At 38.1% G+C, this 72,089-nt stretch overlaps 2 protein-coding genes across 2 annotated transcripts; both read left to right on the plus strand.

Moving 5' to 3' along the window:
• The first annotated feature begins 3,131 nt into the window (after nucleotides 1-3,131).
• On the plus strand, nucleotides 3,132-36,199 carry LOC121303812 (serine/threonine-protein kinase D2-like). The gene is made up of 18 exons (XM_041234611.1): nucleotides 3,132-3,815; nucleotides 18,628-18,766; nucleotides 21,475-21,606; nucleotides 21,947-22,110; nucleotides 23,865-24,060; nucleotides 24,928-25,005; nucleotides 25,512-25,686; nucleotides 26,534-26,651; nucleotides 27,437-27,514; nucleotides 27,919-28,195; nucleotides 28,728-28,780; nucleotides 29,763-29,835; nucleotides 30,244-30,350; nucleotides 30,872-31,033; nucleotides 31,590-31,688; nucleotides 32,092-32,359; nucleotides 32,690-32,775; nucleotides 34,612-36,199. Exons 1-18 carry the CDS (start codon nucleotides 3,513-3,515, stop codon nucleotides 34,822-34,824), a joined length of 2,721 nt encoding a protein of 906 aa, XP_041090545.1. The 5' UTR covers nucleotides 3,132-3,512; the 3' UTR covers nucleotides 34,825-36,199.
• Nucleotides 36,200-45,115: 8,916 nt separating this feature from the next.
• On the plus strand, nucleotides 45,116-50,971 carry LOC121303913 (G-protein coupled receptor 4-like). Its single transcript, XM_041234777.1, has 2 exons — nucleotides 45,116-45,299; nucleotides 47,454-50,971. Exon 2 carries the CDS (start codon nucleotides 47,515-47,517, stop codon nucleotides 48,490-48,492), a length of 978 nt encoding a protein of 325 aa, XP_041090711.1. The 5' UTR covers nucleotides 45,116-45,299; nucleotides 47,454-47,514; the 3' UTR covers nucleotides 48,493-50,971.
• Nucleotides 50,972-72,089: the final 21,118 nt, after the last annotated feature.

Consider the following 72,089-nt stretch of genomic DNA (forward strand, 5'->3'; position numbering starts at 1 on the left):
GTTATTTTCTTTGCCAGTAGGTTTAGTGGAAGTATTACCCTTACTTTTCCTTTAGGTAAATCCATGTTATAATAATAATCTTTATAGAGCACCTTTCATAGTGGACCACCATCACAAAGTGCTTTGCAAGATTAGATGTAAATCCCAATCTTAATTTTCTGGAATTGTGTGGCAGATAAGATATATAAATAATCCATTAACTGCTTAATCCTTTACAAGTTTGTGGTGAGCCGGAGCCTAACCAGGCAAACAAAGGATGCAAGGTGCGACTACACCCTGGATGGGATGCCAGTCCATCGCAGGACACCACACACAATTTAGAGTGACCAATCAACCTGAACACCATGTCTTTGGACTGTGGGAGGAAGCTGGAGTACCCAGAGAAAACCCACACAGACACGGGGAGAACATGCAAACTCCACACAGACAGACCCCTAGGCTGGAATAAAAACAAGGACCCTGGTGCTGTGAGGCAGCAGCGCTAACCACACCACCACCGTGGTGCCCCCTATAAATAATCCTTTATTTTTAACAAAGTAAAGGTGTTGCTTATTGTAAAATAAAACGTTGTAGCCAACAAATACTGGCCCAAGGAATTAAGCACGATGACACATTTCACAATTAACACAGTTATTTTTTTAGGTCTCTTTCTGTCGTCGTGGTGATCATCATGCAAACTGATTTACGTTCTTGAGCAATGTAATCTTGTTAGCCAATTAGGCCCGTGTTGCCATAACAACGACTCAAAATGTTTTCCCTTATAAATATTAAAAGAAATTCAACCTGGTTTGGAATAAAAACATTTCTGGCACAAGAGTTTGAGCTGTGACCTGACCGATATGTGCGAGACCTTTACTTAGGTGGGATTTTAAAGTTTATCCTGCAGTAAATCACCTCTTTGATATAGCCAACACAATAATGGAGCCCTCAACCCCCCCCCGCAAATGTGTACCCCTGTATACCTCGCTGTGTTCAGAGCCCCAACGCTGTACCCCTCTGTACTTTAATAGCAAACAGACTGGCACTGATCCATTTTCATTAAAGAAAGGCACAATAGGACGAGGCTGCCGGTGAGAGTACAGTGGCAATTATATTTTACCAACTTCAGGACAATACGAATCAACACACACTGGCAATCCACAGCAGTACCACTCTACAATGTTTGTTCCAAATTAGGGTTACCAGACGTCATGGGAAAACTTGAGCAGTCTCTGTTTTCAGCCTTCATTTTTTTTTTTTTTTTATCCCAGTCGGAAACAGTAAAATCGTCCCAGTTTAACAACTGCATTATATGTGTTTAATTATCAATGAATAGGATATGGTCTGACACCATGGTATATTTGAACGTGTTAAGTGCTTGATTGTAAGGTGCAGTTGCACCTGAAGTTAGTCGCTAATTTAAGGCAGGAAAAACATGTGTTTGAGTAACAGCAGCTGCATGGTAATCACAAAGCAAGTGCTCTCTCTCTCTCTCTCTCTCTCTCTCTCTCTCTCTCTCTCTCTCTCTCTCTCTCTCTGCTTAACCAGTCTCACCTGCGCTCATTTAATCTGTTTGATTTTCATTTAGCATAGTTGAACAGAATCCAGCCTATCATTTAAAACAATAGCACACCACGCACAAGGCTAGCAAAATGCACGTGCATAATACAATAATCAGGTTCAATTTGACAGGGCCACCAGTTTGTTTACCTGTTCTAGCTTTTCACTCTTTCACTAATATAACTAATGTAAATCACATACTGTATGAGAAGGACCTGGTATGGAACAATTCTAGGTAATGTTCTTCTGTTTAATCCTGTAGTTCCTCAGTACAGTTTTTTTTTGTGGTTTATAATAAGTTAATAAGTCCTGTGTAGGGTGTATTTTGTTAAAAGAACATACGTGTTTGCTTTAACAGTTCTTTCAAAACCTCACATACAAGACCCTGATACAGCAAACGGAAATACTCGCCAGGGAAGGTATATAAAGTTAAATAATTAGCTACAATCTTGGTATTGTGAGCCTACAGCAGGCTATACGCTTTATTGCATTTGATAAGTGCAAGCCTTGCGTTATGTTAAAGGAACAACTTCTACACACGCACGCTGCTTTGTCAGACCTTGTTGACAACCCAGTTAGTTTACGTTGTCCAGGTCTTAACCACAAAAGTTTTCTCTCCCCCTCGGGCGCTGCTTGATATTACATGTTGCACGTCTACCTTGCAGGACACTGACAGCATTTTTTTGTTGAGCAATGTGTACTCTTGTTTGCATTATTGTTGTTTACATGAGCTGATGTTTCTGAAATGAATATATAGGTACCAAGCGTCTAATTAAACAATTGAAAACTCAAGGTATAGGAAGTAGAACACAGTGTTCCTTGTATTTGCTTAGTGAGTGGTTTTGTGTGCCCGTTGAGTTAACACATTGTAAACCTCCTTTATTTAAGGACAGAGATGTGGTATGCAAGGTTTTTATTGTTTACACTGCAAGCCTGTTGAAAAGAAATAACTTTAGCCTCCAGGCTGAGATAGACGTAGTCTAAAAACAGATTGAAGTATGGCTTGTGATCTTCCATAAGATCTCTGACTTTAGGACACTGGAGGAGGATAAGATGGTAATTATTCTGGGTGAGAACAACGACACGGCACTCGCAGCTGCTGAATATATCAGACAGTGTCCTGAGCTGAGACAAGACCAGTAAAACTTCAACGTTTAAACAGACTCCAATAGGGTCCCATTATACTTCACTTACAGAAACTACCTTCCATCACACATGTGTGTACAAATAAGTATCTTTATAGGTGCTTCTTTGATTTAAATATGCTTGTATCATTTTATATATTTATTTTCTGTAATCCTTTGGTATGATGTTTTTATTTTTTATTTTTTTATTATTTTGCAATTGCTTTGGAAATATTTCTGCTGTAGTCATGCCAATGAAGTATCTTTGAATTGAGAGAGGAAAGATAAGGAAGGGAAGTGGAGGGGAGGGGGTCTGTTTTCACCAGGAGAGGAAAGAAAAGAGACCTAAAAGGGGCCGGCTCATGACAAAACCACTGCCATTATCTGATTGGCTCAGGCTTACCAATTGGAACATTTCCTTCTTATAACCAAAGTTCAGAAAGTAGAGAAGACTGAAAGTGAGTGAGAGAGAAAAAAAAAAGAAAGAGAGGAGGGAGGTTCTTGGTTGTCTGTCAGACACACACCCTCACATAGTAACAGAAGGCTGCCTGCAAAGCAAGCTAAACCAGGCTCACTCTTCAATTTCCTGCCTAACAACCAGGAGGCCATTTTGTTACTTTAATATTTTGTTTTTCTTCTGAAGCAGTACTACAACACAGCTAACTTTGGTTTCTGGACTTCTGTAAGACTAGGACTGGTGTTTTTTGTGTTTGTTGTTTTCAAAAGGAACAAACTAAGGACTTTGTTTCTTTTTGTAAAAGCTGCTCTTGCTACTTTGTCTCAAGCCCAGGTTGGTCCCTGGCTCTCCCACACCCCCTGGGCTCCTGACCGGCTGCTTAGGGTTTAGGGATGAACGTGTCAGCCAGCCTCAGCCTTTCAACAGCCTCTTCCCTGCCCAGCCCTACCTTCTTCTCGGCTGGACCCCCCTTGGCAGGCTCTGTGATGGGACCACATGGGGGGAGCGTTGGTCCTGGGTGTTTAGCTGCTGATTTTGGGCCAGGGCCAGGCGGGCTCATGTCCCCCTCTATTCCCACACCTGCTGGGGTGTCTTTCATCATTCAAATTGGACTCACCAGGGAATCGGTACTGCTGCCCTTATCAGCGGACCTGGCTCATGTCAAACAACTGGCCTGTTCCATTGTAGACCAGAAGGTAAGAGAGAATTATTATTATTGTTATTATTATTATGTTTTTTTTTTTTTTTGGTTGTCAAGTTTTGAGCTGTGTTTACGAATTGTTTTAATTTATTTATTTTTTAACCAGGTTTGATAACAGGAACCTATTTAAAATGTGTGTTTCTGTTATCCCCTTTGGTTACTGCATGTGTAGTTGTGCCATGTGTCCTATCTATATAGGTTTTTTCCACAGTTTCAGCAGGGTAAATCCTATAGAGTTCACGCAAACTAAATAAAGCAATATATATATATTCTTATATATATATATTTTTTTTTTTATTTAACTTTTTAAATTAAGAGAAGATTAATTATGGTCTCAATTGTGTACTACCACGCCCCAACAGCAACGAACGAATGAATGAATTAGGTACTATATTTTATATTTGACCTCTTGTGGTGTCATGACCACATTGGTGGGAGATGCTGTATTTTGTTGTGACATATACACGAAAGTTAATTGGTGTCACCCCTTTTAAGGCGATACATTTTATGAATTTCATTTTTATGTAATAGAACTAGTCTTTTATTTGATTACAACATGGAAGGCATTAGTGGTAATGTTTGTTAACTTGACTTGTTTTTTGTTGATATGTAAAATTTGAATAACCTATTCAGAGCTAAATGAAAAGTGAGTCCAGAGTACATCTCCTTCATTTCTCTGTGACTGGCTCATTTTCTTATTTAAATCTGTCCTGAAGTGTCTCTACTAAAACCACAATTTCACAAATAAGGCAGATTTCAGAAGCTGTAAAAGAGAAATACATTTGAGCTGCATGTGGTGAGAAATACTCAAAATACATACCGTACCATAAGAGTTTCTTCACAACTGCGTAATATTAAAATGTGTCCCACGGCATTTTATCTTTTAAGGGCTTGGTCTCAATATAACAAATGGTTTAAAGTTACACTTTATGATGTGAATATCAATCCCTTCAGATAAATCTTTATATTCTGTTCTGTAAACATTCCATTCAGCTGTTAGCATTTTATGCATTTGGGAGAAGCTCGAATATCTTTCCCCGTTACTGCATTCCAAAATATGTCATTTGTTTCTCCAAAAGTGGTTGCACTCTATGAGAAACATTTGAGACCCCTACTGTATTAGATTGAAATAAGAAAACTAAAACATTTCTCAGAAAAGTGAAATAGATGGAGATTAGCAGTGCTTTTTAATAAAATAGCAGACAGCAGTGCAATTAAACCCTGCTGCTTCATAATTGTTTTCACTTTGCTCCATACAACACAGTGTGAACGGGTCCATATTTCTACAATTTAGCCGATGGAAGAGTTGTTTTTTTTTCCATCCGCCAGTAAGTGCCATGCCATAGCTTGATATCAGTCTTTCAATACTGCAGTTTTGTAAAAAGGGCTAAGGGAAATAACTCCAGTCCACACAACAGTGTTATCATTGCAGTCTCTGAAACACTGAACCTACTGAATATAACACCTGCAGAATTATCTAGTGCTGAAGTTGTTATAAAGCAACAAACTGTAACCCCTATTTTTACTAGTAATTAGACACATTAAATTGTTTTGAGTTTTGAACATGGTAATTAGGCTTGGCGTTCTATGCCAAGGATAAGATGTACTGGACCTTTGGCAAACACTGTGGTTGGTTGATTTCTGGTGTGTGATTTTTATTTTTTTTTATAAATCAAGAAAGTCAACATTTTCCAACATGTTCTAGCAAGTAGATATTCCTTCCACATTATGTCACAAAAGCGAAAAATAAACATCAGGGGAACTCATTCAAGGTGCCACTGTCTTTTAGCCGTACAGAGAAAAATAAATGGTGTTCTGACATTGGCAATCGGAAATTGTAGTTGTTGTTGTAATTGTATTGTGATAGTGGTACAGGTTAACTGCACCAGCTTTACACTGTGGCTCAGACTGGTGGGTGCTGGTCTGAGCTGATGGTTTGCTGGTTTGTACTGGTTCAGGAGACTGGTCTAGTTGACTGTAATGTTCTACAGTCAACTATGTGTACTCTGCACTTCTAAATTAATCTTTCAGCTGTAAATCTTGCCTGGTATTTTATATGCATCTTAAATCTCTTCTGTTCTTCATTCATTTCAAGACTCAATAAAAATACCAGGTAGATTAACGTTCATAAGAAACAGAGTCAAGCCAACTCAGCTTGTTGTCTTCATTGGTGAGCTAAAATTCTGAGTACGCTGAAGGCACTAGCCAAACCGTTCGTCCGCGTGACTTGGTGGAGATGTCCCTGCGATGCATGCTATGTTGTGTTTTTTTTTTTTTTTTTTTTTTTGTACAAGTTACTAGCTAGTGGATCTGTAGCAGGTAACTGTACGTGTGCGTTTGCATGCCGCGCAGCGGTTTTCACTGCTTTTCATTTTTCCACAAACAAATCAATGTGCATTGATTTGTTTATGGTTTCAACTAACAGTAACTTTGTGTTCAGTGACTTATTCAAATCCATTGCACTCTACTATATATATATAGTGCATTGCAAGAGATAAGATCATATTATATATATATATATAATATGAAAACTTCTGAGTGTGAGAATTAAAAAAATTGGACAGTAATCTTTGATACAGAAATAATAGGCAGTTGTGTAAAAATGTTAGACCACTTTGTGCTTTAAACAACTTGTAAAAAATCTCAGGCATTTTACCATTTCTGGCTATGTGTTCCTTTTCTGTTACCATGTTAAATGAATTGCATGTGTGGCCTATTAAAGTCATTAATTCAATTAGACAATCATTTGCCAATTTTGCAAGGGGCTTGTTACCATGAGGTTCCCAGATCAATCCCACCTCTGCCACTGACTGATTCTCTGTATGTGACCCTGAGCAAGTCACTTAACCTCCTTGTGCTCCGTCCTTCGGGTGAGGTGTAAGATCGAGGTCCTATTGTGAGTGACTCTGCCGCAGCAGTTGTGATGCATAGTTCACTCCCCTAGTCTCTAAGTCGCTTTGGATACATTTGTTGTTAACCTTGGCTGCAGATTGCTAACGTGTTATAAATGATGTACCAATAGGGATTTTCAAATCGTACTAACTACATTGAGTTTGAGAGTGAGCACTGTGCTCTGATGAAAGTTTTTTTTTTTTTTTGCTGGGGACCATGCTCTGCAAAAACAAATGAATGACCTCATCTTGGGTGGATGCTGCTCTGAATGGAGGTCTGTGTTGGCCTGGAGCAGTGCTGGAGCCAGGACCTGCAGTCTGGATTCCAGCCTCTCACGAAAGGGAATGTGGTGGGCGTGGGTGTGGGGATTCTTCTGCACACTAAGCCAGTCACTATGTTAGGGAGGCATCACAATGCGTCTGTTCATGCTGGGGTTCCAGGACCTACAACGAGACTACCTCCAGACACAAACCGGACCTCGTCACGACCCGTTCCTTGACGTCAACCTAAGGTAGGGAGTGCATACACATGGGGTCTATAAGACGTGTGATTGCTGGTTGATGTTTCCAGTACAGGCGGGGAGGGGGGGGAGGGGGGGGGGGGGGGGGGGGGGGGGGGGGGGGGGGGGGGGGGGGGGGGGGGGTACTTTGGGTAATGAATTCATGATCTTAAAACCCCATTAAAGTACTAGAAATTCTGGAAACATTTCTTTTTTTTAAAGTCTGAATGTAAAGGCCTTGAAACTACCTTAGAGCATTGATCCCTTTTTTTTAAAGGTGACTGATGAATAAAACCAATTACTTAGGTGAATCTTTGGCTTTGTTAATCTTCAGTGCAAATCCTTACAATTTTGATGTGTGTCACTGCTGTTGGACGATTACTATTAACCAATTCCATGAAAAACTGAAATTAAATTCAAGTTACGGAAAAACATAAGTATCCTTTTGAAAATATATCTTTAAAGTGGAACTGTGGATCCTACTTTTTATTTGGGGGCAAGAAGAGGAAGAGGGGTGGGGTGTACATTGCACGAGACTCATTTTTTTTCTCCCTATTTCAACAAATTCTTTGAACAAGATAATATGTAAAAAATAAATATATTTTTTAATCTTATAAACAAAGTTTTCTGCACTCTGAATTGTGCTACCATACTTTGTCAGAACCTTTCAATACTTATAAACTCTTACTATATGGCGCACTCAGTATCCCATGTAAGGTTTAGTGGGTTTGAAAAGACCCTCCTTGGGTATAAGCAAGTACAATAGAACCTCAGAGTTAAAAACACCTTGGGAATGGGGAACGTAACATATTAGTTACTTATCATAATTGCAGTAATCTTGCCCCAACACCCCACTCGCACACACGCTTTGAAACCAAAGTTATGTCACTGTCGAGACAAGTAAATATTTGCTGCACTTCAGGTGTGTTTAGAGTCTGTTTTAATGTCATAAACGTTTGAACTTTAAGATTAAACTTGTTTACACTTACATACAGGAAATTGGATTCCACTCAGGTAACCCATGTAGTTTCAATAAATAATACATGTGTATAAGACTGCCCCTCTAATGTGTATAAGGAATATAAAACAAACAAATAACCTTACACTAACAACATCAGGAATTCTGTTGTGGTTGCGGTTCAAACGGGGCTGTTATAAACTGGACAGCTAACAAGGCCTGCTTTCTTGATGAAGTCCGTGGCACAGCACAGCAATTGAAGGGTATGGTAAATAATAGGACTCTTTTATTTAGCGCCTTTCATAGTGGACCACCATCACAAACCGCTTTACAAGATGCGAGACTAGGGTGTGTGAACTATGCATCAGCTGCAGAGTCACTTACAACAACGTCTCACCTGAAAGATGGAGCGCAAGGAGCTTAAGTGACTTGCTCAGGGTCACACAGTGAGTCCATAGCCAAGCTGGGATTTGAACTGGGGACCGCTTGGTTACAAGCCCGTTTCTTTAAACGCTGGACCACACAGCCTCCTAGGGATCCTAGGAATTCCAGTGTTTGAAGCATTTCAGACAGTCGCGCCTGTTGCAAGGTAGTCATCACTGAGGGCTGGAATCCTGACAGGCGAGCGTGTTTATTAAACCTAGCCCCCAGGTGTGGAAGCATTCCGCTGGTGAGGTCACGGATTACCAGAGTCTTATCAACATCACCTGCTGCAATGGAATCCTGGCATTGCTGGCCATCCTGTGACATCAGTGGGTGTGTGGGATGGAAATAACTCCTTGGTGACGTTTCTTCACCGTGGAGTTTTTTTTAAATTTTTTAGAAAAGGTAAATCGTGATGCAATTATTTCGTATTATTTATCATTCTTCCAGCATTAACCCCCTGCTAATATCGCAGAAACCCTTTTCTCAGTGCTAAAGGTCAGCTTTTCTGGGTTATACTTGTCTAGTGCAGTTTAACCATTTCACTGCCACATAGCCGGCTGTATCAATGGTGCGGACCGCGTCTTTTGAGATCCTGGCTTTACAGTTCACACACAAGGCGTTCTATGATTCTTTCAGTTATGAACCAGAATTGCCCAGTGAACTTTGACTGATTCACTGGCACATTTCATATGGATATTTAACACATCCATTTTATTTAATATTTCATTCGAGATTGCCACTGGGGTTAACTGTGATGTTTTGTACCAAAGCTTTATAAAAAAAAATGTCTGTACCTTTTTAGATTGTCAGTCAGCTAGTCTTTTGGGTTTATTTTCACCTTGGCAAAACTCTTTAAGTTTTGATTTGAAACAAATAACAAACCACTTTGAAGATTATTTTAAAAGATTTTAAGGTTTCTGGCAATATTACCAGTTTTATTTCTTTCAGAAAACGGTGCCAATTGCATTTTGGCAGAGATGCTGATAAATGCAAAGGAAGAAACTTTTTTAAAATTTTAAATGAGTAAATTCTACGAATTCAATGCTGCTGATTGCTATCAAGTGGTGGCAAACATGTAGTGCATTGCAAGAGATAAGATCTTTGGGCAAATCGCAATTAAATACTCCAAGCTCTCATTTTATAAATTACTTCAAGAACAACAAACGTTTCAGCCACAAGTCTTTTTTTTTTATTTCCTCAAGAATCCTTTATTGTATTTGTTACGTTTCTTTCAGTGTCTGTAGATTTCTTAACCAGAAATTGTTGGTTTTTTAATGCCAAAAATAATGTCCATTGATCCAATATACTATTTTTTTTTTTCTTTTTGTTTACAGACCTAAATTGTAAAATGTTCTCATAAATATGACACTTTTTTCCCCCACCCCTTGCCTGCTTGACCTGCTGTCGCTAGGGCAATTCACAAATTCGAGGACTAAAGCTGAGGGAACACAAAGCCTCTTTGTGGCTCGGAACTTGGTTTCAGGAGACTAGGTTTCATGCCACTGCACGGCACACCAGGGGAGACTTGAGGGTTAAGCGTTCCTCCATGTATCATTAAGAGATCCTAATGTATTGTACTTTTTTTTTCCCACTTACAGGCAGTAGTAGCGTGGTGGCCAGTGGCTTTTTAATAACGAATGATATTGAAAACTAGACTGTTCCAGCCGACTACGACCTGATTTTAATTCCAGGGGAGTGTTTTTCTTGACTTGCCTGATGACAAAACCACTCGAGTCTAAACAAGAAAATGATACTTTGAATTCAAGCTGACTCATCATTCAACAGTTTAAATGGTTTGCCGTTTCACAAAACCATTACGTGCAAAGAGGACTATAGGAACATAATTTTAATTTTTTATTTGACATCATGTACTCGGACTACAAAGTGGCATGTATTTTTAATATGTTAACAAAACATTATTCAGGAGGTTTCATTTGACATTATGAAGCAAAAATAAAGTCCGTCCTTTTATAGGATGATGCAAAACCTTTGGTCATAGCTCTACATCATAAAACTATTCCAAATCCTAATTTATACATAAAGCATTTTATCCCAGTGCAAAGTTGGCAAAAAAACAAACAAACATGCTCATTTAAAAAAAAAAATCAAATCCCAGGGACAAGCAAGTCCCTCTGTGAAAGTTATTCATACATGTTCATTAAAATGAATAATATCTTATCCTCTGTTTTTTTTTTTATCTGCTTATACAGTATGATGTACAGGGTACAGTTTTGGATAACTTCCTCTGGATATGACACCTTTAGAGTCCAGAGAGGCTGATCTCAAACACTGTGGTAGTATGATATTTATCAATGTGTGAGCGTACATTTCCATGCTAGCTCTAGAGAGGTGACAGAATTACTAACAGCTACAGATAAATTGGCTAGCCTAATAAGCATCAGAAGCAGCTGTTTTTATAATTAAACTGTAAATGTAGAGGAGACAGCTCATTTATTCCGTAATATAAGATTTCGTTTTTTTTTTATTTATTTTTTTAGAAAGCTGTTTCTTTCCCAAAGATAAACCAGAATGGCATTTATACATTTTGCTATTGCCTCTTCAGTTAACAGATGGACCAAAAAGCTTAAAGAAGGTGAACACACTAGCCCTGCACTCAGTCCTCTTTTCCACAACTTCTCCTTTTTAGGTGTATTGTTGTAATGATCAGGTGACAGGAGTTTAAACAGCCAGACCACTGCTAATCTGCTCTGAACTGATTGCTACAGCATAAATAAGTCTCACTTTATGTTTTGAAGTTGTGGCTATAAGGGAGTAACTGCTTATTTAACATCTAACTACTGGCTTATTTTAAATAATATTCTTAATTGACGTTCTGAAGCCCAGGACTGGGTGCAGGGCTAGTGGAGGTGTGCGAGTTGCAAGCCATGGTCTGTAAGGACTGGCGGGCAGGTGTCGATATCTGTATTCAAGCATCAGCGCTCCCCTCAGTCCTGACCTGACCCCCATTCAGCCCCGAACAGAGCAGAGACTGCCACTAGCGCTGAAACATTACCACTAAACTCACCCTTCAAACCTCATTGCAGGTCCAGGGAAAGTCTAATGAATTAGCAAGTCTAGCTCCGCTTACGGTTGCCCCCTGGATCATCCCAGTTTTGACAAGGTGTCACGGGATTAATATCCCGTTTTTAATATTGTGGTTCCACAGCCATGCAGATTATACAGTAATGCCAGTACCATAAATTGAGCATAAGTTAAAGTCAAGATAATATTATTTGGTTGATGGTATCATAGTAGTAATATTAGCAATGCTGCCTGTAGGATTTCTAGAGTTTCACCTTTTAACAGCTGCATCTTTATTCCAATGTATTTATTTATTTATTAAAACCCTTGCCCCCCTTCATTGTGAGGGACTAGCTAACATGTTATTACACTGGCTGTATCTGGAAACCACAAGAACAGCAACAAATATTGTACTTCCACATGTCCGGAGCGCAGGTTTACTGTGTTTTATTGTCTCAGATTACTGACTCTCCCCGTCCTTTTAAAGTAACAGCCTGCAAAAAGAAACGTAACAAAGTAAAGCCTCCTTTTTTTTAACTTTCTTTTAAATATATAAGTATTGTGCTACTAAATCCTTTGGAATATCCCTTCAAAGACACTGAGGAAAAAAAATAAATGAAAACAATAAACGGTGAGTAAGGAAAACAAGCTTTGATAAACCCAACCTCTCCTGCTGTGTTTATTACAATACTCTTTATATAACACAATCCGCATTTTATAGATCAAAATGTGGTAAACAAACACATGCTCTTTTGATATATTGTGCTGCTTTAAACATCTGAACATTTAAATACTTGACGACTTTTTTTTTTTTTTTTTTTGCAGTGATGGGGTGGAAATTAATTGTATGACCAGCATGTTAACTGTGTATGATAATGACCAAAGTGATACAATCTTCAGCTTGTCCCCGTTTTAATTAAACTAGGCAGCCTGTCTTCAATATTGATTCAGTGGGTCTTGTTTGAGCTTTGCGTTGTCCTCTGAATAACACAGATTTTGGCGTTTTGTGTGGCAGTGTCTTCGAACAGGACAAACTAATAAATATAGTCTGTTATCCATTGAGGGAGTCTTCAAATCTCTGCTCAAAAGTATTTTGGTTTTGCAGTAGAACCGAATCAAATAATTATCAAATCAAATAATTATTTTCATGACGGTGTTCTCCAAAATATTTATTTTTAAAGCCAAAAGTCTTTCTTTACACTTTCAAAATAAATCTTTTACTAACACCATTTCAGAGTTTAAACAACCCAAGTGAACAAACACTGGCTAATACAGTGGCTGGATTATTATTTTATTTCTATTTTTTAAAATTGTTTTGTAGTTTTATTTTCATGTAGTGAAACTCTCCATAAGGACAGTCAAGGGACTAACCAAATCTTTGCTTGAAAATACCTAGCTTAAATAAAAAAAAGTTATTAAAGAATTTTACTGAGGCGTTTGATTTACTGAAGACTGTTCGTCGGTCTTATTCGAGAGGTAATTTAACAGTGATGTGTTTGGGACTGGTGATTTGGTGGCCTTAATAAGTTTCACCCCTCGGAATGGTCTGAAATGATTACATCTTCCTTTTAAAAACAGGCAAATTAACCAGTTTTGTCAAAGCAGTACTTTTAAGTGCACAGCAAAGAACAGTTCTCTTCAGGCTGTGGGTGAATATGTGTTCAACGCTGGTTTGTTTTAAGCGACACTGCTCCTTTAAAAGGCACACCTGACTTGTGGTGATGTAATATCGGGCAACAGTGAGGCCAGCTCTCTTTACCACGGTAACAAGTACAGGGAGCTTTCTAGAAACATTCCTGTTTCCTATTACACTGTCAAGGGGGAATTCTGTGTCTATGAAAGGCTTGCATTGCTGGAGACCTGAGGTCTATCTCGAGCATAATGATGCCTTTATCGTCACTTTAAACAGAGTGAAGGAGAATTAGAAATTGGACACTAACCAAATAATTAAAAAAATTATGGATTTTTTTTAATAGGAATGCTTTTTACCACCACTATTTCCCTAACACGTACCTGTTTAATATTTTATTATGTGTCTTGTATAAAATTATGTATTGTTTTGTCCTTGTTCTTTGCCATGCTTGCGAATTCTTCCAGCAAAGCTGACCGGTGGGGAAGCATATTATGTTATGGGCTTCAGTGCTCAGTGCAATGCTATTGTGCTCATGAGCTTTTACCATTTCTCATCACAAAAAAAATAATGCAAGAAAAACATGTTACTGGGTAGCTAGCTTTGTGAGGTTCCAAACAGGGCACCAGGGCAAGTAATCGCTCAATTAATGTTTAATTGCAAAATAAAAGCCATTGGGATCAATAATCGATCATTGGAAAATGGATCAGAGACCTCCTTTAACCTGATTGGTCAATATGAGGGCCTTAATTTTTGGTAAAGGACTTCAAATGTTCTTGTTTAATCCCTGTTCACAATCAGTCTGCCGGAAAATACATAAATACAGTATTAATTTTGTAATTTAGCTTTTTTTCTGTCTGATGAAAGATAATCTTTGTTCTAGTACACCCATTCTGAATGTTAGTCTGTGGATGCAGACCAAATGCTTCCTTGCTGTCCTGTTTGTTCAACTTTTCTATTTAAATATGGTATAGCAAATAAAGTTGTCAAGAAAATGGAGAATCGTATTTTGATGTCTATGGCAATACAGTCATCACAACAGCCTTTGGCATGGGCATTTAAGTGCAGGAGACATGGCCTCTCCAGACGGTAAAGCCACGATCAGTTTCTATTGTTTAAAATGGTTGCATCTCCTGATTTTGTTTAGTACGGATTGTTTTAGTGTTTAGTATCTGTGTTTGTCTGCCTATCCACACAGTCCAGCCTTGCGGTCCCAGCTCCTTGCTTGCCGGGTGGGTGGGTGGGTATGTTTTGGTGGGGAAGAAAAATGGGCACCCCTCCCAAGTTTAATATCCTGGTTGCATGGGAGAGAAAGTTGTAGTTTTTGTTTTCCACACTTCGGCGAGGGCAGGCTTCAGCCGGTCTAATTTTAGCCTGGGTTCCTCGCATTGTTTGAAAGTAGAGGCCTGCTTATTTTGACAGTATCTGGCTTGTAAACTGGGAAAGCCCCACCTGACTCTGTGTTACCTTGTTGTTTTGCGTATTTCATTTCCTGTTTTGACAACTTCCTTTCAACTGTCTGACCATTTTTTTTTTTTTTTTTTTTTTTTTTTTTTTAAATTAAACTAGGTGTTTTGTTTTGATCTGAAACTATACTTCTGTTAGTTGTATACTTTCAACAGGGCTTTTTTTTCCCCACTCATTTTACGGTCTAAAAATAGGGGGATAAGAACGTTGCGATAGGTTGATTTCTGCAAATAAATACCATATGGTTGTTCAGTCCAAGGTAAAACAACAGCATAGTAAATATTTACAGTTACGACTTAGCGGCTGAATTGTTCAACCTGTACACATACATGGAGTACTTCCAATTCCCCTTCCCATTTTTAATTCTATCATTGATCAAAATTGCAATTAAGCAGTATTCTGTTAAAAGGATCTTCTCACAGTTGCAACACATTACTTCAATTGAAGTCACTGACAGGTCAATTAATTTGGCTTCAAATGAAAGCAGTTGAACAGTCGAAACAACTGTTAATGTTTCTGAAATATGAATTCCAATTCCTGATTTTAAACCGATTTTAAAACAGGAATTGGAAATGAAGTTGGGATTGCAAAAAATGAGAATTGACTCTGTTCTCTAGAATTGCAGAAAGTAAATCAAATCTAAATGTTTCTTATCCATGGAGGTTAGAGGCTGACCAAATCAACCGTTAAGTACAAAAAGGCAAGTATAATAATCACAGAAATCGTTTAGAGTGCCCATCAGATGGTCATATATGGCCCTTTTGGCTCTTTTTGATTGAGACACGAAGGCTGGACAGTCTGTGTTTTTTGGTAAAAGCAACGACATTGCGGTCTTCAAGAACTGGTGTGCGTGTACATCAGCGTAGGTCTTTTAGCCAAAACGATGGCTAGCTCTAGTGTGCTGGTGTTTTGTCTTGCAGTTTATTTAAACATGTATGTGCTTTATTTTGTAGATGGCTCCATTTTTCTGCCCTACCCATTGTAGTAGAAACAAACAAAAAAAAACTTCAGTTTAATGTGTTAGGCTTCTGTGTTTTATAAATCATGCTCTGACATTGTTGCTATAGTGATTTTACTGAGAGGACGGCTGGTGATTTATTGGTTCAGTAAAACGGAGACGAACTGGCGCTACATCCCAAAAGTCAACCGTGGTGCGTAGAATTAAAAACAGTATCTAAAGGAAGCAAAGGAAACCCTGCAACTCGCACTTGAGAAAGTGCTTTATTGGTTTAAAAAAACAAAAAAGCAATTGGTTTAGCATTGCCTTCATTAGGGTACAAAGCAGATAAAAGTATTCATTCCCATAACAAGCAAATCAGCAATCAATTAGCTGTTTAAGACAAATCCTTAATTGTAGATTAAATCTTTTTTTCGTTTTGTTTTTTGTTTAAATTGTGACATGGTTTACGCAATAATTCTTTGAGTATGTGAACTGTGGACAAAAAATGAGAGAACACACCAACGCCTATTAATCATAGTCCTAGGATAGACTCTTGATAACTTGGAGAAATATGCAGGACTTTGCTGTGGCAGCAGTATATTATGTCATTTGTTTAATAACCTGTAACACTTGTGTACTTAACGTTTGCAATGTGTTTTGGCATTGCATGCATATCTAACTGCTGAGGGGGGCTGTTTCTTCAGCAAGAATTTGTGAATGAGTTACTTTTAAAGTTTCGTCGTGTAAGCTATGATCTCGAATAACTGTTGGGGTCTCGCTTGAAAAGTGCTGTCAGCAGTCAGAACAAGCAGGATCAGGCCAGGTCAGTGCCTGGTTAGCATTGCTTTAAAAGGAGGGGACAGAAATATTGTTTGCATCAGCAACATTGGTTTTAATGTCCCAGTGGTTGGTTCCAGGAGCTCCGAATTGTGACAAATGGCACTCAGGTTAAGAGTTAATGTTACACTAATGTATGCTGGCCAGGTTACCTGTTTTTTGCTGAGAGATGAGTAGGCGATCTGGAGGTGTTTGAATTGTCTCGGGGTGTCTCATAACTACACTTGCATTTATACTGCAAAAATATCATTTAAAATAAGATGGGGCCCATTTACTGTTTCATTTTGTTCTTATGAAATTGGCCATAAACCAATTTCTGTAAAACAGGTCACTGTGCTTATCTCCTAGGTGTCACCTTATGATATATACCACTGAGTTAAATGTAGGTCTCTCTCTCTCTCTCTCTCTCTCTCTCTCTCTCTCTCTCTCTCTCACTCATTCATATATATATCTATCTATCTACATATATACTCTTGCCAAAGGTTGATTTTTAATACATCTTTTGAACTTCTCAGTAAACTATTTTCTGAGGCTGGCCTCAGTCACTCCCTTTGTGGTAAAACGAAAAAAAAAACACTAGGGGCGGTATTTGACAATACACTGTTCACAGTGCGGACTTCACTTTAGAGTCACCTCCATCTTCAATTGCGACACCCGAAACTTCAAATTTATTTATTTAATTATTATTTATTTTACCCTTGTCTCTGGTCACTTCTTTTTTTTGAAGAAACAACACAATATAAAAAAAAAAAAAAAAAAAAATCTCTCCATTACTAACTCATACGAAAAAAAAAAACTGCCTTAATAAAGAAAATTTATTTATATATATATATATATATATATATATATATATATATTATATATCTATATATATATAGTATATATATAAATATATATATATATAGGAATTTAGTACATATAGCTATTTTGAAGGATAGGACACACTTATTTTGTCCTTCTTTAAGAGTGCAGAGGTAGAAAACACACGTTTGTGTCTATTCAGCTTATGCTTTCTCTGCATAATAAACCACTTGACCGAGTCTGAACTGATTTCCTTTAGTTGTTGAATGGAACCATTTGTGTTTTTTTTGTTCCGAAACTTCAAAGGGAATGAGCAGTAATTATTGAACATGTAGCAAACTGGAAATGACAAGTCTGACTAATGAAAACGCCAGTGCGCAGAAACTGCTGACTGCAAGAATCGGGGTGCAAAACAAGAGACATCTCAGAAAACACACAAAGGGTCAGGTTAAAGAACAGCTTGGTACAGGTTTAAAATAGTTAACTCATTTATTCATCGCTAATGTTTTAGTCATCATATCCTGGTGTGCGCTTTTAAATTTCTTAGTTAAAAAAAAAAAGCACACCTGTGACCTCCATGTGGCTCTCAAACATATCATCTCTCTATGTACATCTAGTACACCAGGGTGTAACCATTTATCTGTCCCCCCCTGCAACGACTCAATAGGAAATACCACAAACTTCTTATCTACTAGGGGCAGGGTTTGGTGTCCATTCCTGTTTTTCCAGTTCCATGTTGATTTCCTTTTTAAAATCTAATGAAATCATTTGAACAAGCCCAAGTATTCTGTCTTTTAAAATACTAATTGGAGTTGATATTTTAGAGACATAATAGGTGTTGTATTGTTCAGCTGATTTCATTTTAATGCTAATTGACTGAACAGTGGCTTCATTTTAACAAAATACTGTTAATTGCAATTTTGATCAATGAATTGTTGGAATTGATTTAAAAGGGAATTGGAATTGATTTTAAAAAGGGATTGATCCTGACCCTGACTCTAGGCAGTGTTGTTGGGGGGGGGCAGGTTGATGGTTGCACTTCGAGGTAGCAGACACACTTAGAGGGTAGATATGATTCAAAAAGCTCATCAGACCACATGTATGCTTCTAAGTCACCAGGAGGTGATGACAGAAACAAAACCGTGAATTTAAAAGCAACTCAAAAACATTAGCTAAGATAACTAACATTTTGTACCAAGGTTTTAAATAGATTACTGGAAGTTGCATTAAAGGTGAAATGAACTATCTTCAGTGTGGTCACTGCTGACAGTTTGACTAAAACAGGAAACGGATGATCTCAAATCATGGAGTATAATATGTGTTTTCTTTTCTGTAGTTTCCTGAATGTGGCTTCTATGGGATTTACGATAAGATCCTGCTGTTCAAACATGACCCCGGAACCAATAACATTCTCCAGCTGGTCAAAACTGTGTCGGACATCCACGAAGGAGACCTCGTTGAAGTGGTGCTGTCCGGTACGTCTCTCTCCCATTTATTCCTTTACTCTTGCACCAAATCCCACCCTGAATGAACTTCACTGGTAATGCAGCAGTGACTCTACAATGGCAATGGTTTTATATTGTATCCGACTGTAAGATAGCCATTGGTCGATACCATAGTTGGAACAATTCCATATATTCATTGTTAGACACACTGAACCACTGGTAGGTGCAATCATCAGTCAAATGCCTAATCCAATATCAGACCAATGAATAATCGACAATGCATTTGAACACTATTAATGAAACCAAGCAATGCAACCAAAAACAAGCATGTGTGTATTATAGAGCTTTAGTCTAAAACTGTGTAAGAAAAGCGAACGTTTCAGAACAGTCAGATAAGTGAGGCTCCAACTACTGCAAGACACCAGGCTGATTAATCAGCGAATTAATATTTGATTGAGGCTCGGACAGTAACAGTCATGCAGATCAATAATCGATTAATTTATGTATTTCCATGTCAGTATAATGCCAGCATAACCACCTTGCAATATTCCGGATCAATTTAGTGCAATTGCTGTGATTGCTAATGGTTCTGTTAGCTAGGGTTTCAATGCGCAGTAAAATAAAAGTATGACAAGGGCCTTCTGTGATGTATTGAAATTCAACTTAACATTTTGGACGTACAGCTCTGGCCAAAAGTGTTGCAACGCCCTGTAGAGTTAACACGTTTTGCTTCACAAACTCGAATGAAACCTGCTGAAATAATGTTACGTTAACATATTGAATTACATACATCTTTGTAGACAAAAATTAAAAAATGAGACAAATCTAACATGCAATGCTATGCTACTATTATGGCTTCCGGTAGACTTTTTCTTCCAATTCTTTTTAAAGGAATTGATTTTAAAAAATTGGAATTGAAAAAAAAACAGGAATGGCCCGCAACCATGGTACCTTCCTTCTAGACAGGGGATATACAGTAGAATGATAACATTCAAAGCCAATTTAATTGACGAACAGTGACTTCAAATGAAGCAATTCGTTGCCACTGTGAGACGCTCGTTTTAACCCCAATGCTGCTAATTGCAGCTGTGATCAGTGATGTGTTGGGATCAATTTTAAAAGGGAATTGATTTTAAAAGAGAGTTGGAAGTGCAAGTTACATTGAATTATAAACAGGTTTTAAACTGTAAAGGTGCCGGGTGTAGACAGTTGAGTGCAGAGGCAGAAAGAGGAAGTCCCCACTTCTCTTGTTGGTTTGAGGTTGCTGTGCTGCCGCTGGTGTGGCGCATTTGCATTCGGATTTACTGTGTTGCTCTGACAGCTTGCAGCACTGCCACCCAGCACCATGCCACCCAACCACACTGCAAAGCAATACAACTCTCCATTGCAGAACCATAGTTGCAAAAAGCATTCATTTTAACCCTGTAATGATATTGCAAAAAGTCTACTGGAAGCCATAATAGTAGTACAGCCTTTCGTGTTAGATGTTGTGTCAACATATACTGGCAAGCACACTTTTTTTTTAAAAAGGTCAAAAAGTTTTCAGTTTCCATGCCTCACTCACAGAAAATCTGGTCATGTCAGTAGATCATGTCAGTAGGCTGAAAAGCAGTTGCCAGGGAAAGCATTTGGTTGGTTAATGACTGGAAAGAAGCAGTTGAATGGGTGGGGCCAATAACTTCCTTTTCATTCAGTGTGAAAGGTGAACAACTGCCACTGTAAATGCCGTGCGTGTTTCACCCGTAGGAAAAATGCTGGAGAAACATCCGTGCTTTCACGAGCGCCTGTATCCCAGCTGCTTCCTCTAACGACTGACATGTTCTGCAGCCAGTAAGATGCTTTGACCTTGTAGACACTGCTGTGGTGAAGTAACCAATTAAGTAAAGTAGCACCAGACTTCCTGGAAGACAAGGCAAGCAAACCGGGAACGTTAAAATAGAGGTTTGCAGAGTCTTTCTTTCAAAAGCGCACAACGGGCAAGATTTATGAAATAACTTCACCATTTACTTTAAATCATTCTCACCTCAAACCTTTAAATTTAACCATAAACATTATAATCTGATTACAAAATTGTTATTTTGTTCCCTTTTACCTCTGCAACAGATGCCGGTGCAGAACTATGATGTTACTAAGTTATGGTAGCCATTGTTATCTACATTAAAAGAGGAGGGGGTTATATTGTTTTGTTGTTTATAAAATCCAGGGGGGGGGGGGGGGAAGCCCCCTTCTATATTGGACTGTGAGAGAACCCTGGGGACTCTGATAAAGACCCCCTCCCCCCACTCTCACGACTGTCACCACCCATCCGTGCAAGGGGGTTTGCAAAAAAAGATTTTGTTTTTGTCAATTTCCGTGAGAAGGGTGTGCTTGTAATTTAAAAGACTCCCTTAAGACTTTTTTTTTTCCTAAATAAAAAATATATCACTTTGTTTTTGTAATGTCTTTTGTTTTACACATATTTTACCTGATTGACTTTTTTTTTGGCAGATTTATGTAAGATTTACACATGAAGTACATTGAAACGATGCATAATAACATTAGAATTATGTGTAAGCAGACATGCATTTACTAAATAACTACTATGCAAATACACAGTAATTGGAGAAGCTTAATATAAAGTGGTACCGGTAATTGCATAGTTTAGGGTATATTTGCATGGTTTGAGCTAGATTTGTGCTGTTGCTTCATGATAAATCTGGAGCTTCGAATGCAGGCTGTTTTATCTCTTTCTCTTGCAGCTGCTGCCACGTTTGAGGACTTCCAGATTCGCCCGCACGCGCTCAATGTGCACTCTTACCGCGCACCAGCGTTCTGCGATCACTGTGGGGAAATGCTGTTCGGGCTGGTGCGGCAGGGACTCAAGTGTGACGGTCAGTACCATTCTGTCCACTAGAGGGCAGCGGTGCCCGTTGTATTTCAGTGCAGTGCAGTAGCTCCAATGCAAAGTGTCTTTAAGTTGCAGTGTCACCCAGTCCTGCTCGATTTTTAAACTGCAACGCAAGTCAGTTCTGTATGTTTAATCCGTCCTTCCACACCCTCTGAGTTCATTGCAAAAGTGCATAATATTGTTGTTAATTAGCACAGGCACGCGGTGTAGACAGTAGTTGTCCGACCTCTGTTGCTGTTTGACCAGGCTACATATCGCTTTACCGATTCTGTGCACGTTCGATTTGAAGTAACCCTTCACCAGCTTTCTGTCTCCCCCTATAGGCTGTGGGCTGAACTACCACAAGCGCTGCGCCTTCAGCATCCCCAACAACTGCAGCGGGGCACGCAAGAGACGCCTGTCCACGACATCCCTGACCAGTACTCCTTCCCTGCGTCTGTCCACTTCTGAGTCCATCTCGTCCATTACCACTGTAGAGGACACCACGGTGAGAGTTAAACATCTGTGCTTAATATTCCCGCTGTGGATTCCCCCGAGTGTCTCGCCAAGTAAAAGCACAACTGTGTAGTGCGCGGGGGGGAGTCACGCACAGTCATGGGTGCGCAGTTAAACATCCTGGCTGTGTGAAGTTGTTGGTCTTTGTTGGGGATTCCAAAAGGTGCTCCCGTGGGTTAAGGAGGCAAAACAATCAGGGACTGTATCTCCTCATCGTGCTACAGTGAACCCTGCTGGCCAGGTGCCCAGTGAGCTCAGAGCGGACAGGCCTTTATCCTCCAGAGGTTTGTAGCTCTCTGACATCCACTCTCGAGTTTGTGGGTGCAGAGGCAGTGGGGTCTGAGGACGCCCACTGAACCTTCCGTTCTTCTGAGCTGTGTCGGGGGAACCTCTGTGGTGGGGGGGGATATTTAGGCACTGGGAATAAATAAATAAATAAATACATCTAAAAAAAGAAAAAATCTTTTTCTGGAGGTGCCTGTACGCTGCATTAGTTTTAAATACTGTACCGATTGTGCTGAAACTTTGTGAGGACATGAGCAGGTTCATTGTATTATCATAAATACAGAAGTCATTTTGTATGTTTGTTTTTTGTTCACAGGTGAGTATGTGTGCTTTAATCTGTACATTAGAAGAATTATCAAACGTCTGCTGTATTCGTGCAAAGGCTCACCATTGAATAGCGGGATATAGGCTTATATTCACGGCAACACAGTATTGAGTGTCCCGTATTCTTTGTGTGCCTACTCTATGCATATTGATACTGTACTTCTATTGGCTCCTCCTGTTTCTATACTTCTAAAGAAGCCAATATCACCTGATTTCTCAGGTCTCTAAGCCAGATGGCAGCCAGCTGTAAAACAATAGAGGAAATTGATACAGATTTCAGTATAGAACTCTGATTTCAGAGCTACCTGGGTTTTGTGCTGAAGTTAAGCCCCTTTGTTCCATCTGTTACCATTACAATACCCCCCTCTGATGGCAGAAGCAGGTATTGCACAGCTGCAGAATGTGCAAGCTGTTTATAAAGGTTATTGAAAAATGCAAATGTAGTAGAGGCAGTATGGTCCAGTGGTTAAAGTCCAGGGCTGGTAACCAAAAGTTCACCGGTTCAAATCCTACCTGTTAACCTCCATGTGCTCCATTCTGTGGATGAGATGTTAAATCAATGTCCTATTGTAAGTGACTCTGCATATAATGCACAGTTCACAGCCGGCCTCTGTAAAGCGCTTTGTGATGGTGGTCCACGATGAAAGGCCCTACATATAAATAATTAAAAGCACACCAAGATTTGTCATTTAACATCTGGGTGTGAGGATTTACATTTTTGATCAGTAACCGGTGATACAGAGACAATAGGCACTCGTTTGTGAGGATGTTCTACCACGTTACGCTTTTTAATTAGGCATCTTAAACAACTTCTAAAAAGTCTCATGCGGTTTATCATTTGTGGCTCTGTATTCCTTTTCTCTTACTGTTTTAAATAAATTGCGTGTGTGGCTTATTAAAGTCATCAATTCAATTTGACAGTCGCTAATTTGCCTGTTTTCCAAGATTCAGTGACGGTGGTTTGATTTCATATGCACAACATATAAAAACTGGAGCAACTGGGTGCTCTAATATATATGCACACTTATGTAATTCATCAATAAGATGAATGTGTTCCTGCCAACAGATTCTGGTAATAATACAAAGTAACCGTGACTTAACTGAATCATAAACGTTCTTTCTCTCCTCCTTCCCCAGCCTCGGACCCCTAGTGATGTGAGCAACCCGGCCCGCCGGTTCTACTCGGGACGTCCCATCCAGCTGGATAAAATGCTCCTGTCCAAAGTGAAGGTCCCGCACACCTTTGTAGTACACTCTTACACGCGCCCCACTGTCTGCCAATTCTGCAAAAAGCTTCTCAAGGGCCTGTTCAGACAAGGTTTGCAGTGCAAAGGTAAGCACATGCAACCAGCGCCACTGTACTCTCTGTGAAACTATAGGGCAGCTCAGTATGGAGAATAGATGGGTCTTTGGTGTTTAGTTGATGAGGTGAACACTGGCAATGCTCCAAGTTACCTTGCATCTCTGTTAGGGACATGTGACTCTGCCTAGGCAATAAGACTGCTTACCTTTTAAAATCCCTAAATTGAGATCTAATATGGGCTGACATGCCTTTGTATATCAATCATCTCATCTTTGGAATTGCGTTTTGAACATAAAAACAGCCTCTTCATAAAACCTTTTAAATCGCTCGTAAATATGTATTTTCAATCTGACCGGGGTTGCAAATCCAATAAATACTGACTGTGACCAGAATTCGAATAACAGTTTATTTCAAGGGCGGTTAGTTTTGTTTGAAGAGTATAGAAAAACTCTCTTTGGTTTGGTTTGTTTGCGGTGGAAAACTGAAAACGCCTTTATTTTAGCAAACTGGGTTTAGTTTCTTGGTTTAAGTGCACGGAAAAGGAAAAACCAGTTCAGAAAAAAAATGTGGAAGTGACTCACCGAGTGACCGGAGTTAAAGTATGATGTAATTTTTGAAGGAAGTTATTTATTTTTTTTTGGTTTCCAAGTTATTTATTTTTATTATGCAAAGTTTTTTTGTTTGACAAGCCTGTTGTGAATTTGCTTTTTTATTTTCTTTGTTTGTTTTTTTGTTTTTTTTTTTAACACTGGAGCTTGATCAATGGTGGTATTTTAAATATTAGTGTCAAAGCTTCACATCATTAAATAAATTGCTGTGAATTCAATGGCTACTGTGTCACTTTCTGTTGGACACGTCCGTTAATGACATACCTGGTTATATTCTAATTTTCTTCAGACTGCAAGTTCAACTGCCACAAGAGATGTGCTTTGAAGGTTCCAAATGACTGCTTGGGAGAAACTTTAATAAACGGGGGTATGTTGAGTTACTGGCTTGGTTCTTTCTTCATTTTCACTAAGACAGCTGTGGACGTGTTTTGCATCACCCTGTAGAATGAACTATACTTCATGAATTCAGATGAAACCTGCTGAATAGTGTATTACATACTTCTGCTTTATAGTTTTCTATATACTTACCGTAAAAACTGATTTAAAAAAGTTGGCATTTCCAAATCTAACATGAAATACTGTTATGGCTTCTGCTCGACTTTTGAGATATCACTTTGTAGTTTCTAAATTATGTTCATCCAGTGTTTCTTTTTTAAATGTCTCAGTCCTAAAATTTCTAGGTGATGCAAAACTTTTGGCCATAGCTCTGTAAACCCATTCACGCTCCACACATATTATACGATTTTGTGTTAGTTTAAACGATTTGAACCTTGTTAACTTGCTTGACGAAGTTGCCCTCGGCATCTGTTCAGTGCTTGTGGGCTGTGGCTGGTGTCCCTGTGCGAGGGCAGTGATCGGCTCCTCTCTCTTCAGATCTGCTGAGCCCCAGTGTGGATGCAGAGATGCCCATGGAGTTTTCCAGCGATTACGGCGATGGAGACAAGGCCTCTTTCATGGACGACTCGGATGATTCTGGAATCATCCCGGGATCTCACTCTGAGAATAACTTCCCAGAGGAAAATCCCAATGGAGCGAGTGGAGCTGAGAGGTGAGGGAGTGTAATGCGGGAGGCTCTTTACCAGATAAACAGATTGCGATACTTTTGCAAATTTGTGGTTTTTTTATGATGTCACAGGGCCATATTCCCAAAACTTTGTCTTTTTAAAACAAACAAAAATAATAATTCTAATTCCAGTCACAATTTTTTTTTAGGGCCACTTTTTAGTTTAGTATTAAAGCTGTTCATTTTAAGCTAAGGGTTCCACATAAACAAATGTCATGGGCGGTGTTGTGTGATGCGTTGCTGTTACGGATTCTGTTTCCTATCGCCGGTGAGACAAGGTTAAAAGCTCTATAACCACAATGCAGACAAGCCCGAGACTAGGAATTAAATATTGGTGCCTAAGCTTCACAATCGACTAGGAATTGATAATCCATAGGGCTCCGTTTGCAGTTTTAGCTAATATATATTAACTAACAATTAAGAGAAAAATAAATGTTTATTAGCTGGTTGTTAACAGTTAATAAGTGGCCCTTAAAAGAAAGCATAACCCAAACTCATATAATAAGTAAGGTCACATTATGACAATTCATGAGGTGGCACAATTCTTATTAAGGCTTTGATCGTCAACTTTGCATGCTGAGCAATAGTTTTTGATTCTGCACTACTAAAGATCTAGGAAAAATAACAGCGGAAATCTATCTAGGAAATAAAACGCAACATGCGATGGGCCATTTCAACAGATTTAATTACAACTTTCAATACCAAGCAGCTGCAGGTAAAAGTGCTCTCTGGTTTTTGGTGAGCAGATGAACAGCAGCGAGCCTATTATTTCTGTTTGAAAGCCGAGTGTGTGAGAGGAATGTTAGCTGTGTCTCTCTGTGTGTCTCTTCAGTTCCATGGGTTATATTCCTCTGATGAGGGTGGTGCAGTCAATCAGGCAGACCACACGCAAATCCAGCACCACCATCAAAGAAGGCTGGATGGTGCACTACAACAACAAGGACACACTGGTAATGACCCTTTCCACAAAACAGCTCAATATGTATCAGATATATATATATATATATATATATATATATATATATATATATATATATATATTATATATATATTGTTTTTGCTCAGTCTGTGTTGCTTTGAGTTCAGAAGCAGCTCTTCAGTTGAAGTAATAGACATAACAGTCTACTGTAGATCAGTCAAAGAGTCTTTTTAGTAACAGGATTTACTATTATTAGCCCTCGTAGGTTGATCTAAACTGTGTTACAGCTTCTGAACCCAGGCTAACACTGCTTAACACAGACCAGTAAAGTAAATAAATATATAATTCAGTGATTGGAATGGGAACCATTCAGAATTATTGCAAGCGTGATTAAAGGTAAGACAGTACAAAAACAGAAAACTAAATGTAATTTGCAGATCCTGGCTTCAATAGTCTACTGTGCAGTATTACTAGAAGACTGTATTCTACTTAAGCAATACAAACTACTTGAATATTAGTTTATGAGCACTAGTCTACCATCTAACTACTGCTAAAAAAATAATTCACTTTTTGCTTCCAGACTACTGCTTTTGGAAATATTAGCAGTGTAGCTGTAGTAGTTTGCCGGTTCCAATTTCTTTTGTTCTTTCGTTCGTTATTTCTTTTACTCGCTCTGACTTCTTTCCCTACTTTCTTTTCTTCCATCTCCTTTCCTGTCACTCCCCTTCCTTCCTTCCTTCCTTCCTTCCTTCCTTCCTGGCTAGTTTGGCTCTTGTTCAGCCACTCATGACCTCTGACCTCTGACCTCTCCATCAGCGGAAGCGTCACTACTGGCGGCTGGACTGCAAGTGCATCATCCTGTTTCAGAACGACACCACCAGCAAGTATTACAAGGTATGAACTTCACGTACTCCCCTGACCTGGTAAACCAATGAAATCCAGACTTGTAAGGTATTGCTGGAAATAAGCCAATTCCTGGAAAATATGTAGTCCTGTGAGTTTTAAGGTAGATAGCAGGACCACAGTGCCCAGAATGCCTGGGGCTTGGTAAACATGGCTAACCAGAAAGAAACAGTTTCTTGATGAGGTTCACCTGTCAATAATTAAGGATACCTGTGTATATAAACAGGACATTGCTGTGTTGCTGTATAATCTACATGGCGGTGGAAGCATACGATTAAAAATGGAGTGATCTTAAAAACCAGGCATATTGAAATCCCGGGACACATTCCTCAAAACCGGGATGATCCAGGGAAAACGGGGACAATCCTAGTTGACAGGTGTTTTTTCCCCAACAGGAAATCCCGCTATCAGAGGTCCTGTCTGTTGAGGCGGCCCAGAATTTCAGTCTGGTCCCGGCAGGAACCAGTCCCCATTGCTTTGAGATTGTCACTGGCAACATGCGCTACTTTGTCGGGGAAGAGCCCTCCATCAGCCCGGGCTCCCCCAATAGCATCGTGCCTAACAGCGGAGTGGGCGGGGAGGTAGCTAAAGCCTGGGAGAATGCCATTCGTCAGGCCCTCATGCCAGTCATCTTCCAGGATGCACCCACTCCACAAGGACACACCCCTCACAGTGAGTAGCCAGTATGTGTAAGCCCCAATCAATCATACATTATTCAAGTTCAACACTTCACCTATTTTCCAATTAGGTTGAATTCACATCGGCAATGCAGAATATATTATCGCACAATAGTTTAACACTGACTGCAAAGACAGCTACTTCAATATTACTTTTAACAAAAATACTTTTCCGGCTTATTTAAGGATTTAAGTGCTTTTACATTTATTTTTGGTCTTCTAAACTGACTGGTAACATGAAATGTACTATATATTGCATTTGTTCTCTGTACATTAATTTGTATATTTCTACAGCTCTGGCCAAAAGTTTTGCATCACCTAGAATTTTAGGATTGAGACAATTTAAATAAATATATATATATATATATATATATATCAATATGTTAACATAACATTATTCAACAGGTTTCATTTGGCATTATGGAGGAAAGTTAATTTATCCTATAGGGTGATACAGAACATTTGGCGGTAGTTGTATATCTGTACCTTCTCTTTGCTTATGCTGATGGCGGTTTTTAATTTTGCAGGACAAGCCTCAGTCAGTATATCTGTGTCTAACAGCCAGATTCAGGAGAATGTGGTGAGTGGAGGGCTATAGTGCTTTGTTTGAGGCGAACGGCAGCTGGATTTAAATGCAATTATTGTTTAAAATAAAAGTATGTAACTGAGTTACGTTAACAGGCAGGCATTATTAGCTGAATGAATAATTTAAGATTTCAGATTCTTTTAAAAAGTTGCCTCACGCATTTCTCATTTTCAAAATTTGAAGTTAATAATTTTTTGATTCCTGTATATGTTTTTCACAGCGTCTAAATATTTAATTTCAATGTGTTCTGGAAATATTGTGGTAGGCCAGTATACAGCAAAGCTGTCCAACTGCATTTGTCTGAAATAGCCAATAACTAGCACAAATAAATTGGAAATGTTTCAGACTATCACCTGAAAGATGTTTAGAGCCATGTTCAGAAAGAGTGTTAGTGTTCACCTTAAGTGTGTTTTCTCAATGCGAAACATCATAGCACACTTAAGTGATCGCTACCACTCAAGCTCCCCTCTGTAGTGTGTAGTGGTGCAATATAGTATGCACCACAGTATTGTATACCATACTACACTGTACAAAATTATGGTTACATCTACTATAGTAGATACTACAGTTTATAATACAGTACACACTTCAATATCACTACTTCTGTAGTACTCTATCGTTCTGCAGTAGGTACCATAGAATTCTATAGATTCTGCAAAAATTATTGTGGAACACACTACCCGTATATTCTATAGATGTTTATATGAGTTATTGTTTATGAATCTGGCCATATATTTACTAAAACTAAAAACTGACTGAATAGCTGCAGAGAAATTGGAAACAAATAAATAGACAGAGTCGTAAGTATTCTTTTTTCAATTCCAAATCAAAATAGTCACTTTGGGCCATCTCGGGCAGCCCTACCTGAGCCCTGATCTAGTTAGTGGAAACGGTGCGTGTTCTTGAGAAGCTGTGTTTAATTAAGGGTAGAGTAGTTGCTGTAAGCTGGTGATGGTTCTGCTGTTGCCTCCTGTAGGATATTGGTACAGTCTACCAGATCTTTGCGGATGATGTGCTCGGCTCAGGCCAGTTTGGTGTGGTGTACGGAGGTAAGCCATTTACTGTTCTTACTGCTTTACATGGTACTGGCAGGCTAGTCCATGCATTTATAACTCTTCTGTTCCAAACTTGCTTTTACTCTGCATCTATTTATCTCAGGCTAAATTTGAAGTAGTGACTTGGGTATAGAAAAAGGTAACCCTTTAGGCTCTTAAAGCCTTCAATTAAATTTCCTCGTTCCCAAGGCTAATGAGATTTTTACCCTGTCCTGAAAGCTCTTACCATTAAGTCCTGGGATCAGCCTATTTGTACCTTCTGAAGGGCAAAAACATTTTGAATCAAGCATTATATAGCCTTGTCATACATTTTTAGTCTAGATACTTTTGGCAATTTTTAAATGAGTTATTTTGTCGATTTTTGAAAATGAACTTTTTTTTTTTTTTTAATATTTTCTGAAGGGAAACATCGGAAAACTGGGAGGGATGTGGCGGTGAAGGTTATTGACAAACTGAGATTCCCAACGAAACAGGAGAGCCAGCTTAGGAACGAAGTGGCCATCTTACAGGTAATCACAGACAGACAGAGAGAGAGATGCAGGAGGCGTGATCTCCAAACTCTGCCTTGTTACACACACACACTGTGTGGCATTAAAGTGGTTGCAGCCAACCAAAAAAAATTCCATAACTTTTACAGGTTGTGGACTTTCATTTGTTCAATAAGAAAAACATGCTTTAGTATACTTTGTATTTTTATTTGAAAGATAATCTATGGTATTACACTTGGTTAAAGAAATCTCTGTCAGCAAGCAATGCTTTTTAGTTAGTCCCCACCCTTTCAATGGCTTCTTTCCTGTCATTAACCAATCGGCTTCTTCCTCTATTGACTGACATGCTTTGCAGCCAGTAATTTGCTTTAACCCAGAAGACGCTGGGGGGTGAAATGGCCCAGTAACAGACTTCCGGGAGGGTAAGGCAAGCAAACTGGGAACATTCTTTACCTTTGTGTCGTACCAGATGCCTGTTTTAAAATGCAAACACGTGAATGTTGTAATGTGTGTTACATTCAAAATTGTCCCCCCCCCCACAGAGCCTGCGCCACCCTGGCATCGTGAACCTAGAGTGCATGTTCGAGACTCCGGAGAAGGTCTTCGTTGTCATGGAGAGGCTCCATGGCGACATGCTGGAGATGATTTTGTCCAGTGAGAGAGGGCGTCTTCCAGAGAAACTCACCAAGTTCCTCATTACACAGGTATCCTGGCTGTTTGAATAGTAATTACTTAGTATATACATGTGTACTTGCACATAATTACAATGTTATTATGCCCAGTTACAATCTTTTTGCACGCTATTACCTCTAAACCTTACACAAACCCTAACCATTTTTGATACAATTCTGTATTTACATATATAGCGCAAAAATATTTACACATTAAGTACATTGTAATTGTGTAAGTACACATTTATTTACTAAGTAAATAATATCTAAATACAGTGCAATTATAGACCCTTAGTGTTGCTGTCTGTTATTTCAAAGACCATGCTATACAGTAGATATTTGTTTTGAAATATACATATTGAATGTGTTTTATTATTGTATATTTTCCTCAAACTATAGCCGTCTGCTTAAGCGTTCCTACAGTACCTTTTGCCTTTTCAATAGTCATTTTCACAGCTGCCATATGTAAAGTGTCCAGTAGGTGGAGCTATAGATTAAGGTAAGGGTAGCTGTACTGCATTAACCACAAGTGATCCTACCCCTGCTGCTTCTGTGTTCTCTTCTCACTGTTGTTTCCTCCCCTGGACAGATTTTGGCAGCACTGAGGCACCTCCACTTCAAGAACATTGTGCACTGTGACCTCAAGCCAGAAAACGTCCTGCTGGCCTCGGCTGACCCCTTTCCTCAGGTATCCGAAACTCAATGCTGAATAGCAACGCCACTGAAAATACTTTCATTAAATAAAATGATGAATGTATAAAGCATTTTAACAACTGCAATACGATCCACTTGGAATGATCATAAGGTATTTGGATAGTAAAAACCGGTGTGCACACAAACACAGAAATCATATAAAATATTGGATTGCAGCAAAATGCAATCCGAAACATCTGTAAAGGGCTTGAGTGTACGGTATGATTCAAGCTTGGTAGAGAATCAGAATCAATGCAGTTATGCGACAGAGAGACGGTTGGACACAATCAGTGTCTGTGGAGCCCTTTTTTTTTTTTAATGCGGACCGTAGAACCTGAGTTAATGAAACGTGAGTGTGCTTGTTGTTTAAGCCGGCCGTCCTCCCCTTCTGTCCCCAGGTGAAACTGTGTGATTTCGGCTTCGCCCGGATCATCGGTGAGAAGTCGTTTCGGCGCTCTGTGGTGGGCACACCTGCGTACCTGGCACCAGAAGTCCTCCTGAACCAAGGGTACAACCGCTCCCTGGACATGTGGTCTGTGGGGGTGATCATGTATGTGAGCCTGAGCGGCACCTTCCCCTTCAATGAGGACGAGGACATCAACGACCAGATCCACAACGCAGCCTTCATGTACCCTCCCAACCCCTGGAAAACCATCTCCCCGGAAGGTACTGTTTCGCAGCTACCCAGCGCTCCAGATCGGCTACGTGCTGGCTGTTTCACACATTGGAAAAATAGGAACTGCGTATGATATTTCAATTTTAACGCGCGCAGAATAAGCATTACAATTGTGCTGCACAGCTTGAGTTTGCATGTTATCAAGCGTCTACTTTATCGGTTCCCAGGGGCGTCTCTGAGGTCAGTTGGGTGAATATACTGCTTGCGGTAGCTATGAATCCTAGAAATGCTGGGACAGCTAATTGTAGCCTGGCTGGGAATGGTCAGAAACTGTGTCTGTGAGTCAATAATGCAACTGAGTGCATTGTTTCCTTTCACAGCTATTGACCTGATCAACAATCTGCTTCAGGTGAAGATGAGAAAGCGCTACAGCGTAGATAAGTCCCTCAGCCACACCTGGTTGCAGGTAAGAACACACAGTTCTAGTGCATTCACCTTCATCTTATTTTCCCACTGGTGTTATGGCAAAAATGTCAACTTTTGTACAGTGCAGATTTTCAACTTTGTCTGCTTTTTGGAAACTTACAAATAAATGTATAACACATATTGCAAAGTTATTGTCTGCAATAAAAGGGGGTCAGAGAGATATGTAGCAAAGTCCGTAGATTCACTAGAAGGTTAATAATAATTGTTGTGTCTCTAATTACTGTGTATTTACATAGTAGTTACTCAGTGCACTTACACATGATTACAAAGTTATAGTTACAATGTACTTCATGTGTAAATCTTTTTGCACGATATATGTAAGTGCACAATTCTATCAGAAAAGTGTGAGGGTTAGAGTTAATAATATCATGCAAAAAGATTTACACATCAAGTACATTCTAACTATGCATAGTAACACTGTAATTGTGTGCAAGAACACATATTTACTAACTGCTATTTTAAAAACAGAACTGAACAAAACAGACCTTGAAGAGGCCCAATGCCTGTTAAAACTGTTTTTATGTTCCCTGTGGCTCCAGTTCTTACGCTGCACATTTATTTAGATCTATGATGCCACATACATGTTAAAAGCACAGTTTTAAAGGCATTTATTATTGTATTTTGGAGGGTCACATCAATAATATGTATGCTATACAGTTTGCTATACATAGTCCTCAACTACAAACCAGACTTATGTTCCACATCGTGACACTTGTGTGTGTAATATGCATGTACAAAATGTACATGTACACCATGCAATTGGACGTGCATTTCATTTCCTGCATGTCATCTAAAGAAACACCTAACGAAGTTTGTCATCTGCAGGCAGCCACTGCAAAGATTGCACATGTACACACAGAGCTATTAATATCTTGGTAAAGATCACAGTAGCCTACATACACTTTGCTGTAGGTGAATGTCAAAGTGTGGGGTCCCAGAGTAACTTGCCTAGTTAAATGCATGGCCAGATGGCGTGCAGGGTGAGTCCTGCAGTCAGGGGAGTGCAGGTTCACGTCTTCGCTGTGCAAAGTCAGTCGCTGGGGATTCCAGAGAGAGAGAGAGAGAGAGAGAGAGAGAGAAATTTATTGTGTCTGGCACTCCTGTGGGTAAGGAAACTATCAGGGTCTTTATTTTCATCGCACTGCAGCGGATCCTATTGGTCAGTGGTCTGAGCTCAAGCAGATATCTGCTCTCGAGTTCCTGGGTGTAAAGGCAATTGGCTTGTGGGATCGGAAGATGCCCAGTGATCTTCAGTGCCCTGAGTGGCACACGCTCCAATATATTGTGAAAGATTGCGCCACTCTTACGGTTCGTTGCCCCTTTTAAAATAGACCCAGGACACAGAAATGGAATTGATTTAAGCGCTGACGCGCACTTTTAATAAACACCAATCAAATAAACAAAACAAACAAACCCCTATCTCCTTCTTTGGAGCACTAACTGTTACACATAGGATTCCCTCACTATTATCCCGGACAGCTAAGCTGTTTACCGGTACCCAAAACATAAAACTTACACAGGTTTCCTACAGCACTTTACCTTGACTGCTTGGAAGCAGACCACACCTTCTGCCTCGCTACGCACAGCAGCCCCGAACAAACTGCCTGTCTCTCTTAAATACCCTGCACCTGGCTCTAATTTACAACTACCACCAGGTGCAGGGGATTACTAAACAATTAAGCAATTAAACAATTAGACCCAAATGTGCATTCTCACACGTTTTAGCAGAGAAGGATTTTAACCCCCTCCCTGCTACCTTACAATATGCATACAGGAGCAATATAAATGTTCCCTGTGTCCTTTCTTTCTCCGCTAGGACTACCAGACATGGCTCGACCTAAGGGAATTGGAGAGCAAGATGGGTGGGCGCTACATCACCCATGAGAGCGACGACAACCGCTGGCAACAGTTTGCCCAGGACCACACTCTCCCCTACCCAGCGCACCTCATCGTAGCCCAGCCAGCGTCCAGCGAGGACTCTGACGACAGCGACCTGCACGGCCTTACAGAGAGAGTCAGCATTCTCTAAACGCCATGCCTCCACAAAGGAGCCAGAGGGGGCTCCTGCTAAAGGAACAAAAACCCTTTCCCTGCTCTCTTATCTCCTTCTGTAGATCTTGTGGGGCAAGAGACACCCACACACTCCAGAAACTGTTCTGGGTTGTAACGTGACTTCAGTCGTTATTTGACAATTGAGCAGTTGTTGTAGAGAATATTTTATAGATATGCAGTCAAACTTCTTTGGTCTGGGAATCAGCTGTGCCGGCAACAGTGAGACTGCATTTGATTTGTATTGTGACAATGTACAGTATTGTCTCTGTAGGACAAAAAATTGCACTGGACTACTGCACAGCGAGTCTAAAGTTCATTATTAACACATGCTTGCACAGGCTGGTATGCAATTCAAATGGAAGCCTTAAAGCGCTGATCCCAGCAAACACTGTAACCTTCTTTATTTCGTTTCTTAAAACGCCATTCACTACAATAAAAGCCCTCTCAAGCATTGTCTGGAAAATGACAGTCCACACTCTTAAACCCACAATACAACCTACCTGGTAAATCCTAGAATGAAAGACTTTTCAAAATAGTCTGGCAGTCGGAGCTGGATCAAATAGTAATGCGTTAGAAACCTGTTATTTATTATATTATATTATATTATATTATATTGGGTTGCTAAGGCTATAGCTGTCTTTTAATTGTAATTATATTCTGTCCTATAATGTTTAGGATTTTAATTCTCAGCCAATACCATAGCACACTGGGATGAAGGCAGGAGCAGAAATGTTGGTCGACCTGGCTTTAAGTTTAAGCTCAGGTCTGGTTAACATTTTCTGCAGACAGCATGTATTTGGGGATGCAGAATAACTGGGTTTGGGGTCATTAGTTACCTATCTATACCCCACTCGGCAGACCCCTTGCATAGCTATGTCTTGAGATCCATTGAACGTAATGGTATTGTCCATTTTGACAGTGCATATTTTGTGAGCACCAAGACACTTGTTATAAAGGGACAGAAATCCATTCTGTGGAGACATTTATATACATTTTTTTAAGCATAATGCAGAAATGAAAATAAAAACAACTCAACCAGTACTTTTAAAGCAATCTGTTCACATTTTAGCCATGACTTAATATGAAGTTGTTGTATCCAGTTTGAGTTGTACTTTGTACATTCTCTGTCTGTCTTCAATTGGATAAGTATTGAAAGATTTTAATTTGAAACCCCAAATATAGTCAAAATGTTATTTTATTGGCAGAAATGCCCATTCTACGCCATGTCTACACTAGATGTTTTTAAGGAGCAAGCTTTCTCATAAGTGTAGTTGTAACCCAAACATTATTCATTTATTAAATGCAGTATGACTGCGATTTGTTCTATGTTCCCCCCCCCCCCCCCCCACATATACAGTTCTACCACAGCCAAGCCAGGTGCCACATTCAACCACACCAAGCTAAGACTTAAAGGGATAACATTTGTTCTAATATTTTAATAATATCCCTCATTAATATTGGATAATTTCTTCATCATTTTCTAATCTTGTTTTCATTATTTACCAGGCTTACTAGCTATTTAAGTTTTTAAAAAGGCTTTTTTTTCCACTCCCAAAGTGAAGTTGGGAAGCATTTCAGTGCTGCACATGTTCAAGTTCACAGAGATTCACCTATGGGCTTCACTGTGCAACACTAATATACTTCCTCACTCCCTTTAGAGAATCAGAATCATACAGAACGCACATAACACATTAAACGAGAAGAAATCAAGTATTCCTCAAATATAGTTCAAGCAAAGTAGATTTGATTATCTCTTTTGTATTCATTTTGGGAGTGGGGTATTCTTTTATAGAAGGGCCACAACAAACGAATGTAGCAAACCCAATGTAAGGAAATGAAAATGCAGTATTTTTAAATTAATTTACTTTGTGTACACAAGGACAGTTCAGGCGTTTTAACTCGTGTTTTAGTGTAGTCCTACTGTGAAAGCTGTTTTATATATGTGTATATAAGAACATAAGAAAGTTTACAAACGAGAGGAGGCCCTTCGGCCCATCTTGCTCGTTTGGTTGTTAGTAGCTTATTGATCCCAGAATCTCATCAAGTAGCTTCTTGAAGGATCCCAGGGTGTCAGCTTCAACAACATTACTGGGGAGTTGATTCCAGATCCTCACATATATACATATATATATATATATAAGAAACGCGTGTTTTAGCAAACTTATTTAGTGAATGAAATTGCATGGCAGGAAAGATTCACAGAATGATGTTTGGCTACAGTTCAACCACTCAACTTTTAGTGAAAAAAAAAAAAAAAAAAGAAATCTTTTTGGAGAATGGTTGAGCAGATGTGTTACATTTAACCTTGCAAAAGTGTAAATTGCGCAAATTTATATAAGGCCAGGCACAAAAATATATATATATAGTTTCAGAAAGTTAAAAAAAAAAAAAATTGCCATTAAATTATGCACTTCTTTTAGTATTTCTAAATGTGTCCAATATTGAAGATGATTTGAACATATATATATGATTAACAAGGTCAGTGTTTAAATAAGGGGTGCTCAATTGTTTTAATTGAACACTAATTATCTCATTTAGACACCCTATGTAAGAGGCTCTGTGTGTTTGCCTTGGGGAAGGCGTTTAGGGAGCAGACGCATCTGTGATACTGCTGAAGCAACTGAGAGATAATGCGAAAATAACAAGCAAAACATCTTCTTGTCCTTGTACCGCTCTGTGATGAACCCAGTAAGGGCTCACTCTGTGCGAGTTGGGGTGATTTCAGTTTCTGTGTGGGTACGGTTCATTACTGTCTAGAACAATGGTGTTACGTCCTGTTTGTGTCGGATAAAAGGCTTAGCTGTACGGACTATTAGTTAGGGAGTCTGTGCATAGTTAGTACTCCATTGAGAAGATAGGTTTCTGTTTGGTTTGGTTTGGTTTTGTTCCGTTACATCATTGTGAAGAAAATAAACAGCATGCCTTTGTTGTAGGGAAACAAAGTCTCCAATATATTATTACATCCTGCAACATACATACGTCTAATGTGTGACACTCTGTGTGTGTGTGTGTGTCTATATATATATATATATATATATATATAATATAATATATATAATATATATATATGATGTCAATATTTAACTTATGTGATACAATAAATCTGTTAACTTATGTGATAAACGCATTAGTTTCTTTGGAGAGGGTTTTTTTTTTTTTTTATTAATCTCCTTTGTCTTGACCCTCTTGGCATACCGTAAGTCATTCCCCAAGCCGCCATTTTAATATACTCGCATGCAACGCAATGATTGTAGTCTGCATTTGCATAGAAAGTTAGTCCTGTAACTGCATCATGGAGCAAAGTACTGAAAGTGAAGGATATGAATAGGAAGTTTATTTAAAAAAAAAAAAAATTCCCCAATGTATCTACTGACAAGTTGTTTCAGTATCACTGACGTATGCTGCATTTAATCTGAAGTACCACATGCGTGTTAAGTAGACATTCACTTCTTCAAAATACACTTCCTATCAACAACAAATATAACCCATCAGACAGAGTACACTTAGAAATTCAGCCCACGAATCAAGCGAAGTATGGGTATATATTTATATATATATATATATATATATATATATATATATATATATATATATATATATATATATATATATATATATATATATATATATACAATATATATATATTATATGGTATTTATTTAGCAGTTGTTTTCAACAAAATTGTTGGAGGTTTTCTGTAACACCTCCAAAATGTGTAATTCTGTGTAAATAAATATAAAACTATAAAGGGACAATATATTAATCCAGAAATATTTATTTTTTATTTATTTTTAAAAAATGTTATGCTTTTTAAATTATAATAGTAACAACACAACAGAAATATAATACACATTTCACTTCTACAGCACTCTTTTTGCAAGCATTACAGGGCACTTTACAAAAGAAATATAAAAAAATGCCTGTGTCTGGTATATAATCCAGCTACAAATAAACAGACCCAAACACATATGTTTTAAAACAGGATTTATAAGATTCGGTTGTGCTAGTATTCCTAATGTGAATTGGGAGCAAGTTCCAAAGACGAGAGACATTTTAAATAATGGCTTGAGCAGAGATCAAACGAATTTTAGGGACTGTCAGAAGATTATCATTTTCCGATCTTAAGGAACGACCAGGGGCAAATGGGGTCTGCAGATCTTGACAATAAGAAGATCCAAGACCATGTAAGAATAAAAACTTCAAAATAGTGATAATAATAGCGTCGGTACTAAAGGAAATTTTGAGATGGGTGCAGTAATTGTGTCAGTTATATATGCGATTTAAAACCAACATTAAATTTAATCGCTTGACAATGTAAATTGATTGCTATAAAAAAATACACACCATGGATATTGAAACTGAAGGAAACTCTTCATCATGTTGGTGCCATTGTATATCTAATTATCCATAACTAAAGGCTTTAAATAAATGTTTTCATATCTCTTATTGTAATAGCAATAAAGAACAGCCTGGTGTTTTACACATTTAAAATAACATGGAGTTTCTAAAACTCCAGCAGCCTGTCCATACAAGCTAAGCTTACCAGGGGGACCATGAACTTCATTGTATCAATGTGTGACCAAGGCCTGCTGATCCTGCTCCAGTCCCACTAATCCAGTAGGGTCGAGGTTTTGCAGTGTGTTTGAGTTGCTTCTATAATGACTGTGAAGGTTAAGGGGGAAAAAAAACAACAAAAAAAACATTCATTAAATGCGATATGTTTTATATTGTTTTAAGGGCTGGATATATATTGCTTGCTGCATTTTGTGTAAATAATAAATACTAGGTCAAGTCCAGAAAGGCAAAATCTTTAGAATCTAAAAGGGAATAATACAAAAATGAATGCAAAAATAAAACGCTGTCAATAAAAATAAATAAATAAATGGTGTCTTTCTGCTCATCTGCATAGCAACTGTAATGATCAGTGAATCAAATGGTTTGTGAAGCCAAGCTTGAATATATGGTACTGTGCAAATTTATTAAAACACCTCGCGATTTCTCATTTATTTCATTTACTGCATATACCCACCTGCATGAAACTCTCTGGGCGTGAGGATTTTCAGTCAGTAATTCACCATATAGAAACAATAGGCACTTATGTGTGAAAATGTTAGACCACTCTGTAGTTTACTTAGGCATCTTAAACAACTTCTGTAAAGCCTCATGTATTTTATCATGTGTGGCTACGTGTTCCCTTTCTCTTACTGTTTTAAATTAATTGTGACCATTTAAATTAGACAAGCACTAATTTGCCTATTTTGACAATTTTTCCAAGATTTAGTTCCAGTGGTTTCATGTCCTATGCACTACCAATCAAAACAGAAGCAATGGGGTGTTATAATATATTTGCACCCTGCTGTAAGTTTTTAGGGAATGTACACAAACTGGATAGCTATCAAGGTCCAGTTTTTGATTACTGGCAGTCTCCAAAGTATAACCTGTGGAAGATTAAGTCACCAAGGAGAATCGTTATTATAAAACTGAACATGATTGTGAAATACTGTAGCTTGGAGATTTCATTCTATCAAACCTGATTTTAACATGTGACTTTCTTTAATAAGCATTCTGTATTTTGGTCACAGCTGTTCAAAACATCAGGTGACGTTTCCTGTTATTCTGGAGTCAACATGGGCGGGAAATGACAAGGAATCTCCCCAGTAGCTGTGAAGTTAAATTGTTCCCAGACATCCTGAGAAAACTGGGATTGTCTCTGTGTACATAACTGTAGTTATATGCTCAGCAAGTTTAGGAGCAGAATACGTTATTCGGTTGAGTTCGTGGCAAAATGAAATCAACAATTTGATGGGTTATTTGTTTTAAAGGGAATAGCTGGCATTATTTCACGTATCCTGAGATAATGCTATAGATGTTTTTAAAAACATTTATTCAACATATTATGTGCATATGTGGCAACGTGGTCCTATGGTTAAAGTCCAGGGCTTGTAACCAGAAGGTCACTGGTTCAGCTCTCACCACTGCCACCGACTCACTCTGTGTGACCCTGAGCAAATGACTTCACACCGTTGTATCTCATCCTGTGGATGAGATGTTAAATCAGTGTCCTATTGTAAGTGACTCTGCATATAATGCCCAGTTCACAGACTTCCCCTGTAAAGCGCTTTGTGATGGTGGTCCACTATGAAAGGCGCTACATAAAAATAAAGATGATGATTTCTTTCTGTCCTGTTTTAGAAATTATAAAAGGGATTTAAATACTTTATTTTAAAATCTAAACTTATTTTAACAATATAAACTGACTGTCGAGTTATGTTTAATGGTCTGCATTGTCTGAAGATAATGTCAGAATCTATAGCTTACCGTAGAAGACATAACACACTGTTTGTATTTATTAAAATATTTAATATTTTCAGTTTGAAATTAAAACTTGTACCGTAACCCTATACTGCACAAGGTAGGTGGAAATATATATTTTAGAATACAAAATCACTTAGTTGTCAATCTTAATTTACAAACTGTTGTAAGTTCATGTAAGCATGTTTAGAATTAATATATCATATTTGTTTCGTAATTCACGCCAGGGCAAATGGCTGAACCTCTTTTTTTTTTTTTTTAAATAAATGTAGGCGTGCTAAAGATATAAACTGCATTCGTCAATGTCTTCAATCTGCTTGAGCAGTTCTCACTCTAGTTTTTTGTCGTCAAATACAGCAACAGTGACAGAAATGAATAGGGTCTTCAAAGGGTCTTGATTTGCAGTGCCTAACTGAAACTCTCTAAGATTTCCAAATTAGTCACATTTGAGTCATTGATTCATAATCCTTGGACTTTTTTGACTGGTTAAAATTCTCATGTATGAGTAAATTTTTCATAACCTGAAAAATTCCCCTGTTTGTGTCTAACATTTAATACATGTTTAATAGTCTAATATATGTCTTATTGCTGTTTCTGTATAAATCCTTTTTTTTGCCTGCTAACTACACTGGTGTTAGCAATTGCTGGATGGCACCACAGTGCTAACATTGTTATCTAATGTTGTACACTATCCACAATAATAATGCATCATATAAAAACAGTACCAGAGAGCTGCCATTCTGGGGTCAATGTGCAGTATGATTTCTAAATCCATTGTATTGCTGTTGCTGGCAATGCTGTGGTTTTGCTGGGATTTCTTCAGGGTCAATTCAAACAAACAGTAATTCAAATTACATTTGAACCTACTTTCTCCTTTTAACTTTGGAACACATTCCAATTGTCCTAAATATTAGTAAACTACAGTAAAACTTTTTTTTTTTTTTTTTTTCATAGCTTCTTGTAAGGAACTATAAATATTCAGTAAATAAGAATAAAGATTGCCCATTTTAGATCACGGTATCCTGAACTATCAACACATGTGTCTTAATTATATTTCCTGTTATTTCCACTGCTTGATAAATTATGTTTATATGATTGCGTCATGGAGCAGCAACTGCCGTACTCTGCCATTTCCTTTTGTGGGTGTGTATGCGACTGACGAATGTGAAAGGAAAGCATGCAAGAACAAATGGAAGTGGTGAAATCTATTTTATTATTAACAAAAACAAATATACACACTACTGAGAACTTTAACTGTTAGCAACTAAAGCAGCAGACAACAAGAAAAAATAAACAGCTAGTCTTTGCAAGGATTCAAGCTATCACATGGCCTCTTTCACCCCAGCATTTACACTTGAACAAGAATACACCTCACCCCTGATTAAGCCTAGTGAGCGGTTGCTTCTGTTAAACTGTCAAATATTTATAATATACTCAATAAATTCTAATACACAAATATAAAAAAATTTTTTTTAAAAAACATACAAAAACGCAAGTGAATCAAATAAATAATACTTCAAGCAAACAGAAGATGAACAATTCATAAAATACTACCCCTGGTTTTACAATATGGAGGACCTTGCTTCAAGGTTAAAGGTAACACTTTACATTAAGTGTCTCTAATTCCAGTGTATTTACATAGTACAGCTATGGCCAAAAGTTTGCATCCCCTTAGAATTTGAAACATCATTTAAAAACTACATAAAACATAATTGTGGTCTTTTATTTAACGTCATGTAATCAAAGAAACTACAAATTGATATTGCAAACGTCTACTGGAAGCCATAATAGTGGTGCAGTATTTCATGTTAGATTTTGAAATGTCACATTTTTGTTACATTTTTTTTAAGTATGTGGGGGAACTACAAAGAGGTGTGTAATTCAACATGTTAGCGTAACATTATTCAATAGGTTTCATTTGACTTTAAGGTGCAAAATTATTTAAGACTATAGAGTGATGCAAAACATTTCACCATAGCTGTAGTTATTTTGTATGTACTGTACATGTGTGCATGCACATAATTTCAGTGTTATTATGCATAGTTAGAATGTACTTTATATGGAAGGCCTTTTAAAAAGTAGATCATTTTGCTCTAAGTTATGTGAAGTCTTGTCAGTCTGTGTTCTCGAATAGAGAGATATGGCGCTGACTGTTTGACAGCAACACAATTGTGTCTTATTTTTCAGCCATGGCTTTCACTATGGAAATAACTGCTTTACTTCCTTCTATAGATATGATAAGCCCACTCAGTATAGATTTGGTATATCATGAGATCTGCATTTCAATGAAAGTGATGCAAACTTAGACTTTCGAAATTATAATTCAGGTACTTTTTTTTTCAAAACTATATTGTACTGGAATATACTTTATCGTCTTTATTACATCCTGATCGCTATAGTATGATAATCAAACATGCACAGTGTTATGTAACTGTTCTGGTCAAATGTCTGACAAACTGGCTTCTAGTCAGCAGATAAAGGGAGGCTAAGTCACTTTAATCCGCAATTAAAGGAAACCTACAATATGTGAACCCAGTGATGTGATTGTCGTCCCGATTTGTCCTGGGGACAACCCCTGTTTACTTCGAGCGTTCATTACAACTGAGCTCGCAATTAACTAGACCCTTAATTAAACTAATTATAGACTTAATTTTTTTTTTTTTTTTTTTTTTTTTTTTTTTTTACATGTTTTTAGTTCTAAACAGTCGCAGATTTCAAGTTATGTATAACATGTTTTAGGCGCTGAGAACAATTAAAAAGGTCTAATTAAGCAAAAGATTAGTTCAATTAAGATATAGTTTACTAATTGAGAGCTCAGTTCAAATGAAAACCCAAAAGACACAGGGGGTCCCCAGGACCAGGGTTAAAAAGACCTGCTCTGCAGGCTGTAGTCTAAACCAGCGGTGTCCAATTACAGTCCTGGAGGGCCATTCCACTCCAGGTTCAAAGGGTAAAATGAGAACTATTTCAGGGTCTAGAAGGAGGTTTAATTGATTTAATTAAATAATTTATACCAGCAGTGGAAGGGTCAACTTTCGCCATACTTGTTCTAAACTTAGGGAACATCTGCCACTTTATCTGAATCAACAGTGAGCCCACGCATTGCCTGTTAGCGTTTGAGGGGAAAAATCTCCAGGGAACTTTTTGGGACTTCCTTTGCTGTATTAGGGGTTTTCTGTGTAATTCATGGGAAATTTCTCAGTTCAATATTACAGTGTCTCACCAGTGGATGACCCACCACACCTAAACATGTATAACAGAAGATTATTAAGTTTTAGCTGCTTTTATTCGTTTTATACATGCCTTACTGTGACTTAACAAAACGTTTAATAAAATATATCATTTATTCTCTTTGTAAGGTGGTTGTTAACAGGTGATGTGTTTTAAAAATTGCCACTCTTTTTATGGAAATTCAGAGTGCTGGGTGGGGGAATTTGTGGCTATAAAACATTCAGACCAATGATAAAAACTGTAAAAATAATCCCATTTAAAGCTCACAATTGTGTGAAGACAGTGTTTTAAACTGTAGCTTGGGGCCATAATTAAGATACCATGCCATTTGTGTTCCACCTTATAATTATACTAGTGTACTGGCAGCATTATGGACAAAATGGGAGCCAAGAACACATCGCCATGTTCAGTGTTATTACGCGCCGCCTTAAAACGTGGGAGCACCGTACTACTGTAGATTCACAAAATATTACCACCAGTACAATTATTTAATGGTGCTCTGAAAACCAAACTAAAGAACTTCAGAGGAAGGACCTCCAGGCTGCAAGCTTGTTACACAGGAAACAGCAATGAAATGTAGCAGAATGAGTGCCCAGTTTAAACACGTTGAGGAGTTATCTTTGGTTCCTGAGGTGTCTAGGTTCACTTTTCAGTTTTTTTTAAAGACATAGAGAGAGGCGTTGTTGGAGGTGCACTTCCTCTGTAGACAGAAAAGTTTTATTACAGATAATGCCCTCACCCCATTGCGTGCGTGCGTGTGTGTGTGTGTGTTCTTTTTATTGACTCCTCCCATCCATACCCTGTACAGAGACGCACTGGTACGCCACTATTCACTAAACCCTATATCACAGGTCAGGCCAGACCTTCAGTGAACTTTAAACAAGATCAAACAGCGGCACTGGTTTTGAGGTAAAGAGACGCAAAGAATTAGATTGTAATTATTTATTTTTGCTTTCTTTTCATGCTGTATAGTGTTATTCTGTACTTTTTTGACATAATCCTGTTTTGTTTTTTTTTATATACAGCAATTAAGAAGTTCTGCATTTGGTGTGGTTGTGTGTGTGTGTGTGTGTGTGTGTGTGTGTGTGTGTGTGTGTGTGTGTGTGTGTATATATATATATATGCGCTCAAAAGAGCCCACTTAGCAACATTTCAGTATCTATAACATACCTTTGTCATGGGAAAGTCTGTTTTGAAAACAAACAGTGTAGATAGGCTTTTTATGCCCCTGGTAACCTATGCTTACTTATTTCTATTGAAATCTGTTAATGTCTTTATGATGTAATTTACTACATAGTTAAAGATGTAATGATCTACTATTCCTTTCGATTTAATCGTTCAGGCATTCTTGTGCCAGCATTGATTCTGTGTATCTATTTATTTTCTTTTTATTCTTCATTATACATCTAATTGTATTCTTCTACATTGTACATTATCACGTGTGTGTGTGTGTGTGGGTGGGTGTGGGTTGTGTGGGTGTGTGTGTGTGTGTATATATATATATATATATAAACAGCAAAACAACAGATAATCTTTATTGACAACCATCCAATCAGTCTATGGTACAGTACAATTTTTTATTTTTTTAATTTTTTTTAATTTAATGCCTTTAATTGTCTTGTGGATACAGATCTGTACACAGATGCTGTGAATTTTTTTTCCTCTTCTACTGCAAATTTCAAAGGAGTTTCTTTTGCAAAAGTATGAGTGTATCATCATTCATTTTGTGGTGTATGGAAGCTTTACTGTTCCTGTCTGTCATTTCCATTTTAGTTAGTTAGTTCTCCTTTTAATACAATAAATTCATTCACATGTTTTCACATAAACGACGTTGGTACAGATATACACAAAAAGCCCAGCACTGTGCATTAAATAAAATTCTGCTTGCTTATGACCTTTGCTTTCGCTCTGACAGCATAAAATACTTTTATTTTTCATTATAGCTTTAATAAAGACTAGTCGCTTATGAACATGTTATAATCTCGTTTCTACGTTCTGCTTGTTAATCAAAAATGAAGGCTTGGCCAATTTAAAAGCCAATTTAGATGTTTCACGTAGAGAAAAAAAATGTAATTAAATCAATTTTATTGTTCACACATTTCTCAGTGGTGACTGGAGACACACCAATGGCTAAACGGGTATCGATTGAATTCTTAAAGCTGTGTAGAAAAGCCGGGTTAAAGTACTGAAAAGCAGAAGCCCTAATTATGTCTCAATCCAAAAATTCTAGGTAATGCTAAACTTTGTCATTGCTGTAAACTTTGTCGACTGTTTCACCTCAGCAATTTGTTCCTTGTGTCAAAATTCTTTGGGGGTGGGGGGTTATTTTAAAGAAACACTGCATTTAAAACAAAAGTAGACCAAGCAATGGAAGATGAAAGTGAAAGAACTGACCTGATAACCACGCTCAGCCATTCAGGTGAGCAGTGAAAACACCCTGTTTTTCGCCATGGGCAACCGTAGCTGGAACCGTGCAGTGTTAATGGAGCCTAATTCTTGGAATAAATTGTAAATTTCCACAAAGGTACCATTTGAAAACCAATGATAATTAGACACAATCTGTTAAGACTCAATTTATGAGTAATAGACTAGATTGTCGCCACCCCCCCCCCCCCCCCCCCCCCCCCCCCAATACAGTGGTGAGGTGGTTTATAGTTTATTTCCATGTTTCAATTTCAATACTGTAAAAAAAAAACCCTTTTGTCTTTGGTTTCTTGGTATAGCATTGAATGTAGATTGGAGGTGATTTTTTTATAAACAGATGTAGGTTTAATGCTGACATGGTTTCGTTCTGTTGTAGTATGTTGTTATTTACTGCATCAAGGAGTTTTTGTATTTTTTTTGTCAGATAAACTGAAACTGTATGACTATTACTAAATATGGAAATTAACCACTGGGATTCTACAATAATAAAACAGTCAAAGTAAAATATAGTCTCATTAACAAATACATTCCATTAATTATCACATCTTAATCGATTAACTGCATAATGTATACAAGCTATCTGAATTCCACTTTCACGCAACACAAATGAGCCTTTAACTTTTTGTTTTCCCCCTCCAGCTTCTTCCATCTCGAATACCTCACAAACCTTCATGTAGAACCTTCTCAACAGCCAGCAAGAATGAACACCACCACAAACACCCCAAACTGCGGGATCAATTTCAAACAAGGCAGCGATCCCCTGATGGCCATCTACATTATAGTCTTTGTCGTCGGCCTGATAGTCAACTTGATCACCCTGGGACCTATCATCCAGCAGGTACGTCGCCGTAATGTCCTTGGAATCTACCTGCTGAACCTGTCCATCTCAGATCTCCTATATACCTTGACCATGCCCCTCTGGATCCACTACTACCACAATGGCCACGTATGGACACTGGGGAGGCCGGCCTGTCTCATTGCAGGCTTCATCTTCTATTCCAATGTGTATGTCAGCATTGGTCTGCTCTGCTGCATTTCTGTGGACCGCTGCTTGGCTGTCAAGTATCCTTTTCATGCGAAGGTCTTTCGGAAGTGCAGGTACGCTTGCATTTTAAGCACTGTAGTTGTCCTGGCAGTGATGGGGACTCACGCCGTAGCTGCGTTGCTTGATGACGATTTCGGAATCCAGGAAGGATGCTACGAGAGCTACCCCCTCACGGTCCACGTGGCCCGCGTGAACTTCATCCGGGTGACTTTCGGTTTTTTCGTCCCTCTGCTTCTCCTCACGTTCTGCTACTTCATGATGTTTCAGGGGGTGCAGAAAAGCATCAGTGTGGAGGACCGGGGGAAACGTAAAGTGAAGCTGCTCTCCATCACAGTCATCGTCATCTTCTCTTTCTGCTTCGCTCCGTACCACATCATCCTGTTACTGAGGACTATTGTGTTTTACCAGGATCAGGCCAACTCCTGTCCCTTCGAGATTCAGGTCTACCACTACTTCACAATTTCTCTGGCCATGTCCATCCTCAACAGTGTGATGGACCCTATACTCTATGTGTTGGTCAGCAACGGAGTGAAGGAGGACATGAAAAATATGGCCAGGTTTCCTTTCAGAATGAAACGACAACTAGAGAACAGAACCTTCTACACTGTGAACACCATGCTATCACATAACTGACTTTACAACAGGACTGGAGAAAAACAGTTCTAGTTTAGCGATCATGATGCTACCATCCCAAGTTAATTAGTCTGTTGTAGAGCTGCTCTGAATCGGGATGAAGCAGGCAGTCTTGCACAGACAAGTTTATTTCTGTAAAAAAAAAAAAGTGGTGGAGGTTGGAGGGGTGAAATTTGTTCCCAAGTGTTCACGCAGTAGTCTGACGCAAAGAGACATCCACAAAGATTTGGGTAACACTTGACATTGAGTGTCTTTAATTACTTTGTATTTACATAGAAGTTACTTACTAAATACGTGTGTACTTTCACATAATGAATATGTTATTATGCATAGTTACAATGTACTTAATGCACGAAATAACTCTATCCCTAACCCCAACCCTCCTAATTTAACTCTTTTCTGATAATTGCATACTTGCATACATGGGTCTAAAAAAGATTTACACATTAAGTACATTGTAACTATGCATAATAACTTTAATTGTGTATGTGCACATGTATTTACTAAGTAACTGCTATGTCATTGGAAAAATTGATTTGATACAGTTTGTAAGATTAACTGTTGTAGACAAACACCAGCCTTTTAAAGACATCAATATGTCTGCTTCAGGAGGGTATCTCATAATACTGAAAAACATTCAATTCGGCTAATTGAATGGAAACTAAACTGATCTATAACACAAGCTAATAGTTGCAGCAACTCAGTACCAGCAATGTAAGTTACAAATCTCTTACAGGTTAAGAACATATTCTATTTGACTCTACTGGGGCTAGAAGAGAGCTTCCTTACTCCACCGTTCTCTTCCACTACCTGAAGAGGTTTTCTGCTTTGCCTTAAGGTGAAAAACGATCTCCGATATAAGGAAGTGCAATCTGGCCATATTTTTCATGTCCTCCATCTCTCTGTTACTGATAAACACTTATTACAGTAGAAACAGAGAGTTATGAATGCCTTGGGAATGACGGTCGTTCTTAAGTCTGAAATGTCCATAACTGACTTTTCAATGGTTTTAATAAATGTGTACACCTGCTGCCTCGATTTGGTGACTAATACAAGGATACAGCACGATAATGCAATGCTTATATTGTTATGGTTCTAAAGATATTAAAGAGTTACTATAAATGGAAAAAAAGGCTACATGTTAAGTTGCCATTAAAATTGTAACTGTTGCAAAAACACAGATTTCAAACGTCCAGGAAAACCTTGTGCTCGTTTTTTATTTTATTTCAAACAAAATGCATTCATGCAGCTTTCTTAATCATTCTGCCTTTTTTTTTTAAACTAGAGTGCTCCTAGTAAAAATGTCCATACTTGCTTTGAAATCTGCTTCACCTTTGGACACATTTTGTTAGTATAGTAATCTTGTCTACTTTATGACGAACACGTAACTTGAAAAAGGACCTGCCTGTTTGCATTGCACGTATGGCTTCACATGCATCACAGTGGTTGCATACATCCAGCTGAATGTGGGATGTTGGGTTGATAGGCCAGCTCTTAAGTTTGGTGTTCGTAACACTGAGATTCTCCTGTACTTACCTGTAGGTCATTATTTGGTTAATTGTTAAGAGTTTTCTGCTACTAAAGCAGTGGATGTATTTATTTAGTTATTTGTTATCTAAATAATTTATGATGGGTGGATATTCTGCTCCAATCTGGGTCCTCAATATTTCCTCATGTTAACTGTGGTCAAGAAAACTGTCGTCCTTCTGCATAGCAAAAGAGTGACCATGTATTGTGCAAGGTCCATTATAATGGTCATCAATGGACTGTTAACCTTGGATGTCATCAATATTCATGGATCACCAATGATGCTAAATGTCTCATGAACAGAACAAATGTGGCTACCCTAAGAAAAACTCCCTTTCCTCTCCCATCTGCCATTTTGCAGAGTGTCTAGCCACCCTGAGTCTCCTTCGGTATTCTCTGACTGAAGGGTAAAGGTAAGAAGAGAATTATGTTCAATCCTATTTCTCAGTCGTCGGTACACAGCTATGAACAAAATCTCCTTGATCTGCTGTGGCAAAGTGCACCAAAGCAAGCCTTTTTCAAAGGGCATTTTTTTTGTTTGATACACTACTGCTACAGATTCTGTAGAAGAGTTTTAAAAAGCACTTGCAGAGAAGCCTAGCTCTTTTGAAAAGTGTGTTGCAGGTTTTTCGACTGCGCTAGTCTCCACCCTGTTCTATTGAACTTTAGATGCTTCTCTGGTTGGAGAGGGATAGAAAGAAGTATGTAGCGGTCTAGTAAGAGAGGGTCAAGTTTGAAATGGGATACTACCTTGGACAGAGTTAACATGGGACAGAGGCTGGACTTTAAAATAAATAGCCCTACCATGATAACACTGGCAGTGTTGTTAAAAGGCATTGCTTTGATGTATTGTAACTGCAATGTGTTTTTTATGGGTGACTAAAATTGGTTTAACTGTTGATTCCATTATTTATTTATTTATTTTTAAACTAATAAAGATGAGCACTCCTATAATGACCGTTCAAAGTTCATGTTACACCGTCCTTGCATACAGGTAGTTGTCCGTTTTGCTCAGTTTTACATTGTGTGTACAATGCTGCCTCCAGAGAAATAGCTCTATTGTATTACAGCATCATACACATGCATATTTCTTAGTCCATGCAACATACAGAGGTCTTTCTTTGTTCCACCATAGAACTCGTCTGCCTCGTGGGCTCATAACGAGAATATTTATAACCTCGGAGCCAACCACACTGTCTTCATGTGTTCAGATTCTAATACGTCTTGCACACAAACTGTCCACCTATACAACGAACCCAGCCATAACATTGTTTTACCTTTTAATTAAACCTATATACCATATATACTACATTAAAAATCCTTAAGGGCTGGTTTCCACAGTCTTCCATACTTCCACATGTTTTGGCTAATGCCCTTTTCAGGTAGACTGAAGAAGGCACAAGCTCAGTACTACTCCACTCTGGCCCTCGAGATCCATTCCAGTCCTGGTCTTTATTCCAGTCAGGTCCTAAATGAGTTGATAGCCTCTTAACAGCTTCAGTGAACTACATTAGAACATGCTAGGCGTGAAAACCTGGACTGGACTCAGTTTTGAGGGCCAGAGTTGAGTGTCACTGTACTAGCTGAAACATTTGTCTTGGTTTCTTATATTTTGACTTTTTTTACCATTTCAAATGTATTATATATTGTTTGCAAGCATTCCCTAAATGCTCCTTATTTTAAAGGACATTAAAAAACAACATATATAATCTGAAGACCTGTAAAACCTGCAGGATTGGGTCTCGGGTCCCTCCAGGACCAGGGATTGGAGACCCCCTGTCTAAAGATTAGAACAGTGGTGGCCAAAGTTGGGTGTTCCACTCCTGGTCTTTCTTCCAACCCTGTTCTGAATTGTTCAATTGAACCAATTAAACCTCCATCCAGATTCTCAAGTAGTTAATTTTGTCATGGCCCTCCAGGACTGAATGGACACCCCTGGATTAGAAAATTAGACTAATTTGATTATTTGTCTTACCTTCTACAAGCTACACCCAACTGATAATTCCACTGTGATGGGCTAGTTGAGTTCTACTGCTAAGAAGATGCAATGAGCCTGATTTTTTTTTTTTTCATTGTAGGAAAGCTCGCACAGGTGTTGAATGTGGGGCTAATAATCACATTAGACCTTAAGTCTGACATTGATGGTGAAAAAAGCCATTGTATGAAACTAACTAGAAGCATATTGTAGTGGTCTTTAGTTGAGAACGTATTGCTTTGAACCATACAGAGTTAAAACCCCTTTTTTTTTAAGTTTGAAGAATGTAAACTGGAATTGGGAACCAAGTAACATCAATACTATCCAGGTGAGAGAATTACATTTCATTCTACCTATGACCATTATATGTCTTAATATTTGAGGACAGGCAACTTTATAATTTTCTGGAACATTTTTAACTGGCATCTACCTGTTTTTTAAGGAGTAATCAGTCTAGCCCAACTGCGCAGGGGCCCATGCAATCACAGGACCCTAGAGGGGCCCAAAAGTTATCGGGGAACATTGTAGTATTTGTGGCAAAATTAAACAGGCTCACACAGGATTTGCGGCATTCTTGAATTCACAGTTTATATGAAGTAGAGACTCTAGACTGGGCAGGTAAAAGTGTGCTTCTTTAATTACAAGTGGTACAATTACAGCTGAGGAGCGTAATGCTACTCAGGACTGGGAAAAACAATAAAAGAAAAAAAAAACAAATTTCTTTAAAATTTAGCCAAAAAAAAAAAAAGTCCAGGTTTCACTAAATACATAAATGTTAACAAACACATTCTTCAAAGTTTTGAAATGTGTAAACAAATAAGAATTTTGACACTGTGTGCAGAGGAGGCGGGGAAGTGGAGAGATTGGCTCTAGCAGTGTAAGAGAAGCTCAGGCTGGGGTCATTTGCATGTTAGCTTCAGATTTAGCTGGGAAAACAAGTATTTATTATGTGAAAACACAGATTTATCTTTTCAGATTTAATTGCTGAACGATGTGTTTTTTTTTTTTTTTTCAGATTAATCTGTTAGGTAAATGTTGAGTCGCCAAGTGTAAAAACAAAATTGTGATATGTGTTTTCAACATTTATAAATTTATATGTGAAAGTACAAATTCAAAACTTTTAAGAATGTGTTTGTTAATTGGGGAGAGTGTGGCAACAAAATGTATGCTAAGAGAAGGGGCTGGCATAGAAAGTTATCGCACTGCCGTTCTAATAGGGAGAGAAACAAACACTATGGATTTAAACTGTTCTTGCCGGCTGCAGTCATCCACATTTTGAATTTCCTTCAGCCTCCCGCATTGCACACGTTTACCAGCCTTTTTTCTAAAATTCCAACCCCCAAATTAAAAAGTAAAGTTTCTAAAATGTAGAGGCATAATATGAGACAGGAAAGGTTTTTAAATTGGCCCTAAAATTGAAATAAATTAATAAGTAAATTGAGCATGATGTCAAATTTGATCCTGTAGACAGATGCAGACTAGGATGGGATGAGGGCATTAAATTGAAAAGGGGAGGGGCCCTGATCTTGGACTTAACCGGTTTACACAATTTTTCTTTGTGAAAGAACAGACTGTTGAATCCCTGGAGGGGAATCCTGGAGGGACTGGTGATTAAACTTGTTAGCTTGTGATTTAAAAAGTGTAGTATTTCATTACATGCAGTCGTATACTGTTTCATACACGCTAACATTCTGAGAATAATGTATTTTTAAATATTGAACACTTGACTTGGCATGTTTTAAGTTTATAACATTATTACATAAAGGTTGGAGCCCACAATAAGGTCCTGCATAGGGGACCATCTTTCTCTTCCTCTGCCATTGGAACTGAACATGTGCAAACCCCAATTAGCAGTGACACAAGGAACAGCTAAGATAAATAAGCACTCAATGTTTTTTGGGGACTAATTACTGATCATTATATTAGTTGCATCTTGAGAGTTAGGGAGTGGGAATTGCAGCTTGGCTCATTTCAATAAACCATGTAGGCAAATGAATAATGAGTCCAAAAAAACAAGCGCTTCTTTTATGAATGAAACACAAGAATATGCAGCTTATTTTTTACATTTGAATAAATTATTCCTCCCAGTTTTTCCTTTCATTTATGTTGCTCAATGCTACGAATCTGACTGCAGTTAGATTTGCGTTTTTTACTCCCATCAAATGCAATACATAAAACAACTGAGACACAAATGTAATCCTTATAGAATTACTGAAAGAAGATAATGTTTTCATTTATTACAATACAGTATGGAGATTATATACAAGCCCATTAATAGATTTAAAAAGAAATAAGCGAGTGTAGTTACCATGGCATTCAAGTCTACAAGCATCTCCACAGTTTGTTTTCAACCCTATTTTCCCTTGACAAAGGTATTTTAAACATACCAAAACATTGAGAAGTTGACTCTTGAGCAAAACTGTGTAATAAAAAAAACAAACAAAAAAAACTTCAAGCATTTCTAAAAACATTTTTTTGTTTGAATTTATAAGTTACCCTTGTTTGTGTGTGGGGTGCTCCCCATTCCGCCTTCCGTGGACAAGGTTTCAAAGCTCGTGACCACACCTGCTGAGGACTCTGTTGCATAGCGGTAAGACGCTGGTGTGATCGTCGTGTCACACAAACATTTATTCAAGGCTCTATAACTATGAATGAGGATAAGCCCGGATCTTTTGCATTTGTGATTTGGACACACCCTTCTGGCCAATAATGCTGAACTACGTGGTGGTTTTGTGATGAGGACTAATGCCCACTGGGGTCTAGGTTGAAACTATCGGAATACTTTCTCTCGTGACCTAAGCCTGATTTCAATCGCATGTCTTCTGAGACTAAAGTCAATTAAGCAAAGTAGATTAGCCCACTGCAACAATAGCCCCCTAATTAATTTAATAATATGACTGGCTCCCTTCTTGGAATTCTAGCAGTGTGTTCAATGATTGGTGGCCCAATGATTGTGGGGAATGCTTTCTATTGAGTTTTACAGTAAGTGGATTTTGATTGTTTCTGACAAACTATATTTCAAATTGTTTTGGCTGTAGTAGCCAGAGATGTTAGAATTTAAAGATAACAAAAAGACTAAAGCAAATTACAAAATGAAAAAAATAAGATAGCTATCTATAATAGATAAAGCAATACCTTCAGTCTAAGCTTGGGGAGTCTGACCTGAAACATGTCCATTTTGAAATCAGAAGCAGATATAGAGTTACAAGCAACATCAATATTTGCAGCTGCTGCTAAATTAGTTTTTTGGTTGACCTGTTATTCAAATCAATGTTAGTATACATACTGTGCATTTAACATAGTTTATCATGATTTGACATCTTTTTAATACCTCTCTGGGATTTACAAGGCTTACCTATGCATTACTATGCCTTATCTGTGCTTTTACTACGGGGGGGGGGGGGGGTCATAAATACAATAGTCTGTGTTTGGAGAGAATCAGGATGCTTTATATTGCTGTAGCAACACAACATTATCGTTTTTTTGTATTAGTGCAGTGTCGGTACAGTTTTTAAACTATTTTTGGAATTTCTTTGTTTAAGATTTTTGGGTGCATGTCTGTCAACTTGGAAAGAGGGGATCACAAGACAGAGGAAGATTTACAGAAAAAAACTAACAGCACAGTGCTAGTGAGAGGGAATCCGATCGCTAACTACATCGAGTAGCAACTTCATGGACTGCAGTATTATTAAGGCAGGACTAAATGAGACTACATTTTTGTACAGTAGTTAAAATAAACATTACAGTTAAAATGTAAGGCTGTAGTTTAGGCATACCCCATAACTTGGCATTAAAGTATGTACCATATTTATGTGAAGTACTCGTGACATCAAGAAAAAGTTGAATTTCTCACCCAAAATACATTTAGTGTCTAAACTGGAGAGTAATTTACTCAATGACCCACCACTTTATCTGGATAGCTGGGCACTATGCTACTCCAGTGTGTTCTTGTACCATTTTGATTGCACCATTCTACCAATGGCAACCTCACATCACTGTAGATGCTCTTGTGGTGCTCTCTGCTTTCAGTACAGAACCATTTAAAGTGTCAGATTTCGCTTTGTTATTTGGGGCTGAGACTACTTTTTCCTATCACCATTGCAAAGCCTATCATTTCCACAGCATAAGGTGACTTAAACTGTAAAGAATCTTTAAAAAAAAAAAAACTGTCTGAAGGTGTTTAAAAAGAGCGATCAATAACACCTTCCCCAAACACTGTGAATCTGAAACCCATTATCAGAATATTATAGCCTTTCTGTCCCAGCCCAGAGAGCAAGTGAAGCTGAAAAGCATAAATTCTTGTAAAGCATTTTCCCTGAAGTAACGATAGGATTATTTGTCAGCCTGCAAGCTCCGGACTTGCAAATCACTTGAATGCTTGCCAGCTCCTGTATCTGTTTCCAGATCGTGAAGGCATTATTATCACATCAAAAAGGTAGTGTTTTCTCGCCCCCTACTGTCTAACCAGTATTTAAGCCCAGGGCTCCAGAACAGTTGATTAAGGGTTCAATTAAGTAATTGAGAGCTCGGTTGGAACAAAAACGACCTGGGCAGTGTGTCCCCAGGACCAGAGCGAAGTACCACTGATTAAGATAATAATTGAGGTGCATTTGCACTGTGTACAAATCTATGAGGGGAAGCACTCGTGGTGCCTGGCCCAAAAGCTATGGCCAAAAGTTTTGCATCACCCAGAATGGGGGAAAAAAAAAAAAAAAAAAAAAAAAAACTGATATGATCATAATTTTAAATCTTTTGATTTAACGTCACGTAATCAAAGTATAATACAGAATGACATTGTAAAAGTATACTGGAAGCCAGAATAGTAGTACGGTATTTCATGTTTGATTTTCAAAATGTCACATTTTTCAATTTGTTGGTTTTTTAAGTATACGGAAAACTGCAAAGCGGTATATAATTCAATATGGTAACGTAACATTATTTGGCAGGTTTTATTTGACTTTAGTATGTGTGTGTGTGTGTGTGTGTGTGTATATATATATATATATATATTATACACACACACGTAGGGTGATGCAAAACCTTTAGACATAGCTGTAGTGCCAGTTCCATTATGCCTTGCCTTTCATGAGCATGACATTAATAAAACATGAATAAGAAGACAGTTGACACAAGTAAGCAACAGTACATTGGTACTAGAAGCACTGTGTTTGTTTGTTAAACCTGCATTTTCAATGGTACTGTTATTATATAGCACTCTCATATGCAGCATTCTCTCTTGTGCTTGCTGAGAAACATTTCAGCAATACTTGATTTTCTCTCCTATTAAATAAATACTGTAAAAAGCATGTGCTTATCATCTGCTAATAGAAACAGAAGTTTTTTTTTTCTTTTAAAACATACTGCATATATTTTCCAGGCGTTATTTACATCGCCGTGTTAAAATATAATTTATTTTATTTAAGAGCATTTGCCTAGAAGGTGATTTGGAGACAATTATTTCTTTTTTCAGGTCGAAAAAGTCCCTTGGGTCGACATTGTTGATACCTTTTAGAATTCTGAATGCTTGAATTAGGTCGCCGCGTAGTCTTCTTTGTTCAAGACTGAATAGATTCAATTCTTTTAGCCTGTCTGCATATGACATGTCTTTTAAACCCGGAATAATTCTGGTTGCTCTTCTGCACTCTTTCTAGAGCAGCAATATCCTTTTTGTAGCGAGGTGACCAGAACTGAACACAATATTCTGGATGAGGTCTTATGAATACATCATCTTGATTTAAATTCAACACTTTTCACAATGTAGCCAAGCATCTTGTTGGCCTTTTTTATAGCTTCCCCCACATTGTCTAGATGAAGAAATTTCTGAGTCAACAAAAACTCGTAGGTCTTTTTCATAAATTCCTTCTTCAATTTCACTATCTTCCATATGATTTATAATGCACATTTTTATTTCCTGCGTGCAGTACCTTACACTTTTCTCTGTTAAATGTCATTTTCCGTGTGATGGCCTGTGACAAAGATCGAACGATTCTTGGTGTTAGATCTCCTTCCCTACCTGTGAGGGTACTATGTAAAAGGAACAGAGTACCCTTAACTAAATGGCATAACAATTTATTTCTTAGGGTAGGTGGAAGTCAATCAATTAGGATGGGGGCTGAGCTACGGCACCCATGCTCAATGACTCGGATGGGAGACCATGTAGCATCCAAGGATGGGCTTGTTCACCTAGGGGTCATGAGCGAGGGTATAAATAGGGGGCCTAGTGAAAGTGATCTTTTTTTCCTTTGCATATGGTTAGCAACAACCTAGGAGGCCCCGTTATTTGTGAAAGAAACCGTAAGTGTTTGTTAGTTTTGTCTTGTAACGCTGTTTGTTTTGTATTGTCTGTTTCAAGATTACTAACACGATCCGGAGCTGCAGTCGCAGGCCAGCATCAAACCCGGATATCGCCACTCACTTTTCACTGAGGAACCGAGCACCACGAGCACTTAATTCACGTACTGTAGGAACTGTGTGTGTTTTGTGTGGGTGAGAAAAGACTGTACTTTTTGGTTTTGGGTCAAACCCGTGGGATTTACTAACAGAAGTGATGCACTCTCTGCACTGCACTTGCTTGCACGTACTCGCCACTTTGCCACATGGCCTCATACCATTGTAGCTGCAAATGTATATCACAACTGTAACCCCACTGCTTCTTTGTCAAGTAAGATGTTGTCTATTGGGGGTAGTTCTTATAGTGAGAGATCTTACATCTGAGTGCATTATCTGATAAATTACTCACACATGAAAGGTGCTGACAGGATCTTTCAGCTCTACGGGAAGTGACAAATTGGTTTAATTGCTTCAGGTTTGACACTCCAGGAGAGAGACTGCATTGCTGTCACTTTATTTATTTTATTCAATGGAGGTATTATGGGTGTGCTGATGTTAACTCATATTTTCAGAGTAATTGTCTTCAAGAAGTATTTGTCGGCAGATATAAAATGAATCAAAACACACTTATTTTTATTAATGTGTTGATCTCAAAACAAAAAAAGCTGTCTCTCTCCTTGCTTTTACAATTGAGTACCAATCAATTGCAATTAACTTCTGCATAATGTTGTTATGCATAGTTACAATTTACTGAAAATGTACATGTTAAGTAAATATACGTTGTGTGTGTGTGTGTGTGTATATATATATATATTTGTGTAACTACACATGGATTCACAAAGTGCCAGTTAAGTGCCTTTAATTACAGTGTCTTTACTATGTAAAGACATTGTAATAAGAGGCACTTCAGCGGTATTACTGTGTCGAGTTTAATTATAGAACACCTTGCCCAGGATTACAATCCCAAAATGCACTGCTGATATGACGCATTTGTAAGAAAATTAAGGAAAGTGGGGAGGAAAAATATTTCAGTGAGATCATATGGATAAAAGAAAGGTTAGACAAATAATTGCATATATATTAGATTGATCACAGCAGGTTTTGTATTAAATAACACTAGTATTGATTGCTACTAGATTTATTCCATTTAATTAACACCGAACAACAAATTTCTTAAAAGCAATTACTCGGAACGTTCATTTGTACAACTTCATATTTGCATTGCTGATTTTCTATAAGTACTCGGATATGAACTACATTAATTAAACGCCTTTTTCAAAAATAATCTTAAGCATGAGAAGCATCATTGCTCTTTAATTTTGAAGGAAATCTCTGCTTTACACTGAAATTCATTAATTCTGAAGTGCATATGAGGGTGCCCACATGAAACTCATGAATTATTTAAATAACCTGTTCTTTGTTTTGTTTGTAGCAAATAAAGTTTAGTGTAAATGAAAGAGTCAAGAGAAGATCAATGAAAATAGCCTGTAAAGTGACCCGAAGGGCTTACCTGGTAAAGGCACGACCACATGGTGTGGGAGAGAAGCGGATCCTCTTGCCAAAAAGTTGCTGATATTTGCTGGAGATTCCACAGGGAGTAAGTATTACATTGGCACTGGTGCTCCTGCTGGTTAGGGAGGCAAAATCATCAAGGACTGTTTCTCCTCGCTGCACTGCAAAGGCTACTACTAGCCAGATGCCCATTGAGCTGATGCAGACACAGGAAAGGTTGGTAGTACAGGAGCTGGTACTTTGCTGTCAAGCTCTCATGTGTAAAGTGGAGATTGTCTTCATGTTTAACTGTTTTAAAGGAGATTTGTAGTTTATTCTCAGTTTAAGGAGCTATTTTACATCATTTTAAAAAAAAGATTCCTTAAAATAATGCTTAAAGTTTGGGAAATATTACCCACAGTGCCCTATGCATTGACTTTGAAGACCTTTTCTTTTTTTCAAAGTGTTTAAAAACAGTACGCTAAGGCAGTTATTTTTTTGTTAACGAGAAACGAGATTTCATCTAAATGTGTTTAACAAAACACTTTTTAAAACGGCCCTTAAAGTTTTGTAAACAGGACCTACTATTGACTTTTTTCCCTTGCTGCTTGCCAGTTTGTTTGTTTTTTACACAGTTTCTTATCCTTCTGCTTTTTTTTTTTTTTTAATGACCCTGACATTTCCTTAACCCTTTAAGTACCAAATGCATTTTTTCTTTGAAGAAATCACACATCTAGCATTGTTTACGTAATTCGATACATTTAAAATGAACTTTTGCGGTTAACAAAATTCAATTAAAATGAAGCAAATTATCAGGACAATCTAGTTTAAAATAACAGGTAGATGTCTCATCTGGTAAATGCACAGTCGTGTGTTGTGCAGGGTGTCATACAATCAGAGGAGCACGGGTTAAAGTCCTGGCTGTACGAAGTCGACAGATTTTGCTGGGGTTCTGACACCCGGGATGCGTTCAACATCATTGATCAACCAATTGATCGCACCCCAAGTGAAGGAAAACCCTTGTCCGAGTTCAGTGAGACTATGCATTGGAATTTGTTAAAATATGCTGTTCCAAATGCTTTATGACTGCGGTAATTTTGTAAGTTATTTTATTCTTATCGCTATTAGACACCTGTTGGCTGGAACATGTATTTTCTTTGATTTTCGAGTTGAGAGAGATGAAATGTGTATCTCTTAATCTGAACTCTGGGACAGGTATGTGTGTAGTCCTGGTTCCTCTGTACTTGTTTTCTAAAACAAAATATTAGTGCTTCACAAACCAGATTTATGAGTTGAGGTGCTGACAACCGGCACAAATCCAGGTAGCTGTTTCCTCGCTTGTTTCGCTTTGAATGGTAAATTATTGATCAACACCAGCGACTCTCATCTGATTGTCAGAATTGAATTTCTGTGGAGAGCTTGATCCGAGTAATCAGTTTGAACAGCTCCCCTAAATTGGTTGTGCTTCTGCACATGTGAAATGTCTTTGGACATATTTTACTATTAAGAAATGTATTAAATAGCCTAATCTGGGTCAATAGCAATGTCTTTCTGTAAATAAGACTAGGCAGCTCAGACAATAAGCTTTTCACTTCAGTTCATTCCAACTCAAGACACTATTGTGTGGCAACATATTCTGATTCTTCTAATATTCTATCTGTTTGTGTGTGTATATGTATGTATGTGTGTGTGTATATATATATAATATATATATATATATATATATATATATATATATATATATATATATATATATATATATATATATATTGTCCGTCTACAGGACCTTGAGTCATAATTCTGCTTTTTGCATTTGTGTTTTTCCAACTCCAAATGTTAGGTCAATTACCGTAACCGTGGTTACCTAAAAGCGAAGACAACCACCAGAACATTATTTATGGGATATGCCTCCTATTGGTTGGCATTTACAAGCTGTTTAAATCAGAGCTACCGATGGGGCCCCTTCCTGGAGTGACGTCTTCGATCCCACCTAATGAGGGATTAAATCAGCCCACGAAAGCCACATTCTCTTTTTGCATCAAACCTGTGAGGGTGACCGATAAGACCTCGCTGGTTTGTGGTTGTCTTCTCTTTCGGGGAACCAGGGTTAAGGTAAGTAACCTAACGTTGCCTTTCAATTCGAAGAAGACCACCAAAACATTAGTTAAGGGGAAAATATACCAGAGCCGTCATGAGGGAGAAGGAACGGCAGCATATGAGGGACGCATCAGAACTGCATAAGGTCAGCAGTGTGACCGTGCAACCTCAGGGACCCTCGTGCCTAATGAAGGCAAGGAAGGATCTGTCGCGTTAAGGCGATAGAACCTGGAGAAATTATGCGACGTAGCTCGGCTAGCCGCAGTACAAATATCGGACAGCGAGGCCCCTCTCAAGAGAGCCCAAATGTAGCCAACCCTGTGGTAGAGTGTGCGGCTACTCTCCCAGGTTGGGGCAAGCCGGCACTATCGCACGCAGTCGAGATTGTGTCCACGATTCAGTGGAACAGTCGCTGCTTCAAGAGGAGCTGTCCTAGAGTCCTTATACTGTGACAGACAAAGAGCTGATCAGTATGACGCATAGCTCTTGTGCTTTCCATGTAACACTTCAATGCCTGCACCGGAAAGAGGAAGTTCAATTTCTTATCCTCCTCAGAAGAAAATGGAGATGGATGGAAAAACGTAACTGTAACACAGCTGTTGTGCGGAAAACAGATGTGTCTGAGGCCTCAAGTCTTCAGGGCCCCTGCTGGGGCTGCTGAGGTTGGGGTGGAGCACTCTGAGGCGGCTGTCTAGGCTGACTGCCCTGGAACTGCCTCCTAGAACGCTGTTGCGTGGAAGACCACATCCTGCGTTCCCTCTATCTTGCAGGAGAGCCCGATTGCCCGCTGCCGCTGTGGCCTGTAGGCGGGACAGTCCCGGTAATCGTACGTTCCTGGGAAGATTGCCATCAGCTTTTAGCTTTAAACTTTAACTTGGAGTACTGAACACCTTTCGTTTAACACGTTCATGTCTTTTTCAAGCACAAGTTCCTGTTTGTTCAAGTTCCGGTTATAGTTCATGTTGAGTATGAAGGCCGCATAATGCTGAAATGGCAATGTGCAAAAGGAAAAATCTTTTGCTGGAAACTTCAAAAGAAACCCAAACTGATAAGCAGAGGTCAGTTTCTCCTACAGGTTTGTTTCTGTGGATGGGAGTAAGAAGTTGTGGTCGCTTCACAGTTAAATTATAGGGCAAAAATGTTCTGCGGCCTCTAAGTAGTTACTCTATCTTGACAGGTGATCTTTCTTCAGAGATGGTTGCTAAGGCAGATTTTACTGTACATTTGTGGCATTTGTTTTGTACTTCACAAGCTGCATGCCCTTTCAAAGTTTCATGCTGAAGAAAGGACTGCTTGCTAAAGTGTTGCGGTCCATTTAATTCACACCTCTGGCAAAAGCTCATGGGGTCAATTGGGCTGCAGAGGAACTTGGTTTTCACACCACAACATTGGAGAGATTGTTAGAATTAACTGGTGCCCTTCTGCTGTCAGGCTGTCTGTATTGTTGAAGCTGATGACTAACTCCACTAGTCTATCTGAGGTTCGAGATTGAAGTAAGAAATGCTCTAAGTATTTAATCTACCTGTTCTGGGTGGATATGCAATGCTTCAGCACATAAACTGGGCACATCATGTCAGCGCCATTAACTTGGTGGACATAAGGTAAATAACATATTCATATATTTAAATGTCTTCAGCCCCGGAGATAATCGATGAAACATAATCTACATATAAATAAATAATCTTACATTTTTTTTAAAAGAAGTTTAAAATACACATTAGGGAAAAGGAAATACAAAAAATGGGATATAGTTCTGTCACCAGGAAAGAAATCCAGTACTGGTTATAGAATATGACTTTATTGGTAGAGCTTGCATCCAAAGATTAATGTTAACCCATTCTAATAAATGATTCCCAACCTGGTCTCCCAAGCAGGCACTATTTGTTGAGCGACAGCACACAGTTTCTTTTGTTTTTACATAAATGTCCAGATGCTTTCTATGGATCCACAGCGGAGAACTTGCTGCAGCCAGGATTGGGACCAGTGACCTCCCAATCACTTGACTCGTATGACCATGCTTTAACTAGGTGAGCCACTCTAGGACCCAACATTGTATCATTAATCCTCCACAAAAAAAAACAAAACAACATTACATATTATGTTTTAATTGCTACCAGGTTTTAAACTCAATATACCTTAATAGCATATGCAACATTATCACTAGTCCCTGTTTTCTTTTTTTTTTTAAATGATTTGCAGATATTTCAAATACCACAGTGGTGAACTAGGTAACCGAAAGTAGATATGCATTTTTTAGATACATTTTTTTAATGCACATTAATCACCCTCTGTCTTGACCCTCTCGGCATACCGTAAGTAATTCCCAAAGGCACTGCATTATGGAGCAAAGCACTGAATGTGAAGGACTTGTGAATGGGAAGTTTATTTGTTTTTACTTCCCGACAGTTCATTGGATAGAAACTGTTGCTTTATAACTCTTGGTTCCAATGTCAAAGAATGCATCTAGTCTGCCGTATCACCTCTGTTTTGTAGACACGCCTTCGCTTCTCAGAATTCACCACCTAGCAGTTCTTCTGTTATAGGCATGAAGAACAGAACAACAAATTAAACACGTCAGTGTCAACATAGTAGTATTTTTTTAATTAAAAAATTCTGCAAGCCTGCATTATGTCAGTACGATGCAGGGTGTCCAGCTTGAAAGTCTCCCCCGTATATATTTCAGTAAGATGTTAGCATTCAGTCCATGTTCACCTTGGGAGAGACATTCCTGTATTGTAATAACAAGGATTCCTTGTAGATACATGTCTGTGCTGTTCGGTCATGGGATTAGTTCTTTATTTGTGTACATTATAATGCTTACTGGGCTACTTTCAGTGGGGCTCCCTGTATAACCAATGCTGTTGCAAAGTGGATAGCTACCGACTTAATTTTGTTTCTATTGCAAAATTTATTTTAAAATATATTGTTTACAATTAAGGAACATATAACTGGTAGATATTAAGATATAAAAAATTATTTAATACCCTTTTAAAAGAAATAGTGACTCTGTTGTGATTGAGCAGTTGGTTCAAATAATTTAACAGCAAATGTTGGCTTTTCTGTATAATTCTGTGTAAATAAATATAAAACCATAAAGAATGGCCAGTCAAATGAATCCAGAAATAAGAAAACAGGGTTTTAAGGTGCGCTGTTTTTTTAGATGATATTATCATCACTAGTAAAACAAATTTGAATGAGATGGATGCAGTAATTGTATCAATTAAATATGAATTTAAAACAAAGGTTAATTGATTTAAAATTGGAATTGATTCATTTTTGTAATCTCTTGACAGCCCTAATCTGAATATATGAATTCTGAAAAGTGATTTGGAACTTGCTAAAAATGTGTTATGCTAATAAAAGATCAGAATTCTTTTTTCTTACTTTACTGATGGCACTTGGGATTGGACTGAAAGATGTGACGAAACGAGCAATGTTCTGCTGCTTGTTTTGTGGTTCTGTTTCCCTGGGGTCAGAAAGTGATGCCAGTGACTCAGAACTGAATTGGGTATCATTAACACTTTTTAAAAAAAGAAAAGAAAAGAAAAAAGCTTCTGACTAGGATGTGAGAGAAACTGTCATTTCAAATGCTGTCTTTCTGTCAAATTTAATGAAACTGAAAATAACTGCACAGACGACTTGAAGAAAATCTTTCAGAAAACGGTCCTGGCACGAGTAGGGGATGAGCTGTCATTCACCCTGAGTGTCTCATGCTGTTCAGCACGACTTAATGTGTAATTTGATTTTTTTTTTTTTTCATGCCTAAATTGTATTGCTGTAATCTGTGCTGTGCAAATCTGCATTAATGGATGTGGACCCTGTATCTCGAGGGAAAAGTATCAAAACAGTTTGTTTTGTAGTGGGTTTGAGTAGCTCAGTAGTTAGAGTGCAGGGTTGTAGTGTTCGATTAGCTCGGTGGTTAGAGAAAGGGCTGTTCTGTAGTGTGGATGATTGTGGATTTGAGTAGCTCGGTGATCTCAACAGAAGTCTGTATATTTAATTATGGATCATGTAAACTAAATATTCTTTAATATGGTAATGTTTTTTTTTTAATGAATTTCTGTACATCGGATATTGTACATCTATTTTACACAGCACCATGGGTTAGACTGCCAGAGGCTTGTGACAATATTGCAATAAACTAACTAAAACTCTACCGGTATATCAAATAAATTTACACATTGAAGAAGGTTAGCCAATCAGACAAACATGTACATGTAACAATATAGACTGTTAATATGTGACAGGTAGTGGTTGCTATATTTTTAATTTATAAAACATGTATATTTACACAAGGAATTAAATGTCACTGTTGCATAGGACGTGGTTCGAGAGAAAATAATTCAAGCTCAGTATGCTTCTGTCTAGCTGAGAACTGAAGGGTTGTTCTCTCAACATGCAGACAAACCCTTGCCAGTGGGGGAAAAAAAAGGTTAAGCAAGGGTTCTAGAAATTGTTTCATGCCTGCCTTACACAAAACGGAATTGTCTAATGCTAGAATTTATGTCTTTTCATCCGTCTGGCAATAACGGATGAAAGTTCTGTTATGACCGAGCCCAAAGAAAGCATTAAGTAACTGTAAAATCCCCCCACAAGCTGTATCGTCTTCAGGTATGAAGGAAATCTAGTATTGAACTCCTTGTCAACCCCCTACCTCTCCCACAGTATGAATAGAGCAGAGCTTCTCAAACTCGGTCCTGGGGACCCATGTGTCTGCTGGTATAGTTAAGTAATTGTAATTGAGAGCTTGGTTGGAATGACAACCAGCAGACACATGGGTCCCCAGGAACGAGTTTGAGAAGCCCTGGAATAGAGAATCGGAATGACACAGCGGGTGGGATGAAAGGTTTAACTTTCAATGCTGCTGAGTGAATATATATAATTTTTTTTCTTCTCGTCTATTGTGCAGATCTTGATCTAAGGAAAGTAATTAGCTGAATTCAGCAGGTTAATTTAGGGTTAATTTTAGGTTTCATTTATAGTCCCCCCCCCCCCCCCCCCCATACATTGTATAGACAGATTTGTTCTATCTATATCTAGTTTCTAATCAAAATGTTTTTTACGCAAATAAAATGTAAGCAAATATTGCTACACATCAGCAGTCATGTCTTAGTTTGTTTGAGTGTGTGACGAGTCCCCACTCCACACATTTCAACAATTAAGTGACCTTATTTTGGTCGGCACCATTTTTTATTAAAATAAAAAACAAAAAACAAAGGCCTGTGCACACTAATGCCTTATGATTATACTTAAATATACCCCTTGGGTTTGTCCTTTTCCTTTCAATCAATTTATCAGTCTGCCACATGCATTATTATGAATTCAATAGATATGGAATTGCAGTGGTAGTGTATCTCAAATCCTTCTGTTAAACAAGAACTTCTACATTCAAATGAAAAGTGCACTTACCAGGACAAAGACAGCTGTTTCAGAACCATAAAGAGAATCGGAATGTTTTAGCTGATTTACAGAGCAAAGTATGGGCATGAAATATAGGCTCTGTTTTACTTAGTATATTCTTGTTTTAGATTTACTCTTCCTGCATCACCAGAGGCAGGAAAATATGAAACAATTTAAGTAGGCTTATAGAAATGTGAATCATGTAAACAGTCACATCAAATAATCTGTTGGTTCGGTACTTGAAATTTAATATATCAAGCATTTGTCCATAAAATCTTTAGAAACTGTCAAACAAAAATATCACATGAGACTTGTTATTGGGCCATATTTTCAAAGCTTAACTCAAGTCTTTAACTTCTACTCTTGGAGACAAAGGATCTGGTAATTTAACAAAGTTAGAACCAAACAACTAAGTGATATTTCAGGTCACTTTAGCAGTCTGTTTTTGTAGCTGCAGGATAGGGCGAATCTGAGGAAGACTACCAATTCTGTGGGGAGCCTGCAAATTCTATAACTTCCGAGGAATTTCGTTATCTGTAGATTTGAACTGCTTCTAGTCACCACATCCTGTTGACAGCTCTCAAATCTGACTGATCTGAAAGTGTGTTGTGCATACTGTAGTATAAACGTATCCAGACGTCGTCTTTGAAGCTAGAAGTTTTTTTTTTTTTTTTGTAGAAGTTTCCATTTTATGACATTGACCCCATGCCATCCTTATCCTCTTCAACACAATTCACATAAAAAATGGTGGTCTTTTTTTTAATTAACTACAAAAAAACTATAGAGGGCTTGAAAGAATTCACATTTTATACGTTTTGAAGTCTGTAACCTCTGTGTTTTTTTGGTTTTAGTATTGTGTGTCTGTCTGTCTCTCTTGATAATGTCTTAGCAGTTACCTGCTTGCTTCAGCTTTATGGAATTACTCGCCTACCGGAGGGATGCAAACAGACCCTTTACAAATTAAAGCCCTAGCAATGGAACACATTTATAAGCAGGTCAATGTTGAATGTACCTCCACCTGTGAACACGCTGTACAGCTGGGGACTGCCCTATGATGTCTGCATTATGATGAATGGGGCAGTTTTACTGCAGATAGCTACAATAACACCATTAGATTATAAAAGCCCAGCTCCACATAGTGTAGTAAATCATGGAAAAGTTTAGCGTGAAAGCAGGGTAAAGTTTGAATAGACCCTTTAAGACCTAATCACTTTGGCCCCTCTCCCCCAAAGAGAAAGGGTGCTTCCTCCAGTCCAGGGCAGGCTTGAAGCATGGAGACTGAACTGCTCCCTCACCCCCTAAGAGAAAGGGTTCTCCTGGACTTGATTGTTAATTTGCTTTCTACTGAGAGACAACTGAAGGAAAAGTGTCCAGTCGTGTCAGGTTTGGGTGGGATGCTGTGTGTGGAAAGGGAGTGGATTGGCTACCTCAGTGTGCCTGAATCGTCACTGGTCCTGATGCTAAGCAGAAATCGTTAAAACTGAGTGCTCAGCCTGGCTGTGTTGAGAACAGCATCAAGTGTGGAACTGCTGAGCAGCTCGGAGGAGAAACCAGAGTCCAGCACAGAACACAACACACCTGTCTGACTGTCGACTCCAGGTACAGCAACTTTGTTCGTTCATTCTTTCTTTTCAGTTTGATGCACTGTTTGGTTTTCTTTCTTGATATATTCCTTAAATTTCTTTTTTAGAATTGTTCCTTAATTTTTCTTTCTTTCTTTGTACTCCTTGATGTATTTCTTAAATGTGGTTCTTTTTTTATTTATTTTAAAAGCAACAAGTAAGATTAATAATAAACTTTCAAACAGTGTTTTATATAGGGATATTTTTTAGTGTCTTTTTAAAACCTGTTTATTTTTTTACAAAATAACTAAAATTGTGTTTCATTTTGTAACAATAACCTGGATTTTTTTTTTTAAATCTTTAAAAAAACAAAACGTCGGAGTAAATGGCATAGTGTGTTAACATTAATAACATGCACGCTCTGATTGATGGAATATAAAGGAACAGAATGAATCAATTCACTGGGAGGGCAGACTTTTGAAGGTGGCCCCTTCACTCACCTTAATAAATTAATACCTGAATGAATATCAGCCGTAGATGAATATCACATTATTTTGTAATATAAATACTTGGAACTGCTTCAATCTTCAAGTAAAGCAAAATGTAATGAATGTGGCCAAATATCCCTTTGCTTGACTTATTCTGTTGTATTGAATAAGAGATTTAGTGACGTCCTGAATTTAATACCCAACCTGGTAACTAATTTGAGCAGCTCTACTTTTAAGCTTTAGCATCTCTAAATACTAAACACATGCAGTACAAATATCTATGCTGTATAAAACATTTGTTTCAATCTTTTTTAAAAAGTGCATTAGATTAATTTAACTGTATAGACAGATTGATTGACTTAGCTCTGTCCTGTTTACATTGATCCTTTGATTCAGTATTACTGTGCATTAGCTGGAACATATATCTACTTGACTCCTGTCTCCTATGCTGTAGTGTTACTTATGGATCTTGGTAAGCTTTCAGTACCACTTACTGTATTCGTTCATCTTCATCAAATGTATTAGTTAAATGCATTTCCAAAGGGACGTATCTAGGCAATGCATTACATACAACAAATAAAACAGTTTTGAACATGTCATTGTTCAAGTCGTTCTTTGTATGAATAAAGAAGTGACGCAGATATTTCCATTGGTCTATGGTAAATATTTGAGTTTGCATGAAAGTTTACCATGGGTCCTATTACCATGGGTCCTATTTTCCATAGCGTTGCAATGATAAGGCATGACTTGATTCATTTAGTAGTTTAGTATTGCATTTTCTGTAAATTCTGCAAATATTGTACTATGATGGATATTTTCTAGCATTGTTCTGTTTTTCACTGATTTTACATTTGAAGTACCATTGAATGTCAAATCCTGTTTTATCATTTGAGCATGCTGCTTTCTTCTGTGTTATCAAAAGATCACACTTTTCAGGAGTTTATTGTGGTGGGGATTGCATTATTCATGCAAAAGTGGATATCAAAAATGCATATTTAATAATAGCAGTAGACTATATACATATTTCCCTGGAAGTCACACAGCATATTTAAGAGACTTCAAACTAATACTTAAATTTAGTTTTGGGAGTATTCCTGCTAAAAGAGAAATTACAATTCAAATATTATAAGATACTGCTACAATAATGGAATTTTAGACATTTGTTTTAGATTTTGATGCCAGGAGATGTTCCCTCCAGTCCAGGGCAGGCTTGATGCATGGAAACCGAACTACTCCCTCTTAAAAAGGACTGGATGGATCACCCTGTTTCAAATGATTTTTTTTCTTGCTTTTTTAGAGGACAGTGCAATTTAACCCCTGACATCGTTATCCCTGTTAAGTAACGAACAACCAGCGATGGGTAGAAATGCTGCTTTGTGGAGTACAAAAGAATACATTTTTATTTAATAGTTTATTCACGCTTCAACATCGTACAATGTAATAGAAGCATGGACGCTAACATTAATAACCGAATACGGACTTTGATATCAGAACTGTTTGACTTCTAATGTTAGGCAAAGTGACAAGCAACGTAAAATCAATAAACAGAAATTAACATCTATTAGTTTAATGGAAAAGCTAAATTACAGGTCCTTAAAATCGTGCTCTCTGTTAAAATTGAAGATGCTGCATGTTTGAGTGATTTTAAACGCACTGTGGAGTGCAACGTGACAGGGATGAATGGCTATCGGTGTGACACAGTTTTGCCACCCACTTCCCCCTAATGCATTACAGAGATCAAGGTATCATTCTCCACCTGTCTTAGTTTGACATGGTTAATTGTTTAAGGTGGTTGTGTGTGATTTATGTTCCTTCCATGAGATGCTAATGCTCACATACAACTTTTATTGCTAGCTTGCAAGCGCTTGCTGTACCATACCAGCATCTGCGATTACAAAAATGCAGCTTAAAAACCCTCTATATAGTCCATTCTAAATTTCACCAATCTGAATGGCTCTGATATGTATGCAGGTCTGATATAAAGTCACTTGGGGTAAATGCACACATGCTGTAGCTTATATAGGCGATGTAGGGTGTTGGAATTTGAAATCGGCACAGAACAAGTTAAGGGGAACATGAAAAATAGATAGTGCTGGGTGACAAGCTAGGTTTCTGTCATTTTGGAGGTAATGAAAAACTAGAGTTCAAGCTAATTCAGGACCGCTTATTATGCGGATCATGCCTAATAAGTAGGAAGCAAACACAAGAAGCATGGGATTACACTAGCTCTGCTCAAGGGTATGGTTTAAACTATGTTATAAATAACTTGATGTGCAATCTTTTTTGGAGTGGATAACAATAAAAAAGGTCTAATTTGAAGCAAATTATGAATTCAAATATGGGCTTGGTTAAGTAAATAAGAGCTCAGCTGGAATGAAAACCAAAAGACCCAAGAGTCCCCGAGGACCGGGGTTGAAAATCATTGGCCTAGATGATCACGTTGGGAATTGGTAAAGGTGAAAAGAAATGATGATGATGATGATGATAATAATAATAATAAGGTGTTACACACAATCAATTCCAGTCTATTCTGAACACACTTAAAACCATTTTTTGTATTGCATTGATCTGCTGACCTTTTACACTTTTCTTTTTTTTTATCAGTTTCACAGCATCAAAGGCTTTCTCCAGCCAAGCTTATAAAATCCAATGTAATTTACTATATTGGTCAATATATCTATATTTCATGGTTAGCTATTACCTAATTTCCATGCACCACTGAACTCT

The sequence above is a fragment of the Polyodon spathula genome, chromosome 35, assembly GCF_017654505.1.
Source record: "Polyodon spathula isolate WHYD16114869_AA chromosome 35, ASM1765450v1, whole genome shotgun sequence".
NCBI classification, from domain to species: Eukaryota; Metazoa; Chordata; class Actinopteri; order Acipenseriformes; family Polyodontidae; genus Polyodon; species Polyodon spathula.

Bases quoted from the DNA above. Each gene is read 5' to 3' on its own strand.
- LOC121303913 (XM_041234777.1), top strand. From the start codon at position 47,515: ATGAACACCACCACAAACACCCCAAACTGCGGGATCAATTTCAAACAA.
- LOC121303812 (XM_041234611.1), top strand. From the start codon at position 3,513: ATGAACGTGTCAGCCAGCCTCAGCCTTTCAACAGCCTCTTCCCTGCCC. The intron at 18,767-21,474 runs GTACGTCTCTCT...TTTCTCTTGCAG, and splicing joins CGTTGAAGTGGTGCTGTCCG to CTGCTGCCACGTTTGAGGAC. The intron at 27,515-27,918 runs GTATGAACTTCA...TTTCCCCAACAG, and splicing joins CCACCAGCAAGTATTACAAG to GAAATCCCGCTATCAGAGGT.